Genomic DNA, 68276 nt, shown 5'->3' with positions numbered 1-68276 from the left:
GAGGGACGTCAGGCAGGTCGCTGAAGGGGTGTCAAAGGCCCAAGGAAACTGGAATGCTGGCCAGAGGGAACTTGGTGGCTAGAAAAAAATGAGGTAGCAGAGTAGAGGGAATCTAGCCCCACGGGGCTTTGGGTGGGGGAGAGAGAAGATGGGTGCTGGGCAGCGGGACCTGACTCCACCTGCCTGCTCCTCCAGGATGATCCCGGCAGACAGCCGCTCGTTCCTGTTGACTGACCTGGCGTCAGGCCGGACCTACGATCTGTGCGTGCTTGCCGTGTACGAGGATAGTGCGACGGGGCTGACCGCCACGCGGCCCGTGGGCTGTGCCCGCTTCTCCACCGAGCCTGCGTTGCAGCCATGCGGAGCCCCGCACGCACCCTTCCTGGGCGGCACAATGATCATCGCGCTCGGTGGTGTCATCGTGGCCTCGGTACTGGTCTTCATCTTCGTGCTGCTTATGCGCTATAAGGTGCACGGTGGCCAGCCCCCCGGCAAGGCCAAGACACCCGCGCCTGTCAGCAGCGTTTGCTCCCAGACCAATGGCGCCCTGGGTCCCCCGCCCACTGCACCTGCCCCTGAGCCCTCCGCACCCAGGGCCCACACCGTTGTCCAGCTGGACTGCGAATCCTGGGGGCCCAGCCACGAACCCACGGGACCCTAGCTGGGCACCCACCTCTATGGCTCCTCTGGCTCCAGGGGACAGCAGGACCCGGACACCCCGCGGGACCTGGCCTCAGACTCACCAAATTGCTCACGGTTTTTAAAACTCTGAAGGGGAGGGTGTCGGGGCACCGGGGCACAACAAAAAAGTCCTATTTTTCTAAGCTTGGGCCTGGGCTCTTGCCCTTGTCTCTGTCTGTGGGATTTGGGGGAATGGTACAGGGGTCTGGGGCTGGGTGAACCTCTTCTGAGAGACCCCCAGTTCAGCCTGAGGTCCTGGGGCAGGAGCCAGTGGGGAAAACTGAGGATGTTCATCCATTCAGTCGACATCCCTGGAGTGTCTACCTGGATGACACTGCAGTGACCCTGGAAGCCTTGAGCCCTAACCTCAGGGAGCACAAAGTCCAGTGGGAGATATGTCTCAGGCAGTGATAGCCCAAAGAGACTGGGAATATGGTGATGAGGGGAGCCTGGGGGAAGTAATGACTGGCTCAGCCCGGGGTGTGGTCAGGGAGGGCTTCCTGGAGGAGGAGACCTGGGCTCTAAGAAACATCTGAAGGAGATAATTGGGCAAAGAGCTGAAGAAAAGCTGTTCCAGGAAGAGGGCACAGATAAGCAAGAGCTTAGTTTATAGTAGGTACTGGGTGTGCTGTGATAGAGCTACAGCAGGAGGGTGAGCAGGGTTCAGGCCGGCTAGAGCTAGTCCAAAGACCTCAGGCTGTGGCCTGACAGGGAGCCATGGAGGATTCAGTGCAGGGAAGGGATAAGGCAAAGGGATTGGGCTTTAGGAAGATCCTTCTACTTAAGGAAGATGGACTAGGGGAAGAGACGAAGCTGGGAGCAGGAGGAAGCCAGAGCCAGTGTATGGGTTGGTGAGGACAAACTTGGACCAGGGTCGGGGAAAGGAGAGGGAGTGGATAGTAGAGGCAGGAAGCTGAGTGGATGGTCATGGAGCTGAGGGTCATGGGGAAGAAGTGCCAGGATTAGGCCCTGGGCTCTGGGAAGGGAGATGGTGGGACTTCCCTGGTAGAGGACGAGGGAGGAGAGGCAGGTCTGGGGAGGACGCTCTGGCCAGTGTGGGACTCGGTGGGTGTGGGGGATCCAGAGGATATCCAGAGGGTGACATCTAGGATACCAAGGAACTCCTGGTCTGAGGGTGCGGCTAAGGAAAGAAAGGAGGGTTTTGTCAGCAGAGATGGGAACTGAGGCTACTTGGGGTGAGAGAGCCTCTGGGAAAGGTCCCAAGTCCCAATCACTAGGACTTTCCATATTTAAGGGGGAAACAAAAAAATTAACAAACAATACAGGAGCAGGGGCCGGGGGGAAAAAAGACAAGCAATTCAGACCCAAGTAGCTATTGTGTTTAATAATGTGAAAGTGGAGGTGACACCATCAAGAGTACAGTGAAGGGATCAGTGGGGGCAGATGCCACATTTGACTGATTTGAGAGTAGGAGGCGAGAAGTGTAGACAGGGCTTATAACCGTGTTTCTGTGGGCTAGAGCCTGGTTCAGTTTGATCTAGAACTTGAGACCACGTGACTTTATCTGTCTGGTCCTCACTCCGTCTTTGCCCTAGGCCCCTTGGGTACCAGATGTACAAGTGTGTGGGATCAAACACTGGGCCCAAGACATGTCAGGCCTCATTGGAGGTCCAGACGTGGGATGAGCAGCAAGAGGCCAATGGTGGGTCCAGGCAGGAATGTGAGGAAACTTGGATCCCATCCCATCAACCCTTTGGAGTAATACTGGTGTGAGAGACATGGCGGGGAGAGCCCAAGACTGGAGTGACCATTCATTCTCATGCCCTGGTCACATGACTTGGTCTTGATGGGATGACAAATCTTAAATTCCCCAGTTTTTGTGGTGGACCTTGGCCTTGGAAATAATATTCCATTAACCCTGGGAACAACTTGAATCCCAGAGACCTTGGATTCTTCCCAGTCTGACTTCCCAGTTCCCCAGCAGCAAGTCCTTCCTCTTATGAGGACCTTCCTCTTATTGTTTGTTATCCTGGGTTGACTGAGGTCACGTGAGGTCATCAGGGACAGTGAGGGCATCAGTCTTGGGGAATAGGTCCACGGGAGTAGGAAGATTGTGCCCGCTACAAAATACCAGTTTCTGCCATAGGGGGGTGAGGAGCCAGCGTGCACTGTTCCTGGACCCTCCTTTTAAATTTGAAGGACCTTTACTGTGTGCCTACTGTGTACAATGCAATGAGGACTCAGTGCTAAACAAAAATAGGTCCTTCCCTCCCTTATCTCACCATCTATACGGAACACAAATGTTAAATAGTCCCAAGCAAGTTTTAAAGCAGCCATGGTGATAAAGGGGATCATGTAGGAGAGAGATGGAACTGTGAGGCTATCATCAAGGGACCTGTCCCAAGAAAAGTCGAGGAAGGCTTCCTGGAGGAGGTGAGGCCTGAAGCATGCTTAGGTTAGAGTTCACTACAAGAGACAGAAGGGTGTTCCCTGGGCAGGGAAGGGCATTGCCAAGGGGTCATGGTGAGTAAAGAGAGTGAAGGAGGCCAGGTGGCTAGGGTGGGATGCAGGAAGGGGAGTAACAGAGCTTTGAGGCTGGAGAGTAGGCAGGAGACCGATGATGCAGTAACCTGGGAGGAGGCTGCTGGGAGGAGTCTGGACTTTCTAAGTGGCATGACAACCATTGGAGGGTTTGACCTATGAAGGAAGTCATGTTCCCTGATCTCAAGAAAGCCCCGGTGGCACATCTGTTTACATGTGGAGGGTAAAGGAGAAGCCAGGGAGGAGAATACTGCAATGGCCCAGGTAGAAGGGTGGAGTGGGACAGACCTGAAGTGTATGAGAGATGTGAAGCATTACCAGAAGTCTCCAACCCTACCCAAAAGGAGCAGTGTAGACTACTGTGCAGCTGCCCAGTGCTCAGGCAAAACTGCAGAGACCAGGGAAGAAGAGCCGTGGGACCCTGATCCCGGATATCCCAGGATCCATCTGCTAGATGTGGAGCTGATCTCTGTAGCACAGGCATGAAGGAGATCTCCAAGTCCAAGTCCCAGGCAGACAGTGCACGGAGGCTGAAAAGCAGATATTGCGTCTGACTGGGAGGATGTGGACGCAGGGAATATACAGCCAGAATGGGGACGTGCACCCAGTGATAGCTTGTTACAAGTTTGGAAACAGGGAGAGTGGGAGGGTTTGGGGCAGGCTGGTCCCTCTAGCATGGCTCCCTTTGCTCCCCACAGGATGCTGGGACCATTCCTCATCCCCTGGGTAGGAACAAAGGAGATTGTGTCTAAGATTTAAAGTTAAAATTTGACCTGTCCAATCCTGCCCAGATGAACCCTCCAATTTCCTGAGCTCAGGAGTATGGCTTTTACTGTCCATTCCCTATCTGGCTTTGGAAAATGCCCTGCACAATCTGGAGTCCAAAACTCTATTGAGTCTATTGAGGCTTTTTTTTTTTTTTTTTTTTTTTTTTGAGTAGTGGAGATGAATCCATCCAAGGGTGCTTTTACTTTTACCACTGAGCTACATCTCCAGCTGTTTTTTTTTTTTTTGGTTGTTTTTTGGTTTTGTTTTTTTTTTTTTTTTTTTTTTTTTGAGACAGGACCTAAGTTGCTATGGCTGGCTTCAACCATGCGATCCTCCTGCCTTGACCTCCCAAGCTGCTGGGATTACAAATGTAATCCACCACACCTGGCATACTGAGGCATTTTCTTGAAGTGGCTGTAGTCTTAATACCAGAATTCTTCCCAGCCTGCATGCTGCCAGATCCAACCCATGTGTCTTGGAATGGCTTAGTCTAGCACAGGTGCTCAACATCTGGAGATGCTTTTGACCCCTGCAAGGCCTACACTAATGCCAGACTTTTGCAGCTCTCTCCATGAGCTCCTATGTGGGAGAATTGATTAGGGGTGCTCCTGAGGAGGATGGTCCTCCTTTGGGTGGCACTTGGTGGCTGCTGCCTGTGATTCCTCATTGATATCCCTGCCCCCATCTCCATGTTTCACAAAAGCAGTGTTAGGTGTTAATGCTTGGTGTTGCCATGGTCTGTGTGGCAATGCTGGGGACATAGTGGTAACCCAATAGCCCAAACTCTCCTCCCTCAGAATTCCAGTTCTATAGGAGCAAATAGATGCTCTCCAAATGACATCCCAGAGTAGTTGGAGGTGGGGTGGAGAAGCGTGAAGCAAGAACAATTGGGGGGTATGTTTTTGCAGAAGCCCAGAGGACTTCAGGAGCATCCCAAAAGGGGTCCCCAACTGAGATGGAAGATGGGGAGAATCCAAGATTTCCAGAAGGCAGGGTCTGCTTTATGATAGTGTGATCTGAGGAGTCACCCAGCACTGCACACTTAACAGGGACCCTGTGTTTGACCAGGGATTGAACTCAGAGGTGCTTAACCACGGAGCCACATCCCCAGCCCTTTTTATATTTTATTTAGAGATAGGGTCTCACTCAGTTGCTCAGAGCCTCACTAAATTGCTGAGGCTAGTTTTGAACTTTCAATCCTCCTGCCTCAGCCTCCGGAGCCACAGTGATTATAGGCATGCGCCACCACACCCAGCTCCCATTTTCATTTTGCACTACACCCTGCAAGTTAGGTAGCCAGTCCTGCCTAAAGGAGAGTACTTGAAAGATATACAAAGAGAACCAGGGCAGAGAGGGTCTTCTAGGGAGAAAGCATCGTGTGTAAAACCAAGACAAGAAGAGGGGAATGTTCACTTGAAGAACCGGCAGGAGTTGGTGTGACTGGAACACAGGGTGGGACAAGAGATGTGACAGGTAAGTTCAAGTGGTGGGCGGAAGTCAGCTGCCAGGCCAAGAAGTTCTGAGGCCATCCCAGGGCGCTGTGGAGCCAGGGAGCATGATAAATAGTGGAGGGGAAGCTCCAGGTTTGCACTTCAGAAAGATCCATTTGCTGCTGTAGGGAGGGAGGATGGGGCACGTGACCAAGAACAAACAGAGGTTTCAGCTGCCTGTGGAGGAGGCTGGGAGTGTCCATGACCCTGAGGAAAGGCTTGGGGAGGAGAGGTCAGTGTGGGCAGGCTCATGAAGAACCTTGAATGCTTGGATGACAGACACTCCAATATACCAGGACAACAGCTGGGGAGACCCCAGAGCCACAGGATGAGCTTAAAGCTTCATTTTCCCTTGAAAAATCTCGCTATAAGGGGTGGGGAGGAAGCACAGAGGTTGAGTTACAGAATGTCACTGGTAAGTACTTGAAAATCTTTTTATATGAGCACTCGAATGGCTAGACTGATGGAGGTGAATGCAAAATTGGCAGGAATTTAGAGTATAGAATGTGAGACTTCAAAGGACTTTATTCTGGATATATTCTGGCTTCAACTCCATGGAACCCTGGGGCACTCTTCGCTCTCCCCAGCCCTCTGGATTCAACCAGCAGTTCCTTGGGAATTTCCTCTTCAACTTCCCACTAAATGCTGTTCCAGCCCCAAGGCTGGAAACTGACCTCCTTCTTCCTTCTCTTCTCACCTCCTTTTGTAGCGTCCACTCCAGGGCCTCAGTTTTTCTTCTCTGCTGCCAAACTCTGCATATCTCTGTCTCTGTCTCTGTCTCTTGTTGTCTCTCTCCTTCTTTCTTTTGGAACACAAGAGTGAGCTATCTCTCAACTGCATCCATAGCCCCATTTTATTTTATTTTGAGAAAGGGCCTCACTAAGTTTCCCAAGCTGGCCTTGAACTTACGATCCTCCTGCCTCAGCCTCAGTGTCACTGGGATTACCGGGGTGCACCACCACGCCCAGCTGACCTCCACATTTCTGTTCCTGTGCCTGGCCTCTCTTAAACCCCAGACGTGGCTTACCTCAACTTCCTGGACCCTGTCCTCCTGGCCAGCCCCCAGGCTCTCATACCCACCCTGGCCTCAGTTTCTTCCCAAGTGTGCCCCTCCTCCCAGGTCCTATCTCAGGGTAACCCCTACTCAGCTTCCCCTGTGTCCATCCCACCACTCCTTCCTCCCTTCTCTGGCCCTGTCCTGATCTAGCTGGCCTCAGACATTTGGGTCCCTGCACTGGCCTCCCTCTGCACTGCCAGCCTCAGTCTCCCGATTCTGGTAGAAAGTCTTCCTAGAGCCAAACCAGACCCTCCTTTTCCTAGACTCCTTTATGGCTCACAGGGACGGACTCTAAGCTCCCCAGCCTGCTATTCTTATGCTGTCCTCTCCCCCAGTGCCATCTCCAGCACGCTTTCCCACCTCGGGCTGGAAGGAAATCTGCTCCCTAAAAGGCAGGGACAGGGACATTCAGCTCTTCCTTCATGTTGTTCACTGTGCCCTCTCTGGAACCTACCCTCACTTCCTGCTTGCAGTGAAGAGCCAGGAAAAGATCTTAAGAGAATGGCAGATGAAGCTACTGGAAGAAAGCTAGTTCCTTCTTGAATGGTACCCTGTCTCCACCAAAGGCAAGGGTTCCAGGGGAGAAGGGATCTAGGGGTGTAGGCTCCTGGGGCCTGAGGTGGAAGGTGGTTGGAAACTATCACCTTCACCTTTTCCTTTCTAGAGACTGCCTTGTCCTCCACTCCCAGACCCCCTCGGGAGAAAGCAGCTCTGTTGCTCTCCAGCTAGGACCTTCTGGGAGGATGGGAGTGGAGGATGGCCATTGTCCTCCCGTGGGGAGATCTGCCCCCCACTCTCCACCTCACATCTGAGTGCATGGTGTCCTCTCCTGCTCCTGTCTCCACTCACTTCTGTGACCCAGAAGTCCAGGCCTCCCATTCCTCCTTCCCCAAATTCAATTCCCCAGTTCCCTCCTCCCTCAGACACAGGAACCCAATCCTCATTCCCCTCCTTCCTCAGAGCGTTCCTTCCCAGGTCTCACAAGCACAACCTGGAAGCTTGTCTCCCCCTCCTCAGCAGGCTCAGTGGGGGGCCACCTCTCTGTTCTCTGGATGGCCTTCGGACCTGGCTTCCTCCCCTGCCCCTTTGACCCTGATCCCCTTTTATGTGGCAGAAACGGGGAGCCCTGCAAGCACAGCCACCCCTCACACCCAGAGGCTCTCCTCTGCAGAGCTCCCCTTCTTGACCCTCTTTTAGTCTTTATGTCTTTCCCTATACCCGTTCTCTCTCCCTCGTCTTCTCCCCACATCTTTTTCTCCTCACTGTAACTCTCTCCCATCTCTTCCTCTCCCTCTTTTAGTGTCTATGTCCCTCTCTGTCTCTTGCTTCCCTACATCTGTCTCTCCTCCCTTCCTTCTCTGCCCTTCCATCTGCCTCTTGTCCTTATCCCCATTATCATCATGATGGATGGCACCAGGTTAGGCTGGAGCCAATGCTAACAGGGACGTCCATGAATGGACTCAGGGAGGGTGCTGAGGGACCAGCCTAGGCACCTACAATAGAGTGTCCCCCTCTGAGCATTCCTGGCCTCAGCCTGGCCTCTGATGGGCGGGACTCCCAGCCTTGCTTGCCTCCCTGGGCTCTAAGGTGAGTCCTCCTCTGAGGTTCCCCTTGTGCCTCCAACTGCTCCTACAGTGGGAGGCTAAAGAGAAGACAAGCAAAGGCCTCCAGCCCTTACCCAGTTATGGCTGCCCACGTGCCTGGCCTTCCATGCCTTGGTGCTCTAGGTTTCCCAGAGGCTGGAGTGATCCATAGTGGACACAGAAAGCAGGTAAACTGGTTTGTCCTTATAGCAGAGGACCGGTCATGCTGGCTGGGGTTGGCATGATTCTGTGACAGAGGGGTGACAGTGAAACTTCTTGGGATCAAGCCCTGGCCAGCTGGCACACAGGGGCTATTAGGACAAACTCTGTGCCAGGGGTTGGCCAAACTGGAAGGGGGCACAGCAGGTAGTTCAAGGAAGCAACTTTAATATTTATACACAGGACACTGATCCATGGCCTTTCTACTCCATTTCATCTACCTCCTGTAGCTCTATGAATCCTGTACTAATAACCCCTTTCCAGATGAGGCAACAGAGGCCCACAGAAGTTAGATACCTTGCTCAGCTTCATATGAGTAGAACCTGGCAGTCCGGATTAAAACCAGATTAAATCCACCCAGTTATTCTGACTCCTCTCCCCTCCAGCTTCCCTCAGACTCAACAGCTGCGTCTGTGGGTTTCTAGGATAGCCACTTCATCGCAGCTTTCTTGGAAAACGGGGGCGCTGAGAAGCTTGACTTCCGGCTGTATGTATTGCCACCGCCCAAATGCCCCCAACGGGGGTGCTAGTGACAGCGCTTGAGCGCTGGCTCGGAATCCCTGTGGGGGCGCCTTCCTGGATGCGGTGCCTGCCCCACGGCGCCGCCTACTGGGCACTTACTGCTTGGTGGCGATGCTGTGGCAGCATCCCCGCGACAGGCACAAGGAGTGGGGTTGGGAGTGGGTTCAGTGCACGTGCCTGTGTGTCTCACGCACCCTGTGCTGGTCCTGCCGTCGGCCGTTCCTCTTGCACCTCGAACGGTTCCGGGCACCGCCGCTACAGAGCACAGGCCACCAATCTAGCTCCCGCATTCTGGCCACCCATCCCGTCGCGCTACTTACTGGCCGGCCACAGTTGCCTACAAGCTAGAACAACCGATGCCCTAGAATCTCTGGGGCCACATCAGTGGTTCCCTGACCCCGAGACAGCGTGTAAGTGGCGGTTAGTGGCCTGGGTACCCTGCACTTCTGCTGGGGCCACCTCCAAAGGACGCTGTGTGCGCGTGGTGTTTCTTTAGTTCTTTGGCAGTGTGCAGGTGCTTTTTCTGGTGGCAGCCAGGGCTCCCAGAGATGCCACCTACGATCCCTTTTTCGTACACATGTCATGAGTTGGAATGATCGGCTGGAGCTTCAAACTCACTGTACAGCCGTAATTTTCCAACGTGGCGGTGCTGATGGCTCGCTCCTGCTCTGGTGGACCTGGACCGTGGTTATTGCCCTGCCCAGGCCCCGGCACCTCAGCCCTACTGGCCCCAAGCCGCATCGCCAGCAGCACCCTCCTGGCCAAAGCCAGCTCAAGGCTTCCCTGAACCGAGGAGGCTTAAGTGTACCGGTATAGAGTTGTGCACCACCTGGAGACTCACAAGTGACCAGTGCTTCTGGACTGTGGCTTTAGTGCAGCCAGAGGTTCAACAGACCTGAGGACCAAGGGTCTTGGGAAGCGATCGTATGATGGGATTGCTGAGGATGGGATCGAGGAAAAGCACAACACTACATTTGATTCTCGAATAGCAGCCAGAGAGACTTTTTAAATGCAAGTCACATTCCTACTCCACTCAAAATTCTGCAATGTATGGCTGAGGTTGTGGCTCAGTGGTAGAGTGCTCGCCTAGTATGCATGAGGCATTGGGTTAGATCCTCAGCCCCACATAAAAATAAAATAAATATATTGTATCCATCTTTAAAAAATAAAATAAAATAAAAATTTCTGCAATGTAATTATCCCACCTCTCAGCAAAAGCAAAACCCTTACAGTGGTTTATAAGGCCCTACACCTTTGCTGCCATAACCGCTCTCTTCCCACTGTGTCCTTCCCTCCATCTACACCAACCACACTGTTCCCCTTATTTTCTTCTTTCTTCACCAGAGCCTTTGCACTGGCTGTCCTGGTGACATCCCTCTGGATCCTTCTGTCACCTCCTTTGCTCAAATATCACCTTCTGATTGAGGCCAACCTGACTACCAGATTTTAAATCACAAACTCCCACCTCCTATATTCACTAGCTCCTTTCCTGGCTTTTTCTTTATAGCACATATTTCTTTCTATATGCTTATTTATTCTATAATATTTCTCTGTTACACAGATGTTCCTTGAAGGCAATGATTTCCCATTGTTTAAGTAGGTCTTAAGATAGGCAGTTAATTGCACAGTGTGTAGGTATCTAGCCTGAATGAATTGTCACATGTATGTATGCCTGTGTAACCATCATTTAAATGAAGCTATGGACATTTCCATCACCCAGATAGCTTCATAAAAGGTCAGATTTTTTTAAAGAATATTTTGTCCACTGTTGAATAGCCAGAATCTCTGATACTGCTCAGTGCTAAGTAAATACTTATGGAATGAATAATATTCATTATATTTTGTTAAATATACACCACATCAGCCAGGCGTGGTGTGCTCACCTGTAATCCCAACTACTCAGGAGGCTGAGGCAGGAGGGGAGGATCACAAGTTCAAAGCCAGCCTGGGAAATTTATGTATACTATGTCTCAAAATAAAAACTAAAAAAAGGCTGGCTCTGTAGCCAGTGATACAGCATTTGTCTAGCATGTGCGAAACCCTCAGTTTGATCTCTAGTACTGAAAAAAAAAATAACACATCTTGTGCCAGGTGCTGGGCTCAGAGAGGAAACTGTTGGCCAACACATTTTCTTTATTACAGTGTAATATGCAAGTAGTGGGGCAGGGAAGGGACAAAATAATAAAGGTTAGTACTGAGTGCCTTCATATTCATTCTCATTCTTTCTCTTCCCCCTTTCCTGCTTCTCCCTCCCTCTCCCTCCCCCTCTCCCTCTCTCTGTTAGTTGGGACCTAGGGCCTTACACATGCTCGATCAACTTTCTACCTCTGAGCTATGACCCAGGCCTCTGCATCCTCTTTTTATCTTCCTGCCAGCCTTTGAGCTATAATAATATTGAAACAATTCCTTTTTCCTGAGGAGAAGGAAAGGGGCCAGAAGTCACCTCTCTTGCCTTACATGACTAAAAAGTGATAATATTTGAACTTAGGTCTGCTTGCTTCCAGAGCACAAGCTTCAAATCACTTTTTGGGTGGTAGTGGTGGTGGTGATGGTTTTGTGTGTGTATGTGTGTATGTGTATGTGTGTGTGTGTGTGTGTGTGTGTGTGTGTGTGTGTGTTGTACTTCCTCACAAAGACTTATAAATAGTCCAGACTTTATGGGCTAAGTGGTAAGTGCTTCTCTGTATAAAGTACATACATCATATAATATATTCCTCAGTCACCCTGGAGGCAGGTGTTTTATCATCCCTCTATTTAATAGAGAAGGCAGTGAAGATTGAAGGCGCTAAATCATCGCCCAGAGGCACACAGGAGCAGGTGGCAGCTTGTACCCAAAATTCGCTGGGGCTGCTGGGAACCAACCTTGTGGCGGTGGAGAGCGCAGTGTTTCGCGCAGACTCAGTGTGACTGGGCGCTGGCCATGGTTCTGAACACATTGAGACTCAGGATTTTTCTGTGTCCTTGGAATTAAGGGACTCCCACTCAAATTTTTTTCCAGTCTTGAAAAACAAACAGGAAACCAGGGAGATGCGAAAAAAAGTGTAATAATGTTCAGAGACAGGCTGGAGTTTTTCAGAAACGAAGACCTTGACTTCATTTTTTCTATATGGCTTAGAGCTGAACTCTGGAGCCAAGAAAATTCAAATCCTGCTCAAACCAAACTGTGAGCCCTTGTACAAGTCGCTTCATCTCTCTGAGTCTCTATTCCCTCCTCTGTGAAAGTGGATAATAAGGCCAACAACATCATAAAGCTGTTGTGGTTTTTTTAAAAAATGAATTATAGAACAGTGCCTGGTAAGCAGTAAATATTTGCTATTACTATATTTTGATGATCTTTTTTTAGCATTTACCTAAGGCCAATCCAATTGTAGACACTGGAGATGCAACAATGAACCATATAGACAATATCCTTACCCTCGAGGTGTTGACGCTAATCAAATCTGTCTAATCCATACTAAAACTCTGTTTTCCATTTTCATAGAAAATAAACAAAACTCTAGAAAAAGCAAGATTATCTATTAAAGATCCACTTTGTAGGGGACCAACTTCATCACCAGCTATGAACAAATATCTCCCCTCCCTAGGAAGAAGGAAGGCAAGCTACTCTCAAGGCTGCTTAATGTGTCAAGCTGAAGTCCTCACTGGTCAAAATTAACCCACAAGATGTGTTTGGACTGACTGACACAGGTGTGTGTGTGTGTGTGTGTGTGTGTGTGCACATGTGGGTGTGTGTGTGCATGTGCAAGTGCTGGGAATTGAGCCTAGGGTCTCATACATGCTAAACATGTGCTCTACCACTGAGCTGCATCCCCCAACCCCAGGGATTTTTAAATAATTGAATCTGGTTATCTTTACATGGGGCCTGTGCTCTACAGCTCACACCAGTTCTATTCTATACCCAGACTGTACTGATCATTTCTGTATTTTCCCTCAGTCCCATATTTCTCCTCCTTCTGATACATATAGGCCCACTTAATTTTATACTAGGAGCCCTGCTTGCTTCTGAATGTTGAGTTTCTGGTTCCAAGGAATCTGGGGGCCTAGATATGGAGGCAGGTCAGGGGTGAGGCTAAACACAGGCATTAAATTCTCCTGTGGCTTCTCTTTATCTCATCTCCAGGCATTTTGACTGAAGAGCAACTGAACCCTTCCAAGAATTCCATCCCTTCCTAGACTCTTGTCATGAGACATCCATGGGCTGTGTATGAGCTATGCACATTTGAGTGTACAAGGGGACTGATCTAGTGTTTCACGGTTTGGGGGCTGTGGGATGCATGTGTGCCTTTCCTCTCGCTCTGCCTGTGATCCCACACAGCACCTGAGATGGGTGTGGCTTTCCAAGATGTCAATCAACCTGATGACCACAAGACATCACCAAGCAAGACTCCACCCTTCGAAACCCAATCCTTTGCCTTATTTGGGTGGAATATTCTATGAATGGCTTTTCCCCAATAAATAGGGGGGTTTGCCTTGCCTTCCTTGCTCTCCTTGCCTTCTAGTGTGGGAGCTGACACCTGAGGTCTCAGAGCCATCCCTGACCCCCAAAAAGGAATTTCTGTGTTTGTGTGGGGTTTTGGTTGCCAGCCTGGACAGCTGGTGATGCTTTCCTGGTAGTGTCATTCCAGTAAGAACTTTGCATGCTGTGATGGGTTTACATGTCACTTTGTGAAGCAGAAGCCTAAATCTGTGTCCAGTAACCATGTCACATCTGGTCCCAAGACCACATCCAGTTCCAAGATGGTATTTCTAAAAGGCTCCAAAACAGAATCCATCTCCATCTCCAAAACCACAGCAATGGCTGAGCCAGGATCAAAGATCGCACCTGAAGCTGCTTCTATGGTCATCGCTGAACCTGCACCTGAACCTGTGGCCATGGCTCAACCAGGGCTTTCATGAGGGGCTGTGGATGAGTGTCTGGCCTGAGCCTATAGCTGTGGCTGAGCAAACACCTGCATCTGTACCTTCATCCAAGCCCGTAGATGAACCAGTGTCTATAGCCACGTCCAAAGTCAAGTCATTCTGTCTGTCTGGATCAGAATCGTCACAGTGGGCAAGCCACAGCTCAAAATGGTAAATGTGACTGAACCAGTCTTACAAGCTGTGACAAAACCAGAACTTAAAACTGGTGTCTATAGCCAAATCAAAGAGTAAGCCTCTCTAGCAGGGGCAGAAGGACACCACAGTGGGTACCTCCTAGGCCTCTGGGTTGCCATACCATTATACTTTTTTGTCATAGTTGGAATTGAACCCAGGGCACTCCACCCTTGAGCTTGAACTAACCTTTTTTTAAATTTATTTTTGAGACATAGTTGCTGAGGCTGACCCCAAACTTGCAATCCTTCCTTCTACCCCTGCCTCCCAACTTGCTTGGATTACTGGTATTTGCCACCTGTACTTTAGATGGCCTGTCTACACTTTCAATGGTTACTTATTCCCTGTGCCTGCTCTGGAAGGAAGTATCCCCTGTGCTCTGTCACAGTGTGCATCTTTGACATCATTGCTTGTGCTGTCGAGCATGGGTAAGAATCCTAAGGCATGGGATCTTGGAAAAACTCATCCTTCTCTCTCCACCACTTTGGTCATCTCTAAAATGGAGGCAATCATACAGTCCAAAGTTCTTTGCCTTAAATTCTTGGGCCAGGTCATTTCAAGTTTTGGAATTTAGAATGATCATACCAGCGAATGCCACATATTATATAACACAACACTACTATCTCTGAAGTGAACTATCTGAATATTCACATTAAGTGGGGTCACTTAAGAGTATAAGCAGACACCCATGGGTTCAGGTCAGCGAGTGCTGCCAATCAAGTTTTAACATCAAATCCAACTTTTGGTCTTTAGGCTATTTTTCACTCTCGGGGATAAGGGATTGTGGATCTTTAGCACCTACCTCATGGCGTTTCTATGAGGTGGAAATGATTTAACAGATAAAAAGCACCTGAAACAGAGCCCAGCTCATAGGAAGTGGCATATGAAGAGTGTTTGCTATGTTTATTTTCCCCATAACACTGCCCTCTGGAACCTCCAGATCCTCTGAGCTTTGAACATATCCTAGGACCACATGCAGCTACTAGAATGTCCCAAACTTCTCCTCAGAGGAAGTTTAGGGATAATGCTCTGGTTGAAAGGTTGTAGGGACCGGAGTATATTTGATCAAGGTTGCTAGAGGAGGAGACTTGATAGAGGTCATGGATGTACTAAGTCACCCTCAGTACCACTGTAGGAAGACTATGGGGAAATTCTTAAAAAAAAAAAAGAAGAAGAAGAAGATGGATTCTGAAGACAAATGGCCTGGGTCCCAGCTTAGCCTCTCATTACTGTGTGACCTTGGGCAAATTATTCAACCCCTCTGGGCCTGTTTCTTCATATGTGAAATCAGAATGATGAAAAGATATAACCTGTAGGGCTATGGTGAGGATTAAGGAAACTAATATATGGAAAACTCAGAGTGTGAAGTGCTAGGACCTGATATATGATCCCGTAATGCTCTATGAGAGAGAGAGAGAGAGAGAGAGAGAGAGAGAGAGAGAGAGAGAGAGAGAGAGAACACGACTCTTGAGATGTTACCCTGCCACTCAGAAGTCCCCAATTGCTCCCAGAGCTCTCCATGATCCAGTGGCCTCCACCCCAGGTATTCAGGACCTTCAAATTCTCAAGAATCCAGATCTGTTCTCTCACTAACATGAACTCTTACTTCCCAGGGACCTGACACTCTTGTGTTCCTTCCTTCCTTAAGGAGTGTTTTATTATTATGTATCAAGCCTTGTTCAAGGTGCTGAGGATACATCAGTGACCAAGTCAGGCAAAATTCCCTGTTCCTGTGGTAGTTGTGTTCTGGCAGAGAGAGATAAGCAATAAATATAAGTAAATTGATTACATAGCATGTTAGAAGGTAATGCACACCAAGGAGAAAAAAAATAGAGCAAGGAAAGTGGGATCAGGATTTCTGAATGTGCAGTTTTAAATAGAAGAAGAGGTTCAAGCCAAGTCTTAGAGGAAGTAAGGGAGAGAGCTATGTGGCTGTCTGGGAAAAGAGCATTCCAGGCGGAGAACAGCAAGAGCCTAAGGTGGGAATCTTCCAGGCACACTAGAGGAACAGCAAGATGCTCACTGCAGCTGCTGCAGAGGGATCGTGGTGCAGAATTAAGGGAGAGATGACAAGGACCTCATCACTGCAAGAGGCTGAGGCCACCACACATGCTGGCCCTGGGTGGTAACTTCAACTGGAAGGGGACTGACAACATGGGCACAGATGGGCCCTGCAGCACCTGATGCCCTGAGCCACATCCTTTGAGCTGCCCCTTGCACCAAGCCCACATCCTCACAAGAGACCCCAGGACCCTGTGCTGTTCTGGCTGCCTAGAAAGATGTCTTTCATCACTGTCACCGAGGGATGCTGCCTACGCCCTTCAAGGCCAGCTGCAGTGCCTGGAGTTGCCACTTCCCCAACCCCCATGCTGCACGGTCCTCACATCCATGCACATACCTGTCAGTGCCTGGGGGTCAGTGTCCACGGAGGTCCCAGGCTGGCTGCTGTGGGCAAGCCTCCAAGGAAAGGGTTAATGGCTGCTGGGGAAAGAAACGCGGGGAATCAGGAGTGATGCTTCTTACTTCTGGAGGTTTGATGCTGGGACAAGGCTACCGGTCCCTGGGGTGGGACAGCCTCTAGGTGTTGGGAGCAGAACTACTAAGTTGTTGGGGGTGGGGTGGTTAAGAGGAAACTTCTGGAGTCTGGAGGCAGGACTTCTTGGATCCTGGGTCCTAGGGATGGAGACCCCGTGGCTCTAAGGCTGGGACTCCTGGGTTCTTGGTTTCTGGGGAAACAAGTCGTAGGTCCAGTGAGTTGGGGGGACATCCGAGTCCTGGGGCAAGGACTTCTAGGGCCTGGGGGATCAGAACTACTTCATTCTAAAAGGGATGGCTTCCCAGATTGGGTGGACTGAAAGGTCTTGGTTCTAGAGGGTGAGAAACCTATGGGCTGGGATAAGAGTTCTGTGTTCCAGAGCCAGACTTTCATTTTGGATGGGGGACTTTGGGTTTCTGAGGACATAAATTTCTGTACCCTGTAAGTCCTTTCAAGAACATGTTGGTCAGGACAACAAATAGCAACTCAAACACTGATAGGCATTATGGGCAGATTCCTAGCCCTGTGGCAGAGCCCTCCAGAACCCATGTTTCTTACCTAGGGATCCAAGAATACTCAGAACCAAGACTGGGTTCCTAGTCTCCAGCTTGACCCACTCTCTTCCCAACATCTGGCATGTCAAGCCAGGTGTGGTGGTTCACACCTGTAATCCTAGTGACTAGGGAGATTGAGGCAGGAGGATTGCAAGTTTAAGGCCAGCGTCAGCAACCTTGTGAGACCAAGTTTCAAAAAATAGCTCAGTGATAAATCCCCTGGGTTCAATCCCCAGTATCACACCCCCGCCAAAAAAAGAAAGAAAAAGAATCTGGCATTTCAGACTCTGGGCAACAATGTCCACCACAGGTGGGACACTGGTCAGCTGCACCATTGACCTACTTGTCACCTACACCTTGGGATCCACGTGGTACTGTGTCGAGAGCCACCTGTGGGCTGTGTGTGTCATAGACATCTTGTGCATTGAAGCCTAATGAATAGGAAAATCTGGGAAGTGCCAGTGGACAGTTCCTCTGGTTGACTGCCCAGACACATTGTGAGCCCTATTCAGGTTCAAAGGTCCAAAGGTCCCACACAGCACTGGAGATGGGGTGACCTGCTGTAGCTGCACAGCCCCTCTGAGATGGGTGTGACCTACCAACATGCCAATCAACCTGCTGACTGCAAGACCTCAGGAAGCAAGACTCCACCCCTGAAACCTATCCCTGCCTTTGATATACCCCTTAAATAAACCGCAGGAGCCTTGTGCAAGCTGGGGGTGCAGCTGGGTACCTTCCACACAGCCTGCTGCTAAAGCCCTTCTTCCAGGCTTGTGTAGAGGCATGGGCATGCCTGCCTGGACCACCAAGAGACCAGGCTTTGCTCTCTTCCTGCCTGTGACCTTGTGCGGCAGCAGCCAGACAGCTGGTAGCAGGGAACACCCTGGAGGGTGGCAGGCTTCCATTGTGAGTCTTCTACCCAAGGTTGTCCAGAGCCAGAGTGAGCGGGGACATGAAGCCTTTAGTCATCCACAGGTATCAGTTGAGGACCTACTAAGTGCTGTTCCCAATGCTGAGGACAGCACCAAACAAGAGGAATTCTGTGTATATTCTCATGGAAAGGACAGATTTCATTTGAGTTCTTAGCTAACACAGGGCACTGTGTGGGAGGAGTGTGGAGACCAAGAGAGGGAGGAGTAAAGTAGCGGGGTGGGCATGGGGAGACAGGGGGTCTTCAGGACAGGGGGCGAGATCTGGAGGCCTCTGTGGTCCCTGGGGACGGGGGATGGGGTGGCAGTTTGTACAGAGCCAGGGAAGAGGCGGGAGGGATATTGGGTGCTCTTTTAAGGCAGTAGTTCTCAAAGTTTCTCAGCAGCCCCAGCAATAACCAGAGTTTGTTAAAAATGCAAATTCTTGGGGTTGGAGGTTTTTAGCTCAGTGGTGAAGTACATGGGTGAGGCCCTGGTCCAATCCCCAGCAGGGGTTGGGGTGAGGGTGATGTAAACCCTTGCCCTACCCCAAACACACTGAATCAGAAACTCTGGAATGGAGCCCAGCCATCTAGGTTTAACAAACTCTCTAGGAATTTCTGGAGCAAGGCCAGACCTGAGAGCCTCTGTTCTACCTCCTTTAATTTAGCTCACTCTGTCATCAAACTGCTCTATGACAGGGCAGGATGTTGAGCACTTGTCTAAAATGCACAAGATCCTGAGTTTTACCCCCAGTACTGCAAAAACTCCAACAAAAGTTACTCCACAAGATAGCAACAATTGTCTGACTTCTACAGTTGAGGAAACTGAGGTGCAGAGAAGCTAAGCAACTCCCCCATATCCCACAGCTAGTAACTGGCCTTTCGGCTGATCCCACAATCCTGACTCTGACTCATTGTGCTACAGCACCTCTACGTAAGGTAAGAAAAGTCCCAATGATGGCATAAAAAGACGCCTGCCACTGAGGAGGCTGAGGCAAGAGGATCACAAGTTAGAGGCTAACCTCAGTAACTTAGCAAGAGCCTGTCTCAAAATTAGAAAAATAAATAAAAAAGACAGGGAATACAGCTCAGTGGTAAAGTGCCTCTAGGTTCAATCCCCAATACCAAATATAAATAATAGATAGATAGATAGATAGATAGATAGATAGATAGATAGAGCTGATCTTTTTATTTATTGTTTATTTTTTCGTTGTTCATGGATCTTTATTTTATTTATTTATATGCAGTGCTGAGAATTGAACCGAGTGCCTCACACATGCTAGGCAAGTGCCCCACCACTGAGCCACAACCCCAGCCCATAAAGCCAGTCTTTACTGCTAAGCCCTCTCCTACTTCAATTAGCTCTCCCATCAGCCCCACTAGGCAAGTACATTTTACAGATGAGGGAAACCAAGGCACAGATGGCTAAGGAATCTGCCCAAAGTTACACATCCAAAATATGGCTCAGCTGGATCTAAACAATTACTCATTTTCTTAAAAATAGAATCTCACCAACTCTGAGTCTCTGTGTCCACTTGTCTCTTTCATGCCCCTCCTGAACTCTCAGCCCCGCATTGACTTACTCTTTTGTGTCTGTGTCCTCCCCTCCCCACCACCCAACCCCTCCCTGCCTCTAGGTTCATGCTCCTGGGGACATCTGTTTGTCTTGTCTTACTATGTATATGGATGACCTCTATATGTACATTTTGTCCAGCTCTGACCCAGTCAAATGGCTATTTAGCACAGGCAGGGTGCGTTTTTGTGTGTGTGTGTGGCACTAGGGACTGAATCCTTGTACCTTGAGGTTGTCCCCAACCCTCTCATTATATTGTTTTACTTTGAGAGGGGTCTCACTAAATTGCCCAGGCTCACCTTGAACTTACAATCCTCCTGCCTCAGCCTCTTGAGTAGCTGGGATTATAGGTGAGTGCCACCATCTGGATTGGGCAGGGGGTTTTTTTATGTATGTAGCTGTATTTTATAATTTTTTGCATGTTATAGTTACAGACCAAGCTCTTGGCTGCCCTTCTGAAGTTGTACCTGGTAAAACAGGTTAAACCAACAGAGCGTTTACAAAAGGACATGGAGTAACCACAGTCTTGCAGGGTTTTGTTTTTGTTTTGTTTTGAGGGGCAAACTGGTTTTTTGTTTTTGTTTTTTGCTTGCAGTGCTGAGGATCCTACACCCCAGCCCTCAGGCAATACTTCTTTTTTTGGTACTTCGGATTTTGAACCCAGGGGCACTTTACCACTGAGCCCCTACATCTTAGTCCTTTTCATTTCTTATTTTGAGACAGGGTCTCACTAAGTCACTTAGCACCTAGCTAAATTGCTGAGGCTGACCTCGAACTTGCAATTCTCCTGCCTCAGGCTCCAGAGCAACTGAGATTATAAGCATGCTGCCACTGTGCCCAGCAAATAATTTTTTATTATTCTTTGTTTGTTTATGGCGCTGGGAATTGAACCCTGGGCTTTACACATACTAGGCAAGCATTCTACCAAATGAGCTATGTCCTCAGCCCTCAGGCAACACTCTTAATGGCAGTGTCAGATTCAAAGAGTGGAAGAAAAAAGGTTTTGGAGCACATACAACTGCAAAGACTAAAGGGGCATTTCTACCTTCAGGCTTAGCTAGATATCGGGAATTCATCTCTCTCTCTCTCTCTCTCTCTCTCTCTCTCTCTCTCTCTCTCTCTCTCTCTCTCTCATTTGTTTGTGCTGGATTGGAACTTTTCCAATGAGTTATATCCTCTGTCTTCTTCTTCTTCTTCTTCTGTATCTCTTCTTCTTTGTCTTGCTTTTGCTTGTCCCTTTTTTCCCCCGCCCCCCCCCTTAGTTAGCTTTATTATTTATTTGGAACAGAGTTTCCCTAAATGGCAGGGGATAGCCTCCAACTTTCTTTTTTTTTTTTTCCACTGAAGCAAAAGAAGAAAATTTATTGAAAATCGAGGAAAATAAAAAAAAATAGCCTCAAACAAGTAACAAAGCAAAGACGAAAAGGAAATAAGAGGAAAAGATATCTAAATTAAGACAAAGCTCCAAATTATTTCAAAATGATGAAATTGTATTGGATACGGAATCTAAAAGATTCAGGTGAGGGACGGGGATCTGATGTGGGTGTGGCTGTCAGCAGAGGACTGTGGGAAAATCCTAGTGGGAGAGCAGAGGTCCTTCGTTCCTGGAGATGCAGGCAGCCGCTAAGCTGGGCTGTAGACCAAGATCCCCATAAATGAGGATCCTTGGGCTGTAGACTAGGGACGGGGGCAGCATCAAGGGAAGGAAGTGCACCCAGGAACACCCATTTCACTCCTAGACTGGAGACCCAGACACTCCCAGGTGACTCAAATGTCAGGTGAGGATAACAGTTAGATGGAATAGTGGCCAGAGTGAGGACTTGTGGGACCTGTGGGATGGGGCAGGTGCAGAACCCCCATCCACTCAGAAATATCCTGGACCTAATTTGTGTGCGCCTTCAAGGTCTCCTTCCTCAGGCTCTGCAGTGGAGAGTCTCTTCAAGGCGGCTTCTAGTTCCTCATCCTCTTCCCTGAGGGGCCACGCACTCTCCTGGGCACCGCCCTGGAGGTTCCCACAGGCCTGGGCCTGAATGGAGAGCCTTCTGGATCTTGTGGGGCTGGGGTAGTGGACATCTTTCAGGATGCGCATGTACAACAGAAGCTAGACCAGGACGAGCCTGCCCAAGTTGAGTGGGCCCACAGTGAGCGCGAGGGCCGCCCAAGGTGTCTTGCAAATGGCTGATAGCCTCGTTCAGGGTTCGGATATATCTTCTGTTGCACCCTAAACCAATTCTGCATCTGTTGCTCCTCTAGGCCGAGGCTGGAGGCCAGGGCCATCAGGGTACCGTCCTTCAGGAAGTCTGCCTCCAGCTCCTGCATCTGCTGCTTGCTGAGGATCAAAATAGACCAATCCGAGGCCGATGGGTCCAGCATATTGTGAAGGCTTTCGATCTCATCCATGGCAATGGAGGCTCCGTTCAGAAGAATGGAAGCCTCCAACTTTCCATCCTCGAGTCTCAGCCTCCTGGGTAGGAGAGATTACAGGTATGCCCCAACTCTGTTCAACTCTATTCTCAAACAGATTCTCCCCCCATGGTAGCAACAAGGCATCAATAATTTAGACTATATCCTACAGCTTCAAAGCCTAACACCATTTTCCCCAGTGGCAGCTTTCTGTAGGCTTTGTTGGCCAGTTATCGTGGCCTAGAGGAGAGACAAATAATCTGAAAGCCAGACTTGAGGCTTGTTAGCACCCCTAACAAGGAGGCTGGTGATGGAATCACCTAGGTCCACATATTGAAAGTAAGGATGGAGAGGCTGGGTGTGCAGCTCAGTGGTAGAGCAGTTTCCTGGTATGTGTGAAGCCTTGGATTTGTTCTTCACAACAGGAAAAAAAAAGGTAAGAATAGGCAGTTTTCCAGGTACAGGCTGGGCATGGTAGCAACTCTGGAGGCTGAGGCAGGAGGATCACAAGTTGCGGGGCAGCCTCAGCAACTTGGCAAGACCCTGTCTCAAAATAAAAATGGCTGGGGATGTGGTTCTGAGTTCAATCTCTGGTACCACAAAAAAAAAAAAAAGAAAGGAAAGGAAAGAAGGTACAGGTTATTATTAGAAGGGTATGGAAGCCCTGCATGGGGTTGCATGCCTATAATTCCAGAGACTTGGGAGGCTGAGGAAAAAGGATCAAAGTTTGAGGCCAGATTCAACAATTTAATGAAGCTCTCAGCAACTAAGCAAGAGCCTATTTCAAAATTTAAAAGACTGGGGAATGTACAACCACAAGAATGGGATCCTAATTAGAAAAAAAATTATACTCCATGTATGTATAATATGTTAAAAACATCCGATTATCATGTATATCTAAAAAGAACAATCAAAATTTTAATTAAAAAAGACTATGGATATAGTTCCATGGTCAAGCACCCCTGGGATCCATCTGGGTTTGGAAAACAAAAATAGGCATCACTGCTAGAGGCCAGAGACAGACCCCCACCGACCTTTGGGGGTGGGCAGGGCAACTTGGTTCACATGGAGGCCAACCCCTTCAGCAGAGGCTGGGGATGAGGTAACAAGACCTCAAAGAAGACAAAGAGAGGGGAAGCCATGCTGGTCATATCCTGGGCACATTATAGTAGTTGGCGCCCTGTGTCCCTGTAGACCTCCATTCCCGCTGCCTCAATGGCCCGCACATTCCCTGAGAGCATTCTCCTGGGTCTCTGGGAGAGTCACACTTGTGTGGACCTACTTGGCCTCCAAAGCCATACTCTTCCTCTCCCTGTACCTTCCAGTGGCACCTCACCATCCACCCTTCCTCCATGCCCAGGCCAGACTCCCTCATCAAGGACTTCTCCTGTCCCCTGCAGGGAGAGAGGGTGACCTGTGATCCTTTAGCTACCCTAACGGGGGAGCTTGTGGCATCTCAGATGGAATTATTCTAGGCTCTTAATTGTGAGGTGACCAGGGATGGAGTCCAAGGAGTCAGAGGTGGGGTCATGACTTCTAGACCCTGGGAAGGGGGGTGGGGGCCTTGCCTTTTGGGTCTGAAGGAAGAGAGGTCTGGGGACCCCGAGTCATGGGTTCCTGACTTTCTCTCTCCCCTACAGCATCCTCAACCCTGGCCCTGAGTCCTGTAGCCCCGCCACTGGTCACCCCAGTATGGCCCCATGACCCTGGTTACTCTCACTTTGTCCCATGTGGATCCCATGCCCAGCCCCTTGGCCCCAGCAGCTGCAACCACTGTTCCCTACCTTCAGCTCCCTGCCTGGATACCTGCTCCTGAAGGCCACTGTGGCCTGGCACCCACGGTCCTGCTTCCTCATCAAGGTGCACTTTCTGGACAGACAGATGTACTAGGCCCTGCCACTGCCTGGAAAGACCCTGATACCAGGATGTCCTGGTGCTGTTCCAACAAGTGCTGAGGTGGTTGTAAGACCTCCACAGGTGGCTGGCACTGCTGCCCATTGACCCAGTCCTTGTCTAGTCCCATTGTCCTGGAGGAACCACTGGGCTACACTGCCACTGGAGACTTCCACTTATACACACTTAGAGGGGCCCTTGGGAGTTTCTCAGCTCCTACATCTACCAAAGGGTGATTCTCAGGGGCATAGCCCATGCCAACCTCAAGCCCATCAGCCTGATTGATCACACCCTACTTCTGCAGCCATGTAGCTGCACCAAGGCTTTGACCCTCTCAGTCTGTGACCTGACCTGACCCCATGAGCCTGAAGGGCCTCAACTACATCCAGGTGAGGCTCCTAAAGACTCCACCTTATTCCCACTATTCCAGGCAACCTATAGTTAACTTTTTATTAACTTTCCCATTGGATCTCAAAATGCCGACTCCATTTTCCTACTGACCCTGTGTATTCCCCACCAATAGCAATTGACCCCCCTCTCAAATTGTTGGTTGATCCCTCCCCATCAACTCCCCACTTGCCATTATTAAGCACCACGGAGACTCCAATTACCCTTCCATTGACTCTCCATTGAGTCCTCAGTGATCTTCCTATTAACTCCCTAACAGCATCCCCTTGACCCACGGGCACCCCACAGATCTCCCCACTGCCCCTCCCTTTCTTTGGACATTCCACTAATCCATTGAGTCATCCACTGCTCCCCAACTGATCCTTCCACTCTTAAATTGACTTGCCCATTAACCCTATCCACTGTCCTTTTGAGCCACCTTCCCCCATTGATCTGAACCCAGCAGTCTGTTGACCTTCCCAGTGATCCATTAACCAGTCCATTAATGTCCATAATTACCTTCCCATGTGAACTTCTTATGAATATCCACTATTCCATTGAATTCTCAAGCCATTTAATTATCCTAATTGAGTCTCTCTTTGACCCATTTTCTCACCCATTGAACTTTCCAAAGAGTATCCCATTAACACCTGCTGATGCCACCCGACTTACTTTCCAGCAGAGCCTTCCCACTCCATTGCCACTCAAAACCACCAAGACTGGATCCGCAGTGATATGTGAACACAGCCACCATTTCTTCATTTTCCACCTTCTTGATCTTTCTATGGCTCCCCCAATGACCCTTACTCACTTGGCTATTCTCTCATTACCCATCATTGAACTCCGAGAGATCCTCATTTATTCTGATCACTCTACCATTGAATCCTTAACTGAATCCTTCACTGACCCTCCACTGAGGCGCCTCTTGACTAGACCAGAGAATTACAAGTTATTTTTGCTAAAGGCACCGACTCTTCATGAGGGTCTGACGGTGCTCAATGGTAACTAAAAGCAGGATAAAGCCAGGCATCTCTGCTTAATTTTGTATCTTTATTCAGATTCCTGCTCAGCTCTGCATATAGGCAGGTTATTCACTTTCTGCCCGCACAAGGAGATCTCTCCAGAGGCACAAGAGACCTCTACTTGGACCTTTCAGACTCACACAAAAGAACTTGAGGGCACATCAGATTTCAGCAAAGAGGAAGAATTTTAACAGCAAGTGAAAGGTAAAGATATTCACTCTCAGAGCCGAAGGTGGGCTATCTCAAGAGTGAGAAGCATTATGGGGGTCTTGGGCTCTTTATTTTTTTTTAGTACTGAACCCAGGGGTACTCTACCACTGAGCTATATCCACTGCCCCCTTTTTATTTTTGAGATGGGCTCTTGTTAAATTGCCAAGGCTGGCCTTGAACTTACAATCCTCCTGCCTCAGCCTCCCGAGTCTCTGGGATTACAGGTATGTGCTACCTTGCCTGCCATGGGAGCTTCTTTTAAAGGAAACTTTGTGAGGGATCGACATGGTAATGTATATGAGAATGATGACAGTTCAGTGAGTTCAGTTCTTTGATCATGGATCACAAGACCTTTATGATGGCCTCATCTTCTTCCAGAATCTTCAGGTTGACATTTTCTCTTCCATAATGTTTAGAATGTGCCTATATAATAGATGTCTTAAAATACATCTCTCTTTGCTTTATCTAATCTGAAAATACCTGTGTAGGCTAACACTGCACTTAACCTTTAATCAAAATGAGGCAATTTTCACAGATGAGTGAATTTACAGTAACTGTAACATTTGTAGATTTCTCAGAAATTTGAGAGTGACATGCCTGGAGGTAAAAACAGGGCTGGAGAGTATGTCTAATCATGTGGCTTTAGATTGATGGCTACAGTCTCTTTTTCCTTCCCTTTTGTCTCATTTCTACCTCTTTATTTCTTCTATCCTAATCATGTTCATCTACATCCAATCTTGTCCCCCCTCAAGGCTGAAGACACCAAGATAAGAGTAAGTAAGTTATTTTCGTGATTTTCAGGGCATTCCTTGGCTGCAGTAGTGAACATCTGCAGTCCTAGTGACTCAGGACACCTAGGCAAGAGGGTTGAAAGTTCGAGGCCAGCTTGGGCAACTTAGCAAAACCCTGTCTAAAAAAATAAAATAAAAAATGGCTGTGGATATAGCTCAGTAGTAGAGTGCCCTTGGCAGTATCTGCAGACACACACACACACACACACACACTTGCAGGAACATTCAAGCTTTTATAGCCTCCTGTTGTATACCCCTAGAGGAGTCCCTAGAAGACTCTAGTCATTTCCCTAAACCTGCAGTCACCCTGGATTCCAGGAAGAGCACAGCCTCACAGATAGATCACCCCATGATGAATCTGCCCACGCTAAGTAATCACCTCATGGGAACTGAATTTCCCCTTCCATGATCTCAATGTTAGGTAACAGACAGATGTGGGTGGTGGGAACATGAGGTTAAGGGGATAATTCTATTAATTGGGCCCACTATGCTGACCCTCAGAGGCTTTTTTCTCCAAGAAGCAATTTACCCACAGCCCTTCCTGGCTTAAGTGGACAGGATATATTACATTCCTCAGCAAACAATCTGTTATCTGTAGGATAAATGCAGGCACCAAAAGGTTTCCTCCCTGCCAATAAGAAAAACACGAATTACCCTAAAGGAGAAATTTTTGTGATCCTTATATTGATCAGATCCCAGAACTATGGGAAATAGGATAATCCCCCAATCATAAAATCTATAAGAACAAAGTCCTATTAAAACTGGTCGGCATGGGCCAAAGTGAGCCAGAGTTGCCTTGGATCTTTAGCATGTCATTACAACAGTCAGATTTCGCCCCCGTGGGGTACAACCATGCAGAGTAGGGAGTTGGAAATCTGATGCGATCCTGCTGTCAGTCAAAAATCAAGAAATGGTCCTGCATGGGAGTCTCTGGAAACTTCCTTGGCACCCCCAGTAAAACTGGAGTTCAGGAGGGGTGCACCACCTTCTCCTCTCTGAGAACCCACTCTCTCCTTTAAGAGTGTCCCCTTTTTCTCTTGTCCTATAATTTCTAATAAACTCATGCCTATATTCTGAGTGACATGTCTGAAAACTTTACAGTGTGACTGCAAGAACTGGTAACTGAGGACGCTGTGGGTGCATCGCCTCCGCAACACCAGGACGGACAGAAAGTCATCCTGAGCTGAAAATGATCTGACTGAGATGAGGCAGAACATCACGGTGGAAGACATCAGTGGTGGAGGAAAGCCACAAAGATCATGGCGGTCAGGAAAGAGAAAGAGGAGGAGGGAAAAAAAGAAGAAGAAAAGGAGGAGGAGAAGGAAGAGGAGGACGAAGAGAAAAGAGAGAAAGGGGCTGGGAGACAAGAAATGCCCTTCCAGGGCAAGCCCCCAGGGACCTATTTCCTTCAACCAGCCCCACCACCTACAATTTCCACCACCTTTTAGTAGTTCATTAGGCTATAAGTGGATTAATCCACTGATGAGAGCAGAGCCCTTATGATTCAATCATTTCCTAAAAGACCCACCTCTGAATAATGCTGCATTGGAGACCAAGGCTTTAACACACATGAAACTTTAGGAGATATTCTAAATCTAAACCATAAGAATCACTCCGGTGATAAGGGCTTCTCCAGCCACTTTACAGAACCAAACTGAGATAATGGTCAACCAAACCACAGATTAACCAAGACTGTTCAATTATGCATGTCTCTGTACCAATTATTCCTCTATTTATTTATTTATTTATTTCACATCAATGCTGCAAAGACAGGACTGAGACTCTTGATCTGTTTCCCTGTACAGCCCTGTTGATTAAAATTTCTTTCCGGCCTTTTTATTCTTTCCTTTGTACTAGAGATTGAACCACCCAGGGGCACTTCATCATTGGGCTACCCTTTTTTTACTTTATTTGGAGACAGGGTCTCTGGTAAGTTGTCCAGACTGGCCAAGAACTTGAGATCTGCTGGGTGCAATGGTGCACGCCTGTAATCCCAGAATCTTGGGAGGCTGAGGCAGGAGGATCGCGAGTTCAAAGCCAGCCTCAGCAAAAAGTAAAGTGCTAAGCCACTCAGTGAGACCCTGTCTCTAAATAAAATACAAAATAGGGATGGGGATGTGGCTCCATGGTAGAGTGCCCCTGAGTGCAATCCCCAGTACCCCCCAACACACACACACAAAAAAAGAACTTGAGATCCTCCTGCTTCAGCCTCCCCAGTTGCTGGGATTACAGTCTTGCCAGCCACAACTGGCTTCCTTTCCCGCTTTTCACTGTTACTTTCTCCGTTTGAGTTTTTGGATAAGTGGCAAGACCTAATTTGTTGGGACCCTCAGAGTCCTGCTTCTGGCCTAGGACTTGGGTAACATGACCTTCCACGGAATCCTCTTATGACACTTAATGACTACCCCTATTAACCAACCTCTATGTTCTCCTTGATCCCTCTCTGGCTCTTTCTGCTGACCCACCACTACTCTGTAACCGTCTCCTCCTGCTGTCTCCCCTCTGCGCATCCTTCCTGTAGGTGGTCAGAATTCAGGAATTGCTGTCTTTCTCTCATGGCAGCTGCCTCTGCACTACCTTCAGAGCCACCAGCTCTGTGTGGAAACAGACCTCTCCTGACCAGGACTGGAGCAGCCTGGTGCCTGTGATGAGCTGCCAGGGCTCTGTGGACCCTACCTATATGATCTCTGCAGCCCCAGTGGCTCCAGCAGGCCCTTGCGTTTGCTGGACTGCAGCCTGGTCTGGGAAGGCCTCTTGTGGACCCTGCTTCAGCTCAGGTGCCCACCTGCCAGGGAAGTGCACTGCGGGCTGCTGGCACTTCCCAAGCTATGCAGTGCTGGACTCCCGCTAGACAATGTGTATGGCAAAAAGGAACCATCTACCCTGTTTTGCCAAGCCCTGAGCCTACACCTGTGGCTGAGAAGGACCCCTGACTTCTGTCTAGAATGCCCAGGCAGTTGGAGAGAGATCGGAAGAGTCGCTAAGCCACCAGGTGCTGATGCAGCAAACCCAAGGGAAGCAGTTCCCTCTGGGTTGGAGGAAACTGACCAGGCAGAGTGGGCCACGGAAAGGAGCAGCCCTACCTGGTGAGGCTGCGGCTTCATTAACTAAGTCTTTCTGTCTTTTGCGCCTCATTTCGTCACTCTGTGTCTACCCACCAGCCCCAGCCCACTCACCATCATGCCTCTGTCTGTCTGTCTCTGTCCCTTTCTGATTCTCCTCCCCCAGGCCCTTCTCTCAGTTCCCCCTCTCTTCCCAGAGTACCTCTGTGTTGCTCACCCCCGCATCCTCCGTCTCTGCTTCCCCCATCTGCCCATCAGCTTCTCGTGGGCGTACTTCCTTCTCTGTCCCCCACGGTGTCTCTCCATCTCTGTCTGGGCCAAGTTTCTGACCCTCCCCCTCAGCATGGCTGTGCTATAAGGGCTGCTCCTGGGACCTGGGCTTCTTGCTGAGCTGCGATGTCTGTGTGTGCGTGGCTGCCTGCCCGAGCTAAGGTACTGACCGCTGAGTACCATCTGGTACCTGGGCCTGGCTCCGTATGCTGCTGCTGCTGCGGCGCTGGGGTGGAGATGGAGCACGCTGACTGTGTGAATGCAGCCTCAGTGAAGGACAGAGTTGCTGCCAGCCGAGGGCCCCACGCTCACACTGCACCTGCCGGCACCTGTACTCCCATCCTTGGATCCTGTGCGCTACCTCGACTTGGGATGTTCAGGGACCCTGGCCTTTCAGGTTGATGTGGCCCACTGTGAGGCCAAACCAATCTGCACTTCAACTTCTTTGGACATCCAGCGACAGTTGGACTGCTCAGTGGTCAGTGTCATCATAGTAAGCACCCACTGGGCTACCCCCAGGCCCTGCCCCTCCCCTTCTGGAAACATCTCGGTTTCACCGTAAGTAAAATGGACGTGTGTGCCCCCTCAGGATTTTAAATGATGCAAGTATACAATCAGGTGGAAACTCCCTGGATATAATTAAGTGCTAAACAGTAGCTGTTGATACTATATTATGTCCACCATGTAGGATTGCAGAAAATCTGTCATTTGGGATTTTTTTCAGTAAATACTATTAGTGATAAGCACTTTTCTGGCATCATCTCACTTAATTCTCACAACTGTATCAGTCAACTAACACTGTAGAATAAACAACTGTAGAATCTTTTTTTTTTTTTTTTCTGGTCCAGGGGATTGAACCCAGGGGCACTCTACTACTGGGTACATCTGCAGCCCTTTTTATTTATTATTTTGAGACAGGGTCTCCCTAAGTTGCTCAGGCTGGTCTCAAACTTGTGATCCTCCTGCCTCAGCCTCCTGAGTAGCTGGGATTACAACCTCTGAATCTTAGTGACTTACTCCAACCAGTTTTCTCACTCATATGTTTATGAGTTGATTGGCATTTAGCTGATCTTGGCCAGGGTCACAAAGCACTTACCACATATCCAGCTCTGTTCTAAGCCCTTTTAGTTATCTCATTTATTCTCCCAACAACCCGATGAAGTATATATTGTTTTCTTTCCATTTTACACACAAGTAAAGTTCAGAAAGGCTCTCTCTCCCCCAGTTCTCACAGCTCATTTGTGGCATGATGAGGACGGACATCCAGGTTGCAGAAGCGCTAGAAATAAGCTGCAGCTCCTCAGCCACAGTCCAAAATTCTTTCCTTCTCTGTAGGTGAATGGTGAGGGCTCCCAGGCTGTGGCTGCGTTTCATCAATATGTGGGGCAGCCAGATGCACCTGTCAGTACCTTCCACCTTCTGAGGCCAGCTAACAGGGCTTTATGAGAACTTTGGTGGCAATTTGGTCCATTTGACTTGCCTTTGGACACCAGGTCCAAAGTACTGGTCATTACTCCTATCTACTTCTCCAACCAGTCCACAGTGTTAGCATCAGCTGCACCATGAACTTTGTTCAGATCTTCATAGCTCCCAAACTGTGTGGACTTTTGAAGGTATCAGATGGCTCCTTTGACCATTACCTGGACCACATCAACCCCAAGCCCTTCCTTATTATATACCTACAAGAGAAGAGGTACCTTTGCCTCTGTGATGCCCTCACAGCCTGGCAGGAAGCTGGAATCCCCTGTGAATTCCTGGACAAGCCCTAAATCTTATGAGTTCTATGGTTGGGTCTGGGGTGTATCCAGAGCAGGTTATGGGTTTCCAGGAAGCACATCCTCCCCTGATAGGGGTCACTAGGTCATAACCTAGTATTATGATTTAGATATGAGGTATCCTCCAAAAGCTCATGTGTGAGACAATACAAGAAAGTTTAGAAGTGGAATAATTTGGTTATGAGAGCTTTAACCTAATCAGTGCACTGATCCACTTACAGTAGTAGTAACTCTAGGCAGATAGGGTGTGACTGGAGGTGGATCTTTGGGGACATGCCTTTGGGATTTATGTTTTGCCCCTGATGAATGAGAGCACTTTCTGCTTCCTGGTGCTACTTCCTGAAATGCTTTCCTCCTCCACACTTTTCTGCCATGATGTTCTGCCTCACCTCAGGCCTGGAGCAACAGAGTCAGCTGTATATGGACCAAGACCTCTGAAATTGTGAGCCACAAAAAAAATTTATCCTCCTCTAAAATTGTTCTTGTCAGGTTTTTTTTGGTCACAGAAGCAAAAATAAAAACTTACTAAAATAAAAATTGGTACTGAGAGTGAGACCATTGCTGTGACTAACCTGACCAGGTGGTCCAGAAGCTTTTGGAGCTTTTTGGAATTTGTGGGAGGAATTTTGAAACATTTAGAGATGCAAGCTGGAAAAACATTAGAATGTTGTAAGCAGAGCTTAATGGGAGATTCTGGTGGGAGTTGAAAAGACTAGAATGCTGATAAGACTGTGGACAGTAAAGAACAAGCTCATGAGGTTTCAGAGAAGGAGGACTCTATTGGAAAATGAACTAGAGGCCATTCATTTCGTGTTATGGATAAGAAGTTCTTACATTTTGCCCATTTCCGAAGACTTTGTGTGTGACTAAATTAAAGGTGACGTACAAATTAATCTGGCAGAAGAAATTTCAGGGCAGCGCAGCATTCAGACAGTGTGGCATGGATATTGATGGCAGCTTTTAGTCACATTTCCTATGATAATCAGAAGCAGAAAACAGAGCGAAAAGATTTGAAAACCTTGGAGTTCAGCCACAAAAGTTTGATGAAAACTGGGACAAAGGAAGTTGAGGCTGTTAAAATTTTTACAGTTTTCTAACTCACTAAAATGAGACTACATGCTTTACCCAGAGACAGTTTAGAAAGATGATTTGAGGGCATCTCAGGAATTGGCAAGACCACACACATCTTGCTATAAAATGGCTATAAAAATAAAGGCTATAAAAGTAAAAATTCCCTTGAGAATAGACCAGTGGGAACCCTGCTTGCACAGAGGGGTCTAGAAAGTTTTTTCACCATGCTCAGTCACCCAGGCACTCAGTACTGGGGATTAAACCAGGGGCACTCTACCACTCGGTTACATCTCCTGCACATTTCATTTTTTATTTTTAGACCATCTCATTAGGTTTCTGAGAATCTCACTAAGTTGCCCAGGTTGGCCTTGAACTTGTAATCCTCCTGTCTCAGTCTCCCAAATTGCTGGGATTACAGGTATATGCCACCGAGCTTGGCAGGGGTGCAATTTAAACAAAGAAGCTGAGGAAGTCAAGGAAATAATTTTGTTGCTATGTTATAATTGTGCCTTTAGAACAAACTGTAGTGAGAAAATAAGCCACATGGACTTGTAGTGCAGCCCCGTCCAATAGACACAAATGCAATTTTAAATTTTTTAGTAATCACTAAAACAGTAAGAATAGGTGAAATTAATTTTAATAAGTGATGTTCTATTTTACCTGCTATGTCCAAAATGTTATCATTTCAATACACTGTCAATATAAAAACAAGGAGATGTTTTACAATCCTCTTTTCTTAATAAGTTTTGAAATTTGGTATGTATGGCCAGGTGGCTGCTTCCACTATAGATGTTACGCCCCTGTGAGAGGGATCCTCTTCTAATGCTGGGGCGGAGTTTTTCACATCTCATCCCAAGATGTTCCCTGAACCACAGTATTTTTTTTTTCAGTCATAAATGAAAGAAAATGAAGCTAACTGTTAAAATGGAATTTATCTACTTTTACTTATCTGTGAAGCCTTTAGGCATGACTGGATTCAGGAACTCAAATGATGTATTTAGGACTTATTCATCCCTGTTTTTCCTTTTTCTGAGTTAGCTTCTATATTCGGTAAGCTCTTGGTCCAAATGCTACAAAAAGGCTCAAAATTTACATGGCTTAAACTTGATGGGAGTCTATTTCTGTCTCATTAACAGTCCAAGTATAGCCAGTTTGGTTATTCCAAAACAGACTCCTATCAGGTGGCTCTGCCCTCATTGGCTCCGCCCCCCCCCCCCATGTCTATATTCAGGCAAATTGGCAGAGAAAAGGGCAGGACAAGGAGGTCATGAAGTCAGGCCACCTTCCTTTAAGGGTACAATTAGAAGTGACACACATCTCTTCCATGTACTTCCCATAGGCCAACACTTCCAGGAAAGACACCATCTGGCTGCAAAGAAGGCTGGAAAATGTATTTTTAGCTGGGTGGCCACGTGTGTAGCTAAAAATTCTAATTCTAAAAATCCAGGCATGGTGGCTCACATGCTTGTAATCCCAGCTACTCAGGAGGCTGAGGCAAGCAGGCTAGAGATGTAACTGAGCGGTGGAGCAGCCCTGGGTTCAACCGTCAATGCTGAAAAAAAAAAATCTAGGAAAGAAATGGAGGATGGATATTTGAAGCCAGCTATAAATTCACTTTCAAACCACCTGTTTGTCTGTGGAGCAAAGATGGCCTCCAACTGGTCCAGGCTTACCTAATATAGGTTAGCAATCCCAATAGGGAGGCAGCACTTATTTATCAACAATTTTAGCAGATATCCCAGGGCTGATAGTTATTGACAATCATGTCCCAGTGCCCCTTTGCTCATTCCTGTATTGATCAAAGGAACCGGGGGATGGAGTGCTCTGTTTATCTTTGTTTGGCCAGGTCTGGGTATATCGAATGGAGCTAGATCCCCAAAGGCACACTGAGAGACCATTATCAGAAAACCACAGATAGACACTGGGCTGGGGGGGGGACGACAGTATGTCGCTGAGATTTTGCAGCCCCTTGAGTCCATTGGAAAGCAAAGAAAGACCCTAAGCCTGGTTGACATAGTTGTCTAGGAAATGAAAGATCACTTGATAGAAAAATATGAATTTTTCTGAGCCACTAGGGATTAAATCCAGGACTCTCTACACTGACCTACACCCCTAGCCCTTTTTATTTCTTTTTAAATATTGAGTGAGGGTCTTGCTAAATTGCTAAAGCTGGCCTTTAACTTATAAGCCTTCTGACTCAAAGTCTCCTAAGTAGCTGGAATTACAGGCCTGCACCCAGCTAAAAGCATGGATGTTTAAACCCCTGTGTGAGCCTGGGAATGAAGAGATGGCCACAGAAAGAAAAACAATACAGAAAAGCAGATACATCTGCCATTGTGTCCATTCCATTGCCAGAGTTGACAATACTCACTACATATCAGAATCTTGAGAGTTCTTAGAGCTTTTCAAACACCAATGAAAGGCACAGTGACAAAGGGCCTTGAAATAATTACTACTTCAAAATAAAAATATTACATAAAATAATATAAATTAGGTAGCAATGTAAAGATACCAATTGCATACATTATACTGCACATTTTATTATATGAATATACTGTGTCACATATTCCTATAAGGTAAATGATAAAACATTAAAGTCATGTGGCATTGTACCTGTCACAGAGGGCTCAGTAAACAGATTATGAAGACATTGGTGAGAGAGATGCAATTGGTCCCCAAGGCTTTATTTTCTCCCTCTAAATCTCTCTTTTAGGAAAGTGCTTAAAAGAAAAATATCAAATATAGCTGGAGAAATGAGACTGGAACCAAAGGGTCATTCTAAGTCCCCTTTTGGGTAAAAAAGTGGTAAGTCGTCTCCTTGGCTTCAACCATGCCTAACGGCATGCTTACTCAACAGGAACCATGACAGAAGATCTGCAAAATCAATCCAAACCAGAAAAATCTAAATGCAGTGGTGTGGCGAGCACAAAACTGGCTGGGTACAGAGCACAAAAAGATAATCTGCTCATGATTCTCCTTTTCCCGCCTTGACCTGACCCCTGCTATCGGTTCTTTCACTCATAAGAGGAGCCCCTCTTTTTAAAAATATTTTTTAATTGTAGATGGACACAATATCTTTATTTATTTATTTTTATGTGGTGCTGAGGATCAAACCCAGTGCCTCACACATGTGAGGTAAGCGCTGTGCCACTGAGTGACAGCCCCAGTCCAAGAGGAGCCCCTCTTGACCCACACTGTCTTTAGAGCAAGTGTCTTTAGAGCATGAGTTTTCCCCTCTCTGTTCTTTGTACACACAGAATAAAGTTTCTGTTTTACCCAACTCAAAAAAAAAAAAGGAAAAAAAGAAAATATTTTAAGTATCACAAATAGAATAGTATTATGAAACCCTACAAACCCATCAGCTCCAAATATCCTACCATTCTTGATTTAGACCTTATTCCTCTTTGTTGATACAGAAACACCCGGCAGGATTCACTGTGGTTTCTGATCCCCTCTAGACTCCCGGACTCCATTTCGTCTTCTGACCCTGACCCACCTATCCTTTCTGCAGAACCAGTGCCCAGCGGGGCTGCCCACTCGTGTGCAGAGACTTGGTTGCATGCCGGCAGAGGCTCAGGGGTTATCCAGTGGTTCCCTTTGCTGCTGGTACTAAGGGGACCCGAGGGGGCGTTTCCTTGCCGGCCTCTCAGCAGCCTGCTAGGACTACAAGGAAATTGCAGCAGCAGACCAGGAGGTTCAAACAGTGTCAACCCATCCAAGCTGTTTAGCATACGGGACTTCGAGCTTTAACTGCGGGTAAGGACTTTCCCGCTGCTGCCCCAGGACCCGACTCTCACCCGCAGAGGGCGCGACCAGTCCAACTCGTTGAGCTTGGCGCTCTCTCCCTCTCTCTGCTTGTCTTCCAAAACACAGAATCTTGTCCCGGACCCAGCATTTTATTCCTTAATCCCTTCCCTCTGGGAGTCTCCAGGGCTGGGACCCCTAACGCAGACCTGGCCTGAGGAAGCGAACGCACGCAGCTTTTAATAACTAATGACAACGTGCTTGGAGCCAGGTGGATCGCGCCTGTAGTCCCAGCTGCTCCGGAGGATCACTTGATCCCAGAAATTCTAGGCCAACCTGGGTAACACAGCGAAACCCGTCTCCTTAAAAGACAAAGCAAAATAAAATGTTTGTGCCTGTCTTTTCTCTCCCAGTGCTCCACGCCCTTGGGGACAGAAGGGTCCACATCCCTAGCTCCCTCTCCTCCCAAGACCAAGGGGTTAGGTCAGAACCTCCGGTACTTTCTGACCCAAAGCCTAAAAGTCCGAGCGCCTAGCCCTCTTCCCCCCGGGTGCCTGGATCGAGAGAACCGCGGTCCACTCAAGGACACTAATTCCCCGTTGGGTGGGCCAGGGCTACAAAGACTCCGCCCCTTCCCCGGGGCGTCGTGACGTAACTGCCATGACAGCCAATCGGGAGTGGAGGCTCCGGATAGCTGGAGGCGGGAGGCGGAGCTTTTGAAGGGCGCGCGGCGGAAGTGACTGTTTCCTTGCCCTTTGGCTTGTGCAGCTGTTTGGCTGCTGTCCCCCCGGCCTTTGCTGCTGCTGCCTCCCTGCTGCTATCATGAGCCGGCCCAGCCGGCTGCAGAGGCAAGTTCTGAGCCTCTACCGAGAGCTTCTGCGCGCTGGGCGCGGGAAGCCGGGTGCCGAGGCGCGGGTGCGGGCAGAGTTCCGGCAGAACGCCAGCCTACCGCGCACCGACGTGCTGCGCATCGAGTACCTGTACCGCCGCGGACGGCGCCAGCTGCAGCTGCTGCGCTCCGACCATGCCAAGGCCTTGGGTGCTTTTGTGCGCCCGCGGGGCCCGACAGAGGAGCCCGGCGGCGCGGCGGCCCTGGGGACCTCGCCTGACGATGATGATGGTCCAAAGAGCCCTCTCGACGACACCGGAGCACCGGAGATCCGACCCGATGGACGATGACAGGCAGAGAGCTCTCTCAGTGGTGCAGAGGGGCCCGCCTGGCTCCTTGAAGGGGCTCGAGAACCCATCTGATGGAAGATGAGAGGTCTTGAGAAACTAGCTCCAGATTTGGGTAACAGCTCTCCTGGCGACGTGGGCGTAGAGAGCCCTGTGGTGGACGGTGAGAGATGTCCGACCTTGCCCGATACATGGTGACAGGTCAGTCCCCCCATCCCCTTGGGGTGGCCTGGGAGGCTGAACAGTGCTGTGCGGAGATCTACTTACCCAGAGTCATGGGGAGCCCAGACGCCCCCTCCCTCTGTCATGGACAAAGAGCCTGAGACCCTTCTCTTCCTTCACCTCTGAGAACACATCTACCCCTGGCTCTCAACGGGACTGCCCTTTCCTGTATTTAACTCTGAGAAAAGCAGACTTTTTGCTGAGAAGCACTTTGGAAAGATACCCTGCTGAACCGTGAGAAGACTAGAATTCCCTTTGAAAAGCTTACTGGCCCCACCCCCATACACTGTGTCAAACTGGAACCACAAGGAAGGGGTGGGGTCTCACCCCCAGCTGATCAGCTTAAGAATCCCTATTTGATTGTTAAAGGGGCAACTCTAACTCTTGTGCCCCTTCTCTCTCAGGACTGTTGCACAAAAGGAATAAAATTGGGGATGTGCTTAGTTCCCTGTTCTTAAGGATTTTATGGGGAATTTTTGAAGACACATCCACACCTGGATTTGGCTCTCTCAGAGAGAATGGGTGTAGGGAGCTGTCTCTTCTCTTCTGAAGCCCTCTAGCCTGGCAAATTGGTTGAAGTGGCATTGTTCTCTCTCTTGGGTAAATCTAAGGAGGAGACCCATCCTATCTTCATTTCAAAAAGACTCCAGTTGACTCCTTTTAAATCAAGTAATAAATCAGGAGAGGAAAAGGTGGAGCTGAGGCAGTAGTGGGGATCTCATATTCTTTTCAGTGTTTCACAAAATCTAGAAACTTACACATCTTCAAACCTGACTGAGGAGTCCAACCTCAGCTAGAAGCTGGGATTTTTGTTAGCAAGGCCCTGGGACAGGGGGCAGGGAGATGGACCCACAAAACACAGGCATACCCCTTCTCCTGTTCCCATACGAACCTTCCCTGAACATTATTTTGCAACCCTGAGCTGTATTTGCATCCAAGTCAGTTAAGAAAGTAGAAGAGGGATGAATTCTTGCAGATGCAGTTGAGGAAAGGAGGACCTTAGAGAGGAACCCAGACCTTGACTGAAGAGAGGCCAGACAGAAAAGACAGTCACTGCCCTAATCCCAATGGAGAAGCCAGGTACCCAAACATTTATAAAGTTGGCTTGAAATTTGAAGAATTAGGAGTTTTTCAGAGAGTAGTTATAGACTTCTAAGAGGAAGATCACTGAGGATAAAGGCCTGATAGGGGCAAGGGGGAAAAACACAGGGTGCTAGTGAGGACCTAGAGAGCCCCAGACAACAAAGCTGTGGCACTGCTCTGTGTCATCTCCTCTCCTTCTGTCTCTGAATAGTCTTCATCATGGGACCTTAGTCATCTATTCATCTCTCAGCCTCAGTTTTTTCCATCAAGGTAACTCTGTCCAGGCTCCATATCAGAATTAAAATGAAGACTTGTAACTAATGGGGTGCCAGGTCAGTGGCGCATATCTATAATATGCGCCACTGACTTGGAGGCTGTTCAGGAGGCTGAGACAGGAAGATCACAAGTTGAAAGCCAGCCTCAGCAACAGCGAGGCATTAAACAACTCAGTGAGACTGTCTCTAAACAAAATACAAAATAGGGCTGGGGATGTGACTCAGTGGTCAAGTGCCCCTGGGTTTAATCCCTGGCACCCCCCACACACACAAAAAGAAAGTAACTAACAGGGTCCTACCCATCCAGCCCCTGTTATGTCTTCCAGCCTTACCTCCCACCTGGCTACATGATCTTGAGCCCTAATAAGCTACAGGATGGAGCCACCAGCAGGCTTCCCACTGAGCTGAGCAACCTGGGTCAGCAGAGGAGGAGACATTCACCTGGGTGTTGTGGAGGAATGGAGTTTGAAAGTAGGAAGGATGTGGAGGGAATGTCTCCTTTGACAGAGGAGGTGTGCAGGTAAGGGGAGGTTAAGAGCAGGACTATAGAACTCGAATGCCAGTTGATCGTAGCTCTAGCACTTACTGATTACATGGTCATGGGCAAGTGGTTTAACAACCTCTTTGCACCTTTGTGCCCTTATTATGAAATGAGCATAGTAATAGGCCCCATCACATGACTGTTATGAACCAGTGAGCAGCCAGCGATGGTACTTCCTCTGCCTGCCACTGAACTCTCCAGCTTGAGTTCAATTGCAGCTGCAGAAGCAGGTTCCCAGCAGGCTGCCAGCTTCCTGCCCATAGCCTGCCTCTCTGCTTCTTTGCTGGAGGGTTTCTGGGAGTCAAAGAAGGTGCTTTGGTGCCCCTGGGGGCAACCCTTGGCCTGTGGGGAACAGCAGTCACTGGATGAGTGCCCAGACCTGCCTCTTGTCCATCGAGCCGATCATAATACATGTTCAAGCTTCCTCAGAGGTCCTTATGGGATTGAGCCCCTGTTGCCCACAGTGATCACCACCCCATGAATACCATTCTTGGCCTTCCCCAGCCCTGCCTCACTCTCCCCACTGATGCTTCCTGGATCACCTCCCAAACAAAATTCCTCATCCAAGTCTGGGGCTCAGCATATGCTTCTGTGTAAAGGAGGGGATTCTGCTGATGCTCTGGGACTATCTACTGCTCTATTCTTTCACTCTGCCAAGGCCCACTGTTAACATTTTTCAACCCCTTGCCCTGGTCTATTAAAAAAGAATCTCCTAGTCCAAGAAAATTGCTATAAAGCAATTGCTATAAAGTTGGAGTAATTTAGAATATGGATTGTGGGTTAATAATAGATTTGAATTGAGTTGTAAAATTTCCTGATTTTTCCCCCAGTACTATGGGTTAAACACAGGGGTACTATGCCACTAAGCTACATTGCCAGCCCTTTTTATTTTGAGATGAGGTCTCACAAATTTGCCCTGGCTGGCCTCGAAACACATGGTTCTCCTGTCTCAGCCTCCTGGGAAGTGTGCATTACCACATCTGTAGAATTCCTGATTTAGACAACTATATTCTAATTGCAGAAGAGAGTGCCTTTTGTTTTGTTTGTTTTGTTTGCAGTGGAGAAATTACTATGGAATCAAACCCAGAGCCTCACATTTGGGAGTTTTCTGTCATTGAGCTACATACCCAGCCCGCCCTTGTTCTTAAGACACACACATTAAAGTATTTCTTTTTTTTTAAATTTTTTTTAATATTTATTTTTTAGTTTTTGGCGGACACAACATCTTTGTATGTGGTGCTAAGGATCGAACCCGGGCCGCATGCATGCCAGGCAAGCACGCTACCGCTTGAGCCACACCCCCAGCCCCTAAAGTATTTATTTCTAAAGTATTTAGAAGTAAAGAGTCATCATGTCTGCAGCGTACTCTCAGAAATTTCCAAAACATGCAAGTACACAAGCGTGCGCACGTGTGAGTTTGTACATACACATATATAATAGCAAGAATATGATGGTGGGGCCGAAGTGTAGCTCAGTGGTAGAGGGCTTGCCTAACACATGTGAGGCACTGGGTTCGATCCTCAGCACCACATGGAAATAAATAAAGGTATTTTGTCCATCTACAACTAAAAAACATTAAAAAAAGAAAGAAAGAAGGACTGGGGTGTTTCTCAGTGGTAGAGCACCCCTGGTTTTGTTCAAGTTTCAAAAATGAAAAATCAAGAAAAGTCAGTGGTGACTAGAGGAAGAAGGGCTGAGGAAGGAGGATTGCAAGTTCAAGGACAGCCTCAGCAATTTAGCAAAGTCCTCAGCAATTTAGGGAGAGCTTGTCTTTTAAAATAAAATTTTAAAAGGACTGGAAGTACAACTCAGTGGTATAATGCCCCTGAATTCAATCCCTAGTACCAAAAAAAAAAAAAATTAATGGTTATACCAATTGAGAATTCCCTTACTTGAAATGCTAAAGACCAATGCATTTGATTTAGATTTTGGAATATTTGTGTCTACATAGTGAATCATCTTGGGGGTGGGACCCAAGTCTAAACATATAATTAATTTGTGATTCACCTTATACACATAACCTAAAAGTACTTTTATATATATATTGATATTTTTAATTAGTTTGAGCCAGGTACTATGGTGGGCACTTATAGTCTCAGCTACTCAGGAGACTGAAGTAGGAGTATTCCTTGAGCCCAGGACTTCAAGATCAGCCTGGGCAACATGGGAGACCCCATCTTAAAAGTAAGTAAATAAATAAATAAAAATTTTTAGAAGAAATGAAGCTTTCTGATGTTGAATTTTCTACTTGTAGCATCATATTGGTATTTAAAATTTTCAAATTTTGAGGCTTTTTAGATTTGAGATTTTCAGATTAGGGGTGTTCAACCTGGGTCATTGTCTTACCAGTCATTGTCATCTTTGGGCCAGAAAGACAATGGCACATTTTTATAAAAGAGAAGCTGATATTTTGAGACTTTACAAAACTCATGCATAGCTGCTGCTTCACAATTTTATTTCAAAATCAATTAAATAAAATTTCCACTTTTTTTTGTCTTTGAAAAAATAGACTTTATTTGGTCTCCCTTATAGAGTGTGATCGCCACTCTACCAGGAATCACAGATTACTAGAATATTTTCTTATCTTGGGTCACAAATTCAGCTGTCCCAAAGTACAATGACCAGATGCATGAGGTGGCCCAGGAGGGCCTTGGAGAACTCTGGGAAATTCACTGAACCAGAGGAGGAGCCACTGACCACAACTAGAACTTCCTGTCACCTCTGCTCAGCACTCTCCCTTGAACAGCGTCACCCTGGGTGCAATGATGTGGAGAAATTACTATGGAATATTTCGACAATGAAAAAAGTATCATGACCAGATTTATTTATGTGTGTGTGTGTGTGTGTGTGTGTGTGTGTGTGTGTGTGTGTATAAAATTTTTGTACTAAGGATTGAACCCAGAGGTTTTACCACTGAAGCATATCCCCAACCCTTTTTATTTTTCATTTTGAGACAGCAAGTGAGGCTCTAAGTTGCCTAGAGCCTCACTCAATTGCTGAGGCCTCCCAAGCTGCTGGGATTACAGACATGCACCACTGCACCCAGCTCTCATTATTTTTATATTGACTATATATTGAAGTGATATATTTTGGACATACCAGGTAAAATAGAACATAAATAATTAAAATTAATTTCATCTATTTTTACTGTTTTAGTCTACTAGAAGATTTTAAATTGCATTTGTGTCTTGCATTACATTACTACTGGACAGGGCTGCTCTAGGAATCCATGCAGCTTGTTTCCTCACTACTGTTTGTTCTAAAGGCAGTTATAACATAGCAACAAATTATTACCTTGACTTTCTCAGCTTCTTTATTTAAACTGCACCCTCTGCCAGGCACAGTGGTGTATACCTGTAATCCCAGCAACTTGGGAGGCAAGAAGATCACAAGTTCGAGGCCAGTCTAGGGCAACTAAGAAGACTCTCAGCAATTTAACAAGACGCTATCTCAAAATAAAAAATTAAAATGGGGTGGAATGTAGTTCAGTGGTAGAGCGCCCCTGGGTTCAACCCCCAGTACTGCCAAATAAACAAAAAACAAAAACATGGGGGTTCCCATGGATGGGCACCTTTAGTCCCAGCTACTCAGCAGGTTGAGGCAGGTAGATAGCAACTTAATGAGGCCCTGTCTCAAAAACAAAACTTTTTTTAGAAAGGAGGTCTGAGGATCTAGCTCAGAGGCAGAGTGCTCCTGGGCTCAATCCCTAGTACTGCAAAAATAAGTGAATGAATAAATTGTACCCCCCTAAAAAACAAAAACATAATTATGCTCCCTATAGCTTTGCCTACTTTTTCTCCTTAGCATTTATAATCACCTGATTTACTACATATTTTACTTATTGGGACTCTCCCCCTAGAATTTCAGCTTCATGAGGACAAGGATTTTAATCTGCCTTGTTCACTGTAGTATCTTCTTGACCAGGGCCTGGCTCCTAGCAGATAATCCTCATCTGTTTAATGAATGAATTAAGATTTGCTCCATTCCTAGGTTTTTTAGATAAATATTGCTAACACCCTGCTGGCCCTATTTGTTGGTGATGCCAGGGAGGCCATAGCCCCTCCACGGGGGGCAGAGACAGGGTCTGCCCTTTGAAACAAGACGGACATGGCTTGCATTCTGGATTTCCCTAGACCTACAAGTCTGTCCTGGAATCTGCTGCTTCCCTTCCTCTTCAGTATTTGTTCCCCTGCTTCAAGTAAGAGTCCCTCAATTTTCTTTAGAGATCTTCCCTTCCCTCATTTTCAGTTTACATGGTTCAGGCAGGGCTGACTGGTCTCCAGTGGATATGGGACATGTGGCCCAAGCCAGAGAAGCCACCCTTAAGACTTAGCTAGAATTACAAAGAACGAGTGACTCTCCTTTTGGCTGCTAAATTGGTGGCAGATATACCTGAAAGTTTTGAGGGCTACTTTGGTCACCACTAACTAGGATAAGAACAAAGCTGAAGCAGGAGACATCATTTGAGTCCCTGGATCTAGCTGTTCTCAATTTCTCATTTTCCCACGAAAATAAATTCCCATTTCTGTTTAACATAGTGAGGATTGGGCTTCAGCCACTTGCTCCATACGTGACCTTAAGCCTGTGACTTCTTTTTGAGCCTTGTTCAGTAGGCTCACATCATGAGCAGTGGTGAGAATTCCAGGAGAGGAGATCTGTGTTAAGAGAATATCCAGGAGACCACCACAGAGCTCCTGCCCCTGTTCTTAAGTCTGATTCTGTTTCCACCTCTTTTCTCCATACTTTTTGAAGGAGACTGGACTTCAGGACCACTCTGGCAATTCCGTCTGGTGCTGAAGAGCGCTGGAAGCAGGTGATGGCCCAGCAGGGGAGCAACCCTACCCTCCTGTGTAGAGTGTTTGAACAGAGTTCCTGTGTGGATAGTCAGGGATGACAGCAGTTGTCTCTGGCAGCTCACCCACAACACCTGCTCCCTTCTGCCTGCCTCTAGCTTCCTGTGCCAAGTACCTGTGCTCCTTTGCCTGAGGAAGGGGCCTTCCCAGAAGGGATAGGCTGGCAGTGGTGGGGAGTCAATGTTGCCAGAAAAAGTCCATCTCAGTGAAAGATGGAAGCTGAGATGTAAGCCCCAAAGAGTGAAGAATACTCAGCATGTGGTACCTTAGGAACCCAGAGCAGCAACCAGCTCATGAACCAGTGTAAGCTTTCTCCCTTTCCTGGTTCACTTCCTCATTCCCCTACCACTCTTCTGAGGATCACCTCCCAGTCAGCTACTTTAGCATGAATCTTTGTATCTGGGTCTGGGGGAACCCAGCCCAAGATGGGCTCATTCAGTTCCATGTTCTGTGCTCAAGACAAAGTAGTCTACAGAGGGGGCTGTCCAGACACATCAGGGCTGTATCCTAGCTTCTGGGTAATCAAACAACCAAGAGCCTCACACATCCTTTGACAATGACCATTTATTACCCATGTCTGGGCTGGGTACTCAGATTGGGGGGAGACCATTGACATAGCTAAGCATCAGGTGGGGCATCCTGGCCTGTCGGGCATGAGAGCAGCAGGGGCCCCCTGAAATGGGCAGAAACAATGTGACACCCATCAGAAGAAAGAAAAAGAGGATAAGGAGGAAGGTCAGGGGCCATCTGGATGCAGGAGCAGAGGCCCTGAGGGGGGAACGGAAATGTTAGATACACAGGTGGGCTACAACCACGAGCCCAGTCTCCCACATCCCCAGACCAATGTCTTCCAAGCATCTCACCCAGGATCCACCTCCAGCATCACATCCTGAAGACGAGGAGATGTTTGCCTCTTCTTGTCCTAAGGTGGACAGCAGCCAGCAGCAGAATGGATAGATGTCACCCTTAATGTGGCCTTTCCCTTACTACTATAGACTTGCAAGACCAGTCTCATTTATCTTCCTTTCCTCTTTCCCCCCAGGCCCCCACATGGATTCAAGAGTGTCTCCAAGTGTGGATGTCTGTCTGTCTCTATGCAATCCAATATCCTCCTTTTCCTGATAACATTGGCTTAGTTTGGCGGGGGGCAGGTGTGGGGATCATGCCTCCCCCCTCATAGACCTTCAGGCTCAAGTGTAGCTGACTCCCACCTCCTCCATTTTCACTATTGGTCATGTGATCCAGATGTGACCAATCAGAGCATTCTGATTGGATGGGGTGGGGTATAACTCATGACCCAAGCAGGGCAGCCCTGGGACTTTGGCTGCTGCCAGTAGGTCAGAAGCATTGTCTTTTCCTGGAGTGCGTAAAGCTATGTGCAGTGAGTGTGTAACAGCCAGAGCAGCCACTGAGGAGAAAGCCACCTCAGGGAAGTAGTACCCAAGACAGGGAGGGGACTGAGCCCTGATAGAATTTAAGATCTGAATTCAGCAGTGCCTGGACTTTTCAGTTACAAGGAACAAAGAGCATTCCCCTTTTTTATTTTTATGTTGGTCAATTTTGGTTAGTTTTTTGTTACTTGCCATAAAGGTTCTCAATTGCTATACCTGGCTGAGGACCAGCTCACCTGAGGCTTCTGGAGCAGGGAGCGTCTTCGGTGACCTATTAAATGTTTCTGGTGGCTAAACCCCAATGAGAGCATATCCTGTGAGGAAAGAGGGGTGTGGAAAATTGCAGCAAAGAAAAACATGGTTAGGGGAGGGTCTAGAAAGGGGAGTGTCACAGAGATAAGATTCTGGGGGAACAAAGAAATCTCAAGGGAGAGATAGAAAGGGGAAGAGCCAGAGAAACCAAGAGGGGAGGGGCATTATTTATTCATTTCCTCAACAAATATTTGATGAGTATCTATTACCTGTCACTCCAGGAACTCAGGGACAGTGGGGATGGAAAGAGGGAAAGTCCTGGCCTCCATGGAGCTTATATTCTAGGCAGAGATGCCAAAAATTAAATAAGTAACTGTATAATGTCAAACTACGGGAAGTTCTGTGAGGAAATACAGTAGTAAGATAAGGAGTGCTATTGTTGGAGGCTAGGGAAGGCCTCTGACAAGGTGACATTTGAGGAGAGACTAGAATGAAATCAGGGAGTGAACTGAATGTGAACCCCGGGCCTCTGAGATGAGAGCTGTGACACAGAAAGTGAGGGCACAGGGACAGGAAATAGCATTGAGGATGCAGATAGAGATGGGAAGGAGGGAGACTGAGAGAGAGGGACTCCTGGAGACAAAGAGATAGGTGGTAGGATCAAGGGACTCCTGGAGACACTGAGAGACGGAGAGGGACAGACAGCACTAAGACCTCAGTAAAAGGAAACGCCCATGCTACAATACACAAAGGGGGCTCTGGGGGTGCCTGGCAGAGTTGGGGAGCCCTCAAGAGGGACTGCTCTCACCTCAAGACTTTGTCCCCTGCCCTGGAGGCCCCTGTGGCCACACAGCTCACAAAGAGGCCCTGGTGTCTGTGTTGTCTTTTGCTTCGAGGGTCCAAGCTCCCCAACATCCCCTGCTGGGTCCCACTCCAACTCTGCAGGGGTGGGGAGGTTACTGGGTGCCCAGGGCCCTGAGGCCCCATCAGGTCCTGGCCCATCCAAGTCCCCCTCGACCTCCAAGTCCTGGTCTGGCATATTGGCCTTCTCGAACACCTAAGTCAAAGGACAGAGTTCATAGGAGTTGGGGGGCCCGGGGTTGGGGACTGGGGTCTGCACTGAGGACAACCAGGGCAGTTTGTACCAGGCTGTAGCTGGCCAGCTGGGCCTGCAGCTGCCAGAGCCGTCGGAAGATGGTGTCCCGGTGTGCTCCAAGGGCCCTTAGGATCTGCTCCAGAGATGCCCAAGCCCTGGGCTCACTGCGCTGTGCCAGTCCCTCACCAAATGTTAGCAGTGCATCCACACGCTCGGCTGCCCCTCGTAGATCTGCCTGGAGGGCCTGGACACATGGTTAGACATCACCCCACACACATGCCAGGGAGGCCAGAGACCAGAACCTGATCACCCCTTTCCTGTTTCCTACCCAGAAACCTGGAACACATACTAAACCCTCTTCTCGCTGCAGAAAGCTGGAACCCACTCCTGGGGCCCTGCCCACCCTCCTGCATCCTGTCCTCCCAATGCCCACCTGTAGCTGGACCATCCTGCGCTGGGCCAGTGTCCAGGGCCCAAGGCCTTGCTCCAGGTCCTGCAGCTGGAGACCCAGCCCCAACAGGCAGAGGTGCAGACTGTCCTGCTCAGCCTCCAGGGCCTCCAGGCCAGAGCCAGGGTGCTGGGGAACACAGGGGGCTGAACCAGGGTCAGTGGGCCAATCAAGATAATACCTCCACCCTTCTGCAAGCTGCTGCTTTCTGGATGATTCTCTGCACCAGAGTCCATTCCTGGGGCTACATCAGGGTTGTTCCCACCCAAGGGGCCTTCCACTTGGAGGATGGGGACATATAATTCAAGGTCTACAGATTTTTAAGCTTCCTTGAAACTTGGATATATGGGCATGGGAGTCTGGACAGGGAGGGAGCTGATCCCTGAGAAAAATGGAGGTGTATCCAGGCACCTAATTGGTAAAATATTGAAATATTTTTATAACAATTAGTAAAGAAATGTTTTCCACAGCACCTCACACCACCACCACAGATGCCCAACACCTTTCCAGAATCATCTCCTCATCTCCAGAACAGAGGTCAGATTCTAGGGGACAGAGAAGGCTGACATAAAGGGGTCTATTCACCTCAGCTCACCTCATGGTGTTTGTTCCCATCTGGGTCCTCCTGGAAAGAGGGCGTTGATGTTCTTGGGGGTTCAGTGCCCCTCAACCCACCCTGGACATGCCCAGGAGGGTCCAAGAAGTCCTGTGCCTGCTCTTTCCTGGGATGTAAGGGGTGTTGACAGGTCCAGGATGGGCCGCTGTACCTCATTTCTATCCACCCTAACCCCATCCCAGTTACCTCTCCCATGTCCCCAGATGATCATAGCCATAGCACCTCCCGGCCCTAAATGGCCCCTGCCATTGCTCCCACCCTCATGGAACCAAGTTTTAAAAGCCCCAGCCCCCACCTGATTGTCTCCTCTCCAGATGCAAGACAGACGGTGCATCCAGCAATGTCCGGCTCCCTAGGGGCTCCTGGGGGATGATTGAGAGGCTCTGAGGGGTGCCTAGGTGGGGACAGAGACATATCTGGGGACCTGGGTACAAAGAATCAGGTGAAGACACCTGTTAAGAGCCTTTTGCCTAATAATGGTGTCTCCTAGACTTCCTCAGCAGGACTCACTCAGGTCTGAAGCTGCCAGAGGCCCAGGGGCAGGTGTGGCACCACCCATTCCTAGAGAAACAAAACCCAGGTAATTTGATGCCCTGCTGAGGTGATAGCAAAGCCACTTAACTCCTTCCTCCCTAGCAGGACCAGTAACCAAACCTCCCAGCATCACCTCACCTCAGTCCAAGGGGATCCAAGATAGAAAGCCTCAAAAGCCCTGGATTCTGACCCCCTAAGTGACCCATAAGCTGACCTCCAGGGCCCACCCCATCCACTTAAGGTCCCAGATGCAGTGCCCCTCAAGAAAACAAGAATCTGTACTGTGACCCCCCACCCACCCCTCCTCCCTACTCCAAAAAAAAAAAAAAAAAAAACCTAAAACCAAGAAAAGATATTTTTGGTTTATTTGGGATGAGTTCTTCTCCCATGGTTCCCATAGTTACTGGGAAAATAAACAACTCAGGGGAGCCACCTCTGCCCCAGAGTACCAAGGTCACAGCATCTCAACAGCCAAGTAGAAAGCCCTGTAATCAGGCAGGACCTGGAGCCTGGCAGTCACTTGCTGAGCAGGAGACCAGTGCGTAGTACTCGGGGTACACGGCGGATGGTCAGCGAGACTCGGGTGCCGCGCACCAGGTGGGCTCCAGGCAGTGCAGACCTGCAGGCAGCCGCATTGGGTGGCAGTGAGGCAGTGTCCAGCACGTCTACCTGGGTGGCTGCGATGCCGTGCAGGAGGCGTGTGTATGCAGTACCACGGAGCACCAGCAGGCTGCACGGTTCCAGCAACAGTGAGGTAGTGGGCTGGGGTGGTGGCCGGGGCTGTGAAATGGGTTGGTAGTTAGAGGCTAATCAGAGGTCAGGTATGGGCAGTCAGGTTTCAGGGGTCAGGGGAGAAGGGTGAGTACCCAGGGGCAAAAGCTGAAGAGTAAGAGTGCTCCTAGGAATGGAGTCTTTGGTGAAAATCTGTGGGCTCCACAGTTATAGCTGATGGGAAGGGAAAGGACTAGAAGTCAGCAGTCCCACCAGATCCCTCTGACAGGAAGTAGGCTGCAGATGGGCACCTCAAATGGTCAGCTGACTGTGGGAGTTGAAGCTGGGGCTGGGGCTGAGCTTGAGATCAGAAGGCCCCAGGACACTAGGGCAGAGCTGGGCTGAGAGGGCATGTTGAGGCAAGGACCAGGGGTGGGCAATGTAAAGGGGCTGAAATATCTGAGGACATCAGGATGTTGGAGGACACTGACATTAGGAGGCAGGTCAGAATATTCAGGAGCATGAAAGGCTAACGGGGAAACCTCAAGGAGCAAAGGGCTAGGGTGTGTCCAGGAGTCTCTGTGAACACTGGGATGTCAGGAATATCCCTCAGTGAAAGAGGTCAGAGAGGGTGCTGTCAGGGTTTCTGTGGGGGTCTCTGAGCAGAGTCATGTGACATGGGATCAGGAGAATCTGGGCACATCTGCACTGCAGATCACATTTCTGGAGTAGCAGGATATTAGTGTTGTAGTGCTCAAATAGTGGGACGAGAGGGCAAGTGGGAAGATGTTGGGACACTCATGAGTGAATGACACTAGGGTATCTGAGGATATCAAGAATGTCTCTCGCGGGGCTCAGCTGGCAGAGTGCTTGCCTTGCAAGGTCCTGAGTTCAATCCCCAGCACCACAAAAAAAAAAAAAAAGAAGAAGAATGTCTATTGAGTACTGGGGGGCCATACATGGGCCACAGGTGAGCCCAGGTCTGTTGGGCCACTGAGTATATGGGGTCAGGGGACCGTGGGGTGTCAGGGCATCTACTCAGCAGTAAAGGCACTGGGTGTCTGTGTTATGGCAGTCAGGGCACCCAGCAAACAGATGGCTTGGGTGTCTGGGAGGAAGTGAGTGTAACACAAGAAAGAACAGGTCAAAGTGTCTAGAAGATGTTCAAGAATAGCCTGGGGCAAATGGGATTGGATCAGCCTGGAGGAGGTGGGATGTCGGGGCACTCCCAGTGCTTGGGGCAGCGTTGCAGACCCACCTGTTCTATAGGGTCATCATCCTCTGGCTGCCGAGGTTCATAGAAATCCAGCATGGTGTGGGAGCCCAGGCTGATGGTGCTGACGGTCGGGTAGTAGAGTGGTCCATCCTCGTGGGGCTGGGGAGTGGGCACCAGGGCTGGGCAGGGCAGAAGTCCATCCCTCCCACCCTCTGGGTCAAAGGGGCACTCCCGAGCTGGGATGGACACGCGAATGCCAGGTTGGGTATGCGGCTGCTCCATGATGTGAGGGCGGGTGAGCATGATGCCCTACCCTATGATGGCTCAGAGATCTGGGGTGAGGTGGTTACTACTGTGGGGGCTGGGGTGAGGGTATGTGGTTACCATGATGCCCTCCCCAGGCAGATACTGGTTCACGAGGACATGGTTAGCAGGGAGACCCCCAAAAAGGCTGAGATCAGACACTTTATCCACGTAGCGCTGGAGCCACGGGGGCAGTCGCTCAGGGACCATCCCCTTAGGATGGGGGAGCCCACCTGGGGAGTGCAATGGGGTCCTGAGGGCACCAAACCAAGGATCCTGGTACTTGGTGCCCCCTGAAGACCACTGCCCCTTCAGAGATTTTCTGACTTTTCTGGTTCCCCAAACCCCATGAGTTACTGCCAAGTCACCAAGAAGCCCGTAAGCCCTCAGGATCTCCACTGACCCCCTCAGAATCCTTCAGGCCCTTAGAACCCCTTGAGCCCTCAAGGCTCCCCTTATCTTGAGACTACTGGACCTAAACCCTCTGCCCACCCCATATCCCAGAATCACCTACATCCCTAGCTAGGGAAACTTACCCCAGTTCTGTAGCTTCCTCCCAGAAAGCTGGGTCCACTTTGGCTTTGGGGCATTGAAAACCTAGGAGGTGGGGAAAGGTCACTCTTGTTTTTGGAGTCACCCCTCTGTAAGTCTCTCACCCAGTTCAACATAGTGGCCCTTTCCTGGGTTGGAAATGGGTCATCTTAGTGGCTGTGGAATTTTTCTCTGGAGTAGTAAGTTCCCAGGATTTTGTTGTTTGCCTTCTTGCCAGGGCAGGCCTTTGGTCTCAAAGTCCACCTGTGTCCACCAGAATTAAGGAAAGAAACCAAGGCTGCACAATCATAGTTTGAGTCTAGTAAGAACGCTGAGGTTGGCCTAGGCTCTTCCTGGCTATCTGGGGATACTCTGGGTTCTGGAGCACCCTTGTTCCTATTGCATAGGAGAGGGAGTGTGCTGCTGGGCTTAGTCTTAGTACACAGGGAAAGTACTTTGAAAATTCTCCATTGCCAAGATCCCCAGGGTCTAGAATGGGCTATCTCAGTCAAAGAAATCTATACTCTAGTTGATAATCTTATTGTTGGTATGGTTATGAAGCTAACCTGAGCTACTTCAGTACAAGGATTTGAAAATATGTCAAGTTTTCAATCCCAAGAACCAAAAACTTTTGGGCTATTTCAGCACAAGGGTTTATGTTCTGTGGTGAACTTGTTCCTGGGACTCAAGCTCAAGAGGGCTATCATAACACTGGGAAGATTGGTGCTCTGTAAGACTCTGGCTAATAAGGGCTATCCCAGTGTGGGAACTCTAGGTTCTGGAAATTCTTTTTTTCCCAAACCTGAAGAATAGAATATGAACTAGGCCATCTCAGCATAGGTGGTGTATACTTGGTAACCTTGTTCCTAGTGTTTGAGACTATGCTGAGCTACCTTGGCACAAGGCAGAACTTACTTTGTTACATCCTGATTCCTGGATTATCTTAGCATAGAAATTTGAACACTAAATTCTTCTATGTTTATAACCTCCTTTAAGATTGCAGGACTGGACTATCTCAACATAGGGAATATCATAACTTCCATGTTCCTGAGACTCTGGAGTTGCATAGGCTATTTCTACACAAGGGATGTGATCTCAATAAAATCCTCATTTTGGAGACTGGACAGGACTATCTTGGTACAGGGTGTCTGAGCTTCATAATAACTAGCTCCTTCCTAACCATTAGTTTGGTTGCCCCTAAGCCTCCTAGGAAAAAACAAAACAACTCTAACAGCTCTAACAATTTCCAAGAGAAGCACAGGGAGGGTAGGGGAAGGTCTCCTTTCTGCCAGGGTTTTCACTGCAGCCTTGGGGGCTCTCATACCAAAGCTGAGGGTTGGAGAGGAATACGGGAAGATGGTGGTGGGGGTGGTTTTACAAGGACATTAGGGGTCACCTGTCGAAGCAAATACTCTTCCTCTTCCTTGGAGATGAAGTCAGGTACATAGTAGATTACAGGTGGTGCCTACAATGGAAAGATTCCCCTGAAGATGTGGCCCTCTAACCCACAAAGGGCCCTACCATCACTGAGTAACCTCCCTCTCTGGAGGGAAGCTAAGGATGTCCTCAGACAGGCAAGGGTCTGAAGTTGAGGGACTCATGCCCATTATGAGTTGAGGTTGGGAGTGGGACTGGACTCTTGAGGGTAAAAACAAATTTGGAAGGAGGGGGGACTCCCAACCCAGGGACCCAGGAGTCAGCCTGTCTATCCCACCCCACCTCCCACTTTCTAGCCCCACCTTTACCCTCTGTATCCCCAGTCCTGACAACCTGTTCCACCCTGAATGGTTCCAGAGCTGGAACCCTGACGTCCTGCTTCTCCATCGACACCAACTCCTTGCACCCAGTCCTATGGGGAGTTGAAAACAAGCTTCAGTTACTAAGCCTCCTATCCTCAGTCTGTGATTCAGCCTTCTGCCCCATCACCATCCAGGCCCATTTTCATCCTCCTGTGAAACTCACTGTCTCTAAAAACCGAGTCCCCGACATCTCAAATGCCACACAGTGATCCCCTAGGCTCCTTGCCCAGCACCCAGCACACTCTTCCAAAATTCTGAGGACCCATCAAACTACACATGTGTCCTCTCCAGTCTCTCGCAGAAAGCATTCTCTGACCCCACACAGGGAACCTTTCTCCAAAGGTAGAGTTCCCCTACCCCATTTGCACCCCAGAGCCTCTTTAAATACCTTAATTTGAGACCCCACTTCAGACCTGCAACGATGAATGACGGCTCTCTGAGGCGGGGGACGCTTCTTCGACCTCAGCCCTTTCGGAGCCCCCATTCTGAGTGTCCTTGGGACACAAATCTAAGCCTCCTCAAACTCTTTCCACTCTGGAGCCCCTCAGATTTTTCTTTCAAAGCGCCCGTTCACTGCGGCTCTCTAGGACCTAAGTCTGACTCCTCTCAAACCTTCTTCCCTCCCTGAACCCTTGTCCCCGACTCTTTAAAGGACTCCCCAGTATGAACTCCCCCAGACCCCCACTCTCGGACCCCCTGGGCCCCCCATCTCTGCCCCCAGCCCCCAACACTGACCGTCCACTCGTGTCCCCTCCAATTTTCAGAATCAAGACCCTCCTCCCCCCAGCTACTTCCGCCCCACGTTGCGGAAGCAAAATACCTCAGACCAATGGGAACTCTCAGAAGCCTAAAGGGTCCGCCTTCCAACCAATTGGCGCTCTCGCTTGGCATTCTCCCGCCCCCTCACCCTCGCTCAGGGATAGGCCGCGCCTCCCGGCCTCTGAGCCTTCGGGGAGCCACAGGAGACCGGTCTTCGTCTGACACCGGCCAATCAGAATTCCAAAACCGAAAGTGTCCGCCCTGCGGCGTGGGCCCAGATGGGAGAACCTGCTGTAGTGACCGCGGGAAGGAGATAAGGGCTTGTTGGGTGGACTTTTTGCAGACTAGGCCATCCTACAACCAGGCCGCGGGGAGGCGAGATTGAAGGGAAGCCGCCTTCTCCCTCACTCCCCTAGCAAGTGTACAGAGGCCGTAGCCCACAAACAATGACCTGACACACAGAGGCCGTAGAAACGTCTTTATTGAAGAGGACAGGGGTCATGCTGAGTTTGGGGACATGCAGTGAGAAGGGGCAGTCGTGAGCTGTCCTTGGTGGTCAGGGCCCCACGTCTGCCCTGGACCCGCGGGGCCTTCAGGTTCTCCCTTAGGCTGTTGGCCTGGCCCAAGTGCTTTGAGGTCCTTTGGGGCCAGTAAATCAGATTTGGTGTCTTGGACCTGTGACCAGAAGATAGATTGAAATGGGGGCTCCAAGACTTGGGATTGCTTCAGGGCCTCGGGGCCCTCCACGTATTATAGACGGAGGCTTTAGGATTTGGGGGTCCCTTAGGGCTGGGGCTCTTGAATTTGGGTTTCTTGAGATCCTTGAACTCAGGGCATTGAAATCCTGCAGTTTCCAGGATGGGAATTCCTGTTTGGGGGTCTCCTGGTGCCTATGGACAGGGCTTGAAATACCCTGAGAGCCTGGAATTCATTTCCCGATTGCAGTCTCCTCCATCCCAGGTACAAGGACCTCATAATTGGGTTTTCCTGGGGGTTTGCGATTGGACTTTTAAATTTGGGATTCCCTGGGGATTTGGGGATTCCATGATTTGGGGGTCCTGGGAGTTAGAAATTTGGGATCTTCTAGGGGTTATAGGACTTGGGGGCACAGGGGTTCTTGGGACATGTATACTCTGGGGTGTGGGATCCCCAGAGTCTCAGAATGGGGTCTCCAAATTTTGGGGTCCCCCAAAGGGGGAAGTCATTACTTCAAAAATAGAGAATTTTCTGGGAGCCTGGCCAGCACAGAGGCTGGAGGCCATGTGGGGTGGGCTTCATACAAGGCACTGGGGGTTTCTTGAGGGTGCAGAGGGTAGGAAGACTTGGGGGTCCTGTAATTAGCACTTCCAGGATTGTTTTGGTGTCTATAAATTGGGGGGTGACAGTGGGCTAGTTAAAGTGGGTCTTTTCTTGAGGGGTAAGAACAAGGGTCTTTGTTCATGGAGAGTCTTTGAAAGGGGGAATGGAATGGAAGGGCTTCGGGGTGACCATGGGATCACGGAATCTTGAGGGCAATGATGTTAAATGGGGATAGTGACATGGTCTATTACTCTGGAGTTGTGACCTATGTGTATTACAAGGAGAATCAGGGAGAGTCTTTGTTAATGGGGGAGTTTCTGATCCACTGATGAGTGACTCAGAATGTCCTGTTATGGAACATTATATGGAAAGGATCAACCATAATTTGGGGTGATGCAAAAATCTGTTAATTAGGGTTCTGCTCTGAGGGGCTGGGATAGGGACTAGCCTGAAGGTGCTACTTAGGGAATCTTTTTCTGGGTGATATGGGGTCTGTATTTGGGGGGCAGGTTATCATGGGGATCTGTTAATAATGGGACCTCAGTGATTGAGGGCTGGCTAATGGGGGGGGTCTCTATTCTGGATGTGTTACTGGGAATCTCTATCTCAGGGTGACTGGGGGCTCCTTGTGTCAGGAGATGCTAGAAGGTACTTCTTTGTCTCTGTCAGGTATCCAGGGCCTCTAAGACTGCATCTCTGCCCTCAGCATCCATGGAAACCAGCAGCAGAAGAGCAACCTAAAAGGAAAAGAACCTGGTCAACCATGATTCAGGATGCAGGGACATCTGGTTCCATCACCCCCTAGTCTTTGGGATTCTGTTTCTGGCTTTGCATTCTTAGGCTTATGTGCAGTGGAGGGTGTTCTGCTTCCTTAACCTGCCCCCTAAGAGGTGTCAGCAAAAGTCAGTATTGGGCCCTACACCCTAAAGACTGTTTCTAGGTGTGCTTACTAGTCACAACTTCTAGCTTCTATTTCAATCCCCAACTAGAGCCCCAGACCCTAGTATCCAACAGTCTTGTGAATGCCTCTCCCTAACAGCCCACAGGAAAGGAGACAGTCTTGGCCACACACCTGGAGATAGAGTTCTCTGACGCAATGTCCTTTGGAGTCCGGACTGTCGTGAAGGTGCGTTTGGGCTGTGTCACTGGAGAGGAGAGCAGGGTGAGAGGATGATAAACTCACTTGTGTCCTCAATACTCACCTAGAATCCTTGTCATTAATAGCTATCCATGTCCCCAGGACCTACCTGGATTCTATGTTCCCAATCCCCATCTGAACCTCTTGTCGATAATACCTTCCAAGTCCCCCTACACCTACCCATGTTCCCAAAATCCACTCAACCTATATCCCTGATGCCTGCTATAGCCTTGTTTTTTGATTTTGTAGGGTTTTAGTTGTTGTTGTTGTTGTTGTTTTAGGTGCTCGGGATTGAACCAGGGCCTTGCACATGCTAAGCAAGTGCTTTATATCTGGGTTATAACCCTAGCCCTCCAAGCCTTGTTGTTAACTTCCTCATACCCTATAGCACCTCATTTTCCTGGGCTGACTCTTGTCATAAGCATACACCTGAAAACCCATGACCCTTCTACCATTCCCAGACCCACATGCCTCCCCATGTTCAGCCCCCAACTCACTTGTCACTTGATGTACTTTTTTGGCTCCAACACTGTCCCCAGGGGGATCCGTAGACCCACCAATCCTGGGGAGACACAAGGAATGGAAGAAATCAGAGCCACAAGAATTCAGGGTCTCTCTGGAAGGTGAGCCCAGAGGAAAGGGCTAGGGTGTGGGTGGTAACTACAATGTCCTGCTAGTCCAAGAGAAAGAAACCAACCAAGGGTGGATTAGGGCTGTTGGTGGCTCCCTGGGTCAGGGGTCAGAATTTGGGCTCACCTCTGAATGCGGGATGCTGGTGCAAAGACTCCATGCCTTGGGGGGCAGGTGAAGTACCGGACACCAAATACAGAGCCATCGTGCTTGCCTGTGGGCTGGTCCAGCTCAATGCCATACCAGTAACCTGTAGCAGGAAGGTGTCAGGATGCCCCAGAGCCTTGCCTGTCCCCCAGCCACAAATCCCTTTTCTCACCTGGAGCAAAGTCTGTCTTTCCATAAAAGCGCACAATCCCCTGCTTCTGGCCTGCCACAAGGACTTGGTCTCCAACTTCAGCCTTGGCCCCCTCACGCTGCTGCAGGCTGCCCAGAGATGGGGACGATGGGGACTTCTTCTTGCCTGTGAGGAGATGGTAAGGGGAAGATGGGGCCTCAGATGCCAGTTTTGGGGACCCCCATGCCACCTGGAAAGTCTCAAGATAAAAATTCTGTCCTGGCTCTAATCACAGGAACTTTAGTGCCTTCCACAGGATTAGGGTAGGGGATGGTATTTGGGTTTGAAGGGAAACTGAATCTCAGACGCCAGAGAACTAGGAGAGAGGCCTTTAGACTTGAGTGGAAACTGAGCCACAGAACCTAGAGAATCCAAAAGTCTTAAAACTGAGGATATAAAGGCCAAAGGAAAAACTGAGGCAGAAGTTGTGAGCCTAGAAACTGTCCTTTTTACAATGCTAGGTTGTGGCTCACTGGTAGAATGCCCTGGGTAAGATCCCCAGGACCACAAGAAATAAAAAATTAGCCAGGTATGGTAGCACGTGCCTGTAATCTTAGTTACTCAGAAAGGAGGCTCCCAAGTTCAAGGCCAGCCTGGGCAATTTACTGAGAACCTGACTCAAAATTTTAAAAAGGCTGGGAATGCAACTCAGTGATAGAGTACTTGTGTAGCTTATGTTAAGCCCTAGGTTTGATCCCCAGTGCCACTAAGTATATAAATAAATAATAAAACGAAGTCTGGACACAATATTGTCTACATGTAGTTCTTCTTGCCTGTGAGGAGATGGTAAGGGGAAAATGGGGCCTCAGATGCCAGTTTTAGGGACCCCATGTCAAGACCCCAGCATTCAAGAGGCTGAGACAGAAATTCAAAACCAACCTGGGCAATGTAGCAAGACCCCTGTCTCAAAAATCAATCAATCAATCAATAGTGAAATAAAATGAAGGGGGATTTGGGTCTGAGAATAAGTAAATCAAGTCATAAAAGCCATAAACCCCTGGAACAAGAACTCCCAGAAAGAGTCTTCCCCAATTTGGGGAAGACTTTGGGCTTGAGGGGAAACTAAGTAGAAGGCAGTGAACCTATAAGTCCTTTCAAGAACTGGGTGGGGGCTGGGGTTGTGGCTCAGTAGTAGAGTACTTGCTTAGCATGTGTGAGGCACTGGGTTTGATTCTCAGCACTGTATATAAATAATAAAATAAACAACAACAAAAAAAGAACTGGATATGGCTACTCCTGAGCCAAAGGGAAAACTGAGTTAGAAAAGCCAGGAATTCAGAGCCTATCTTCTAAAACTACAGTTTGGGCCAGAGGAGAAACTGAGTCACACAAACTGAGCTATCCACAGAATGTCCCCATGACTGGCTCCTCCTATCCCTAATGTTCCCCCTCTGACCTTTGTGTTCCCTTCGGCCTTTGCCAGTAACACGGGAGAAGTCCATCCGGGGAGTCCGGGGCGTGGAGGTGACAGACGAGGGGGGTGCATCCACTGCTTTGGAGATCTTGGACACAGAGGCAAAAAGACCTACGGGGACAGAGACTAGGCTTGGTGTTGTTCAAGCCTCTGCCCCTGGCCATGCCCTCAACTTCCACACCATTACCTAGACTCTGGCATCAGAACTACTAAATGGACCCCCATTCCCACCCTCCTGGACGCCAGGTGAGACTGACCTTGCTTGGGAGGGCAGATGAAGTACCGGACACCCCCAACACTGCCATCATTCTTGCCCTCGGGTTCATCCAGCTCCACGCCCACCCACTGGCCGCTGGCAAACTCCGTGGTCCCGCAGAACCGCAGTGTGCCCGTCTGAGGAGACAAGGGAGGTATGACTTAGGAAGGGACCCTAGGGAGGACCACTGGCACACAGGAAGCATGGTGGTGGGGTGAGTGTATGAAGGAACTGGGCTCAAATCTCAGCTTCAACATCATCATTTACTGGCTATCTGACTTAACTTCTCTGTACCTCAACCTCCCTATCTGCAAAATGGGAATACCACTCTTACCTACTTGTAACATCCTGTCCAATACAGTAAATAACCACTAACCAAGTATGAAAATTTATTTTTTAATATTTATTTATTTTTAAATATTATTTACTTTTTAATTGTGGTTGGACACAATATCCTTATTTTATTTATTTTTATATGGTGCTGAGGATCAAACCCAGGGCCTCACACGTGCTAGGCAAATGCTCTACCGCTGAGCCACAACCCCAGCCCTTAATATTTTTAGTTTTAGGTGGACACAACATCTTTATTTCATTTTTATGTGGTGCTGAGAATTGAACCCAGTACCCGACACATGCCAGGCGAGCACACTACCACTTGAGCCATATCGCCAGCACCAAAATTTTTATTTTAAATTAAGTTAAAAATTAATTTCCCCAGTCAAACTAGCCAAATATATATATATATATATATATATAGAGAGAGAGAGAGAGAGATAATAATATAGATATAGATATAGATATAGAGGGGATTGAACCCAGGGCACTTTACCACTGAGCTACATCTCAAGTAAAAATTTTATGTTTAAAATTTTGAGACATGGTCTTGCAAAGTTGCTGAGCCTAGTCAGGAACTCATGATCCTCCTGCCTTAACCTTCCTAGTCTCTGGAATTACACGTGTGCACCACCTGCCTGGTTCTGATGGATACATTTTTAATACAAGTAAAGATGCTTAGCTGCAGACAGTCCTCCATGAGTGTGGTTACTAGGATTGTATGAGTCCCTCTCACCTCCTTTTCTTTTTCTAATGGTACTGGGGATAGAACCCAGCCCTTAGTTCCTTATCTATAAAATGAACTAACTTGGGCAGATGAAGTACCGGACACCCCAGTACTGCCACTGGGGTGTAGCTCAGTGGTTGGGTACTTGCCTAGAATGTGTGAAGCCCTGGGTTCAATCCCTAGTGCCATTAATTAATTAATTAATTACAAAATAGGCTAATAGTGTTAATTTTGGAGGGTTGACATAGAGACTAGAACAGGCACACAAAGAACAATTATTGTATACCAGGTTTTAATTCATTTAACCTTCATACAAAGAGGGATCAATGGCCTGTGATGCAGTATTTCTGACCCCTCCATCCCCCCAACTTCTCTCCAGTCCTATGCCTCTCTTCACCATGGGTCTTCATACTTGCTGTTTCTATATCTTTGTGATATGAACTTCTTTGTGAGGTGAACTTTTTCCCATCTCTGCTTGGATATTACCCACTCAAAAGAAGCCTTCTGAGACCACCCAGTTAAAATAGCTCCTGCTTCAAGCCAGACAATTTAAATCCATAGATCTAATGGTTTTCACAATACTTTCTGCTTCCCAAAATAATTTTTAACCATAGTGTACTTTACTGACTGGCTGACTTTTCTTCACTAGCAGTGGCGCTTCATGAGAGCAGAGCTGGAGCAAATGCAGCCCTCTATCCTTAAGGACACACTGGGCTGAGCACAAAAAGGACACTAGCCAAAAGAATGAAAATTGGGGGGCTGGTGTTGTGGTTCAGTGGTACAGTGCTCGCCTAGCATGCACAAGGCACTGGGTTTGATCCTCAGCACCACATAAATGTAAAATAAAGATGTTGTGTCCACCTAAAACTAAAAAATAAATAGTAAAAAAAAAAATGAAAGTTGGAATGCCCAGATGAGTCAAGATTTTAGACTCCCTCTAACTGAAACCCTTTCTCCTCCCCTTCTCTTCATCTTCAAGTTGGGTGCATACCCCAACACTTCCCTGAGCACTCTGGCTTTATACTGTCCTAGTCAAAGTCCTGTCCACTCTAAGAATGGAGATGGGAGCTGAGAAGCAACCTTAAAGCTCTAGGAGCCACAGATACACAGAGCTATGCTGATCACTCTGCTCATTTCAACCATGACTGCTCTGTGCTGTCCTCGTTTGGGGATGGGTCTATTTCTCCCTCTAAGCCAACAGTTCAGCACAGAGTGAGGCACAGAGGAAGCATTGACAGAACAATTGTTAGATGGAATAAAGAACTGTGTGAATGACTGAAAGGCAGGCAGACAAAGAGGACAGTCTGTTTGCAACCAAACACCCAGCTCTGAGGGATGAGGGAACCGCCCCCTCCAATACTGATCTCTGACCTTCTGACCATCCAGCAGAACACGGTCTCCTAGACGCAGGCCCAATGCGCTGAGCATGAGATTGCCTGGGACGTTGTCATAGTTGGGTAGTGTCACCTTGGGGAGGGCACACGATAGTGGTACAGCCTCTTCCAGCAGCGTTCGCAGCTCTTTGGCCACCAGCGCAGCCTCTGCCTTGTCCAGGGACATGTCCATAGGGTCTGGGACCACCTCAGCTGGCACCTGCCCCTTCCGATTCTGTGGGCCAATAGGAAGAGAGGAGACAAGAGCTCAGGGGTACAGGCTACACTCCCATGAGGGCTACCAGCCTGAGTGAAGCTGGGACAGGACTACATCATGCCCTGGGCCAGCATGGGAATAAGAAGGGGTGGGGCATTTGGGTGCAGACCCCCCAGTGAGTCCACCCCTGTGGTCCTGAGCTGGGGATGTGTCAAGTAATGCAATGTAGCATTGGGGATGGAGCCTACAGGGAATGAGGATGGTACTGCAGGTCATGCCCTTGGGGAGCTTATGCTTTGGGGACCTTAAGCCTGTAATGGGGCCTTGGTAGGTGGGTGGGCATGAATACTGAGAACAGGCTCCTATGCTATAGGCTCAGATATCAAACTGAGCCAATAGGGAATGAGGAGAGAACAGGGGCAAGGCCCTGTGATGAACCCCCAGGATGCCAGGGATATTGGGACCTGATAACAGAAAGGGATCAAAGATCATATTGAGGGCTTATAAGGGGCCCAAGCCTCTCATTCACTGAAGACCTAACTTCACTTTCCTCATGATTTCAACTGCTGTCTGTACAAAGCCACAGGGTCAGCCAGGATTGAAAGAAAAGATATCCTTGCTGAGTGCCCCTGGAAAAATCCTTGAATCTCTCTGCCTCAGTCTCTTGGTTGTAAAACAGGGCTTGTGACGCTTCACCTGATGAATAATGAACTCTAATATCAGCTATCATTTCATTTGTTGAATGTGCAGATCGTTTTTATAACATTTTAGGAGAAACACAAGTGGTCCTCGTCCTCTACAGTGGCCTGTTGGAGGGCAGTGGATGGAGGGAGCGGGGAAGAGGATAGCAGGGCTGGGCCAGAGTGGCAGTACCCTCAGCGCTGGGTTGGCGCCATGCTCCAGCAAACATTTGGCCGCGCCCAGGCACAGGTTGGAGGCAGCGATGTGCAGGGCTGAGCCGTGGTTGAAGTCACTGCACGTGGAGTTCACTACTGGGAAGTGGGCGAGAGGAGGGTTCTGGGTGAACGTGGTGGGAACCCAGCCCTCCTCTTACCTCTGGGTTCCTCTTATCCCTCCCCAGGCCTCCCAGCCTCTGCCTCTGCGAGAGCCCCGCCCCTCTCTCCTATGCCCCGCCCCTCCTATCCCTGAGGGTGGGGCCCACTGACAGCGCCCTGCCGGCTTCCACCTCCTGCTTCGGGCTACCTCCTGCATCCTAGTCCTCTCCCCTTCCCAGCCAGGCCTCAGTTCTGCCCCGTCACTCCAGGTCCCTCTCACCCCAGGTCTCTACCTCTCTAAACCAGGTCCTCGAGGCGCCCTCCCCCTTCTCCTCTCAGCCAGGCCCCTCCTCCTTACCGCGTGGCCGTGCGCCCTTCAGCAGCACCCGTACCAGGTCGGGCACATCAAAATAGGCAGCGTAGTGAAGAGCGTTCATATTGGTCCAGCGACTGCGCAGGGTAACATCGGCGCCCAGCGCCAGCAGCTGCTGGGAGAGACGCACGGCCGCCGCAGGGTCCCCTGCACGACAACAAGGGTCAGCTTGGAAGTCTTCCAGTAGAGCATGCACCAAGCGCATGGGGAGAGCCTGGGCCTCGTGGTCTACACTTTGTGTTATTAGGGCCTGAATTCTGGGAGGTTTTGCGGGTATCAGGGCTAGAGGCTTAGGCTTTGGGGCTCAGGGCTTGGGGGCTTGGGCCCTCACCGACTCCATGGGCCCCAGCCTTGCATGCATAATGGAGCAGCGTCATGTCGGTCAGTCCATCACGATCATTCACGTGGCAGCCTCTACGCAGAATCTGGGAGTACCAGGGAACGGGAGGGTTACCCAAACATGTGAGGGGCACATCCCCTCCCCCCTAACTTCCCCTCTGTTCCTACCTCATTGCCGATGACATCTATCTTGTGCTGTACTTGGGGCACCCACTGTCGCACGATGGCAAACAACTCTGGAATGGTGGTCTGAGGGTCAAACAGAATCTCCTGGCATGCAGGGTCATTGGGATCGAAGAAGGTGAAGGCTAGGGTGGAGAGCGGTCCAAAGTCACTCTAGGCAAGCTGGACCCTCTCTCCCCTGTTCCCCCAACCCTAGGCAGGGGAGTTCAGTCTTGCCTTTAAAAGCCTCTAACTGGTGGCACACTAGCCATAGTCAACCCACAGGCATTTTCTGAGTGGCTAGCATGAGGTTCTAAAATCTGAAGGTTTCATACAAAAATCTGGATGCACAGTGTCTTGAAAAATTGAAAAATCGGCAGTTTTCATAGGGTAGCAAACTCTAGTGCAGTACCTTCTGGTCTGCAAGCCCAAGGATGCTGCTACCATTTGAGGACCCTGTTATGCTGTCAGACTATGGTCACAGTGTGGACAACTTGCCAGAATTTTATTTTATTTTTAATTTTTTAGTTGTCAGTGGACCTTTATTTATTTATTTATATGTGGTACTGAGAATCAAACCCAGTGCCTCATACATGCTAGGCGAGTGCTCTACCACTGAGCCAAGACTCCAGCCCTGCCAGAATTTTAAAAAAATTATTGCAGAAAGCCCAAAGTCTAGTTTTTAAGAAAACTCTCAAATTTTTCAAATATTGTGTAGAACATATAAAATGTCTCTAAGAATGAGCAAGATCCAATCTGTGGCCAGCCAGCATGGTGGCCAGAGGGACATCTAGTTCCCTGCATTAGATTTTGATGAGTGTTGTTCTCTGGGGGTAATGTCAGCACCCAGCAGGGGCCTTGCAATGGCAGATGTGTGAGCTGAATGAATGAGTAAGTGAAGGATCAGATCATACACAGCCCCGGGACAGGCTGCGTAGAAGGTGACTCAGGAATCAGCCTGTGTGCTCCTTTTCAAACTCCATTCACACTGCAGCCCTCCCTGGCTCAGAACCCTCCTCCCCTGGCTCCCATCCTAATCAGAGTACAGACCAAAGTCCTCCCGCTGGCACAAGGCCCTGAGCAATCTGGCCACCTCTTTCTCTGCCCTCTCCCTCTCCCTCATTCCCCTCCAGCCACATTGGCTGCCTTCTGTCCCTCTGATGTGCCAGGAAAATTCCTGTCTCCTTGCACTTGCTATTTTCCCACCTGGACAGTCTTCCTTCAGATCTCCTGAGTCCTCCCACCCCGCCCCAGAGTGCCCCATCTAAATCAGCACCCCTGCCCTTCTCCAGCTCTTTTAATCTTCTTATCATACACATATTGCTATTAAACATGATATGTTTACTCCTTTCTCTCTTCTCCCTCTTTCTCCTCCTCTCTTCTCTCTTTTTTCCTTTCTCTTCCTTTCTTACTTATTGCCCTCGCCTGGATAGAAGCACAATTTCTGTTCTGCTTGCCACTCCCTTATCCCCACAGCTGGGCGTAGCAGCCAGGATGCAGTGGCTACTCAGTAGATCTCTGCTGGATTAATGTACAAATTGAACAAACAGATACATAGTTTTCTAAGGAGTTCACCTTAGCTTTCTCTCTGACTTGGACCACATTTCCAGATTCCTTCACATTTTGTGACCAAACCCTCCCTTGCTCTATAAGCAGGATTCCTTGGGGGGGCCCAGCTTAGACACTCTGACTGCCCACTGGACCACAGGCTCAAGCCACATACAGTTGCATTTCCAAAGGAGATTTTCCAGTTTTTCCCCACAACTCACGCTCTCAGAAAACTTTCCTATTTTTCTGCCAGACTGAAATGAACGTCTCTCCAATCCACAAATAGTGGGTGAAGCATCCATAGATGCCATCTCTCCTGCCCTATCCTGGTGATGCCAACTCTCTGAACCAAGTGCCTAGTTGCTGAGCCTCATAGCTGCTAGGGATTCCCAGTCAGCATCTTCTAAAACCTCTCTCCTACATCCAACACTGGCTGCACTCCACCTCTCTACCCAGAAGCCAGAGGGAGCTTTTAAAATTATAAATCAAACCTGCCACTTCTTTGCTTTTAGAAACACTGAGCATATACATGCGTATGCACAGATACACACACACACACACACACACACACAGAGATGTTTGTGTGTGTGCCTGTCATACTTAGAATATATCCAAAGTCCTTCAAGGCCCTTCCAGATCTTGCCCATGCCCTCTCACCTCAACTCTGATCACTCTCCAAATGCAGCTCTATGATCTTTCTGTTCCAAGCTCAGTTCTGCCTCAGGGCCTTTGCACTTGCTAGTCTCTGCCTGGAACTCTCTCCAGCTCTCCTATGCTTTGGGTGTCAGCCTAAATGTCATCTAATCAGAAAGACTCACCCTGACTACTTGGTTTCAAGCAAGAGGTCCCCTGGCCCTTATCTATTATAACTTTACCTTTTATTTCTTTTATAGCATTCACTCTGATCTGAACTCATCTGATTTATCTGTTCACTTGTTTAGTCTCTCCTGAGAACAGGGGCCATGCCTTGATTGTTCTTCATCAACATCCGATTACCCAGTATAGAGCTCATTACAGGATAGTAGCAAGCAATAAATAAATGATAGATACCTTCAGTTTCTCCAACAGGACACTCCCAGATCCCACCTCACACTCTCCTACCTTAGATCCTTTACTCCTGAAGTTATCTCTCCATGGACCCTCTTTTCCTGATCTTTTAGTTAACCCAAGGGACCACATTTTAAAAATATCCTGCAGCATCCTGTTCTTGGCAAACATAATTATCATGCTTTTTAATCATATATTTATATTTTTAATACTTATTTGTGTGGTTGTCATTGATTTCTCACAGAGCAAAGACAGCTTGTCTTATTCTGTGCTGTGGCCCCAGCTACTAGCACAGAGCCAGATCCGTAGTGGCTCTTCCAAGATTTGTTTGTTGAATGACTACATGATAGAATTATGTGTCATGAACCAAATATTAGGATCATTCCAACTCCATACTCCAATGGGTGAATAAACGAAGGGAGGGAGGTCCAAGACTCTGGACCGCCTCAGAATCCCCCCACCATCACCACCAGCAGAGTTCAGCTATTCTCCCAGACCACCCAAGTCTCCATGCCAGATTCCAAGGTGGGGATAGCAGTTACCGTAGTCCTTGGGGAGGGGTGCAGGTGCCGATGGATGCACAACAGGCTTCTGCCGGCGCTCCTGGGTGGGGCTGGGGGCTTCGGGGACGGGCTCATCCTCTTCCTCCTCTTCTTCCTCCTCTCCTCGGGGTGGAGGGGCCATCGGGGCAGGATCTGTCTTAGTCATGGTCCTCGATGGCCCTCAGTGGTGGGCGGGCACAAGAGTCAGGGGCGGCCTGCAGGCAAATCCTGGAGGCAGAGGTCAGCTAGAGAGGGTGCCCCAGAGACCCTGGGTCCAAGCCCCCAGAAACTCCCAAGGCCCCGGGTGGCCCCCGCGCCCCCAGCTCTGGATCTTGGAGAACCATAGGGCCTCGTTACCCATCAGAGAGCCCCGGGATATGCGCCCAGCTCCTGCCTCCTGCACCAGGCCCAGCCCCCCATTCTTCTCCCGCGTCAGGCCCCTCAGTCTCGGCCGCCCCCTCTCGGGGTTTGTTTATCTCGGGATGCAGGATGCTTCGCCCCTCCCCTTCTCACGGGCCTCGCGCTTCCCATCTTACCTCGGGCGGACGGGGTGGAAGACTGAGGCTGAGACTGAGGAGACCGCGGAGTAATGGGGTGTCGGTGTCGGGGGACGTGGTAGGGGAAGAGAGGGAGACAGAGGGGACGAGGCCCAGCAGCCGATGGGGGTGGGGGTGGAGAGGGAGGGGCGCTGGCGGCGCATGCGCGGTGGCAAGGCGCGGGGGAGGAGATGCTGGGAGGCAGCTCGCCTAGATGAAGGCGCTGGAGGCAGCGAGACGCCGAGGGGCTAGACCCCCAGCACCGAAGAGGAACAAGGGACTGCCACCTGGAAGGGTGTGAGGCACCGAGGCAGGAGACAGATGAAGCAGAGACCTGGGGGCTGGAGGGGAGAGGGGCGGCACGGCGACACGGGTCTATTTATCCATCCGCGCGGTGACAGAGCCCTCTCCCAGGTCTGCGAACCCGGCCAGTTGGGACAGTGGTCTCTGTGCCTAGCTGATGTTGTTCCCTCTCTCGGAGCTCAACGCCATGCTTACCCTCTATGAACGTCTCAGAGGGGTCTTTTACATCTCCATCACCTTTGTCCTTATAGACAGTGCTCATCAGCACTTCCTCAGGCCGAGAGTTCGAGTTGCTTGCCCATCAGTACACAGCAAGTGGGTGTGGAGCTAAAATTTGAAAGCAGGCAGTTCGTGGAGTCTGGTTCTTAATCACCAAGCTACATGACTGTGCAGTGAAGGCCATGTGATGAGAGCAGTGTCTAGAAGACAGTTCTGTCAATGGATCTTTTCTGAGAACCTGTATCTCTTGGAGTAAGGCCTCTTGGAGCCAGCCAAGGGGCCTGGCTCAACCTACTCCTGGTTTGACTGTTACCTGCTCTTCCCCAAATCACCCCAGCCTGTGTGACTGCCTTGTGCCCCTCATACTGGGCAGGCCCAGTATCTCTATCTGCAAAATACTTCCAGAATTTTATCACCCAATTCCAGGCCCCTATCCTGGTCCATCCTTCATCCTCTCCCACCTCAACAATGGCAGCAGCATCTTCTCTGTTCTCACTGCTCTCCCCACCCCACATGACCTTTCTTCCTACCCTGCAGTCACAGGAACCTAACATGTATCACATCAGGG

The 68276-nt window shown here is 49.0% G+C and overlaps 5 protein-coding genes and 1 long non-coding RNA gene across 13 annotated transcripts in view; 3 read left to right on the top strand and 3 right to left on the bottom strand.

The window, feature by feature from the left end:
* Positions 1–824, top strand: part of Lrfn3 (leucine rich repeat and fibronectin type III domain containing 3) — a 6934-nt gene extending 6110 nt beyond the window's left edge. Inside the window, exon 3 of the mRNA XM_005330566.5 lies at positions 196–824. Coding sequence (XP_005330623.1) covers positions 196–661 — 466 coding nt within the window. The 3' untranslated portion in view covers positions 662–824. The remainder of the gene's footprint in view (positions 1–195) is intronic.
* A 19923-nt stretch (positions 825–20747) lies between these two features.
* LOC120887959 (uncharacterized) lies at positions 20748–28027 on the top strand. Its single transcript, XR_013431194.1, has 4 exons — positions 20748–21970; positions 25228–25395; positions 26154–26174; positions 27294–28027. It is a non-coding gene; the product is annotated as an uncharacterized LOC120887959 (long non-coding RNA).
* An 8802-nt stretch (positions 28028–36829) lies between these two features.
* Sdhaf1 (succinate dehydrogenase complex assembly factor 1) lies at positions 36830–37955 on the top strand. The gene has a single exon (XM_078033234.1). The coding sequence runs from the start codon at positions 36937–36939 to the stop codon at positions 37291–37293; it is 357 nt and encodes a 118-aa protein (XP_077889360.1). The 5' UTR covers positions 36830–36936; the 3' UTR covers positions 37294–37955.
* Positions 37956–44810: 6855 nt separating this feature from the next.
* On the bottom strand, positions 44811–49243 carry Syne4 (spectrin repeat containing nuclear envelope family member 4). Of its 6 annotated transcripts, XM_078033181.1 has the most exons (10): positions 49104–49243; positions 48578–48628; positions 48363–48429; positions 48047–48173; positions 47437–47580; positions 47053–47247; positions 46716–46964; positions 45892–45969; positions 45128–45186; positions 44811–45032 (listed from the first exon to the last, which is right to left on the bottom strand). In XM_078033181.1, exons 2-10 carry the CDS (start codon positions 48624–48626, stop codon positions 44855–44857), a joined length of 1146 nt encoding a protein of 381 aa, XP_077889307.1. In that variant the 5' UTR covers positions 48627–48628; positions 49104–49243; the 3' UTR covers positions 44811–44854. The 6 variants fall into 6 exon arrangements, 5 of the variants coding, with proteins under 5 accessions (XP_077889307.1, XP_077889309.1, XP_077889308.1 ...); XM_078033183.1 differs by lacking the exon at positions 48578–48628 and having other exon boundaries at positions 48047–48076; positions 49104–49163; XM_078033182.1 differs by lacking the exons at positions 48578–48628; positions 49104–49243 and having other exon boundaries at positions 48047–48076; positions 48363–48486.
* Alkbh6 (alkB homolog 6, nucleotide demethylase) lies at positions 48949–53962 on the bottom strand. Of its 2 annotated transcripts, none has more exons than XM_021721214.3 (7): positions 53897–53962; positions 53133–53211; positions 52759–52827; positions 51368–51428; positions 50913–51064; positions 50571–50687; positions 48949–49381 (listed from the first exon to the last, which is right to left on the bottom strand). In XM_021721214.3, exons 2-7 carry the CDS (start codon positions 53184–53186, stop codon positions 49118–49120), a joined length of 717 nt encoding a protein of 238 aa, XP_021576889.2. In that variant the 5' UTR covers positions 53187–53211; positions 53897–53962; the 3' UTR covers positions 48949–49117. The 2 variants fall into 2 exon arrangements, with proteins under 2 accessions (XP_021576889.2, XP_040135454.2); XM_040279520.2 differs by lacking the exon at positions 53897–53962 and adding an exon at positions 53550–53807.
* A 421-nt stretch (positions 53963–54383) lies between these two features.
* Clip3 (CAP-Gly domain containing linker protein 3) lies at positions 54384–67758 on the bottom strand. Of its 2 annotated transcripts, XM_005341941.5 has the most exons (14): positions 67187–67739; positions 66651–66878; positions 63520–63659; positions 63344–63437; positions 62998–63159; positions 62518–62636; positions 61426–61662; positions 58996–59131; positions 58721–58849; positions 57307–57450; positions 57114–57237; positions 56855–56919; positions 56292–56364; positions 54384–55956 (listed from the first exon to the last, which is right to left on the bottom strand). In XM_005341941.5, the coding sequence occupies exons 2-14, from the start codon at positions 66814–66816 to the stop codon at positions 55902–55904; spliced, it is 1644 nt and encodes a 547-aa protein (XP_005341998.1). In that variant the 5' UTR covers positions 66817–66878; positions 67187–67739; the 3' UTR covers positions 54384–55901. The 2 variants fall into 2 exon arrangements, with proteins under 2 accessions (XP_005341998.1, XP_040135408.1); XM_040279474.2 differs by lacking the exon at positions 58721–58849 and having other exon boundaries at positions 67187–67758.
* Positions 67759–68276: the final 518 nt, after the last annotated feature.

Source organism: Ictidomys tridecemlineatus, chromosome 15 (genome assembly GCF_052094955.1).
Source record: "Ictidomys tridecemlineatus isolate mIctTri1 chromosome 15, mIctTri1.hap1, whole genome shotgun sequence".
In the NCBI taxonomy this organism is placed as follows: Eukaryota; Metazoa; Chordata; class Mammalia; order Rodentia; family Sciuridae; genus Ictidomys; species Ictidomys tridecemlineatus.
This window is presented reverse-complemented; position numbering and strand designations above follow the sequence as displayed.

Excerpts from the sequence above, each read along its gene's own strand:
- Clip3 (XM_005341941.5), bottom strand. The coding sequence starts at position 66,816 with ATGACTAAGACAGATCCTGCCCCGATGGCCCCTCCACCCCGAGGAGAG. Across the intron at positions 59,132-61,425 it reads TTCTGCTGGATGGTCAGAAG|ACGGGCACACTGCGGTTCTG; the intron begins GTCAGAGATCAG and ends TTGTCTCCTCAG. Across the intron at positions 56,920-57,113 it reads CCAGCATCCCGCATTCAGAG|GATTGGTGGGTCTACGGATC; the intron begins GTGAGCCCAAAT and ends GTGTCTCCCCAG.
- Sdhaf1 (XM_078033234.1), top strand. The coding sequence starts at position 36,937 with ATGAGCCGGCCCAGCCGGCTGCAGAGGCAAGTTCTGAGCCTCTACCGA.
- Syne4 (XM_021721210.3), bottom strand. The coding sequence starts at position 48,481 with ATGTCTCTGTCCCCACCTAGGCACCCCTCAGAGCCTCTCAATCATCCC. Across the intron at positions 45,970-46,715 it reads GCAGGGGACAAAGTCTTGAG|GATATGCTCTCATTGGGGTT; the intron begins GTGAGAGCAGTC and ends CTTTCCTCACAG. Across the intron at positions 45,033-45,127 it reads ATGCTGGAGGTGGATCCTGG|GGCCTCTGCTCCTGCATCCA; the intron begins GTGAGATGCTTG and ends TTCCCCCCTCAG.
- Alkbh6 (XM_021721214.3), bottom strand. The coding sequence starts at position 53,186 with ATGGAGAAGCAGGACGTCAGGGTTCCAGCTCTGGAACCATTCAGGGTG. Across the intron at positions 51,429-52,758 it reads AAGAGTATTTGCTTCGACAG|GTTTTCAATGCCCCAAAGCC; the intron begins GTGACCCCTAAT and ends CCCACCTCCTAG. Across the intron at positions 51,065-51,367 it reads GAGGAAGCTACAGAACTGGG|GTGGGCTCCCCCATCCTAAG; the intron begins GTAAGTTTCCCT and ends TGCACTCCCCAG.